Source organism: Leucoraja erinacea, unplaced genomic scaffold (assembly GCF_028641065.1).
Source record: "Leucoraja erinacea ecotype New England unplaced genomic scaffold, Leri_hhj_1 Leri_501S, whole genome shotgun sequence".
Classification (NCBI taxonomy): domain Eukaryota; kingdom Metazoa; phylum Chordata; class Chondrichthyes; order Rajiformes; family Rajidae; genus Leucoraja; species Leucoraja erinaceus.
The window spans coordinates 26,193-98,281 of NW_026576402.1; the positions used below are offsets into that span (position 1 = coordinate 26,193).

At 47.1% G+C, this 72,089-nt stretch overlaps 1 protein-coding gene across 1 annotated transcript; it reads right to left on the reverse strand.

Annotated features, from left to right (window-relative positions):
• Positions 1–35,934: 35,934 nt before the first annotated feature.
• LOC129693959 (NACHT, LRR and PYD domains-containing protein 3-like) lies at positions 35,935–51,960 on the reverse strand. The gene is made up of 9 exons (XM_055630681.1): positions 51,866–51,960; positions 49,416–49,587; positions 46,388–46,547; positions 46,223–46,288; positions 41,877–43,614; positions 41,285–41,371; positions 40,959–41,129; positions 38,686–38,853; positions 35,935–36,429 (listed from the first exon to the last, which is right to left on the reverse strand). The coding sequence occupies exons 1-9, from the start codon at positions 51,940–51,942 to the stop codon at positions 36,345–36,347; spliced, it is 2,724 nt and encodes a 907-aa protein (XP_055486656.1). The 5' UTR covers positions 51,943–51,960; the 3' UTR covers positions 35,935–36,344.
• Between the last annotated feature and the right edge of the window lie 20,129 nt (positions 51,961–72,089).

Consider the following 72,089-nt stretch of genomic DNA (forward strand, 5'->3'; position numbering starts at 1 on the left):
GGGAGGTTCTACTGCAGTTGTACAGGGTCTTGGTGAGACCACACCTGGAGTATTGTGTACAGTTTTGGTCTCCAAATCTGAGGAAGGACATTATTGCCATAGAGGGAGTGCAGAGAAAGTTCACCAGACTGATTCCTGGGATGTCAGGACTGTCTTATGAAGAAAGACTGGATAGACTTTGTTTATACTCTCTAGAATTTAGGAAATTGAGAGGGGATCTTATAGAAACTTACAAAATTCTTAAGGGGTTGGACAGGCTAGATGTAGGAAGATTGTTCCCGATGTTAGGGTAGTCCAGGACAAGGGGTCACAGCTTACGGACAAGGGGGAAAGCCTTTAAAACCGAGCTGAGAAGAACTTTTTTCACACAGAGATGGGTGAATCTCTGGAACTCCCTGCCACAGAGGGTAGTTGAGGCCAGTTCATTGGCTATATTTAAGAGGGAGTTAGATGTGGCTAGGGGGGTCAGAGGGTATGGAGAGAAGGCAGGTATGGGATACTGAGTTGGATGATCAGCCATGATCATATTGAATGGCAGTGCAGGCTCGAAGGGCCAAATGGCTTACTCCTGCACCTAGTTTCTATGTTTCTATGTTTCTATGTTTCTATGTTTCGGGCCAGGGCTCTTCTTCAATAGGAAGGAACTGCAGATGCAGTTGTCTTTGCAAAACGCCAATGATTCCGGAATGCCGAGGTGAGGGAGAGAGGGAGAGAGAGAACGAGAGATAGAGAGATTCCAGCCTCTTAATCCCAAGCAACGTTAACTAAAATAATCATCAAGATCTTGAAATTTAAAATACTAATAGATTTAATGTGCTATAATTTTTAAAGGTCCAGTAATACTGTTTGTTATCCTTGCATTTTTTAAGCAGCAAGATCTTAAGTCAATTTTACCGGATTATTAGATTTCCATTGGCGAGTGGAATGTTAATGAAACAGGAAGTCGTGCTGATCTTGGTTGTTCTCAACGGTGGAGTTGCTGTCTTACAGCACCAGAGACCTGGGTTCCATCCTGACTAGGTTCGCTGCTGCTGGAGTAACTCAGCGGGACAGGCAGCGACTTTGGAGAGAAGGAATGAGGGGCGTTTCAGGTCGAGACCCTTCTTCAGACTGAACTGAACTCTCATCGGTGAGAGTACTTGTGACTGTCTGAAGAAGTGTCTCGACCCAAAACATCATCCATTCCTTCCCTCCAGAGTCGCTGCCTGTCCCACTGAGTTACTGCAGCTTTTTGTGTCTATCTTCAATTTCGGAGTTAAATAAAAAAGTGCTGGAGGAACTCAGCGGGCTAGGTGGCATCTGTGGAGGGAATGGATTAGGAGTTGCTTCGGGCCGGGTTCTTCTTCAGTAGGAAGGAACTGCAGAACAGGCATGATATTCTTCCGATTTAAATCGGAATTCCGATTTTTTTTTTGTTTTCCTATATGTGAATTTTTTGTTGCCCGATTATTTGGCGGCCAATCAACCGCTATCTCTGGTGTTGGTGTTTAGCAGCTGGTGTTGTGGTTTAGCGGCTGGTGTTGGGGTTTAGCGGCTGGCGTTGGGGATAAGGTTCATTTCTTAAAACAGACCTCACAATAAGTTAGATAAACCAACTCATGCTTTACTGATCATCAGCCGACGAGAGTGACATGGATACAGAGTCAAGTATGCAACAGACACTTAACGCTCCCTGAGCTAACACTCTAATGAATGAAGACATACAGCATATTTTATAGTATTTTGGAAACGTAGTGATATGTTTATACAGAGTTGCAGCAATGACATTGAACACAAATCAATCACAGGCGGCTGTACCCATTCAAAGTATACTTGTCACTAATACAATACAATACCATTTATTGTCATTTGAGCCTCAGTGAGGCTCAAATGAAATTTTGTTTCCACAGCCATACAAAAAAAGACAATTTCTTACAGACATACACACAATTTAATTCACACAAACATCCATCACAGTGAACCCACTGTGATGGAAGGCAAAGTCTTTTCTCTCCCCTGTTCTCCATGTCTCTCCTGATGTCCAAGCCCCAGGCGGGCGATGATAAGTCGCACGGCCATTTTAGGCTGTGCCGGGCGATTTACGGCCCCGCTCCCGGTCTAAAAGTCACAATGTTGGAGCCCCCGGCGGGCGCTGTAATGTCCCATGGCCATGAAGCCGCGCCAGGCGATGTACGTCCCCGCTCCGGGTCATTCCAAAACCCGACACGGGCTGGAGAAGTCACGGTGCGGGAGCTCTGGGAAGCGGTCTCTCCACCCGGATTCACGAGCTCCCGATGTCCCAGTCCACCGGACCGGCGGCTGCATTGCTGGAGCCTCCGAGCCCCAGGAGTCGAGTCGCAGCAGCGAGTCACCGCCGCTCCCCACCCTCCGAGGCTGGCCAGTGAGTAGTCCGCAGCTCCGCAGTCTCCCGAGCCCCCGGGTCGTTCAGGCTGGAGGCCGCTCCACGGTGCTAAGCCCCAACGACAACAGAGACCCGACAGGGAAAAAGTCGGGTCTCCCGGACAGGGAAGAGATTTTAAGCAGTTTCCCCCTCCCACCACATATACACATTTAAAACCAGTATTAAAAAACACCAACAATACATTTAACTAGACACAAAATAAAAAAAAAGACAGACAGGCTGCAACAGGTGAGTCGCGCCACCAATACAATACTTGTCATCTTGTGGTTATATCGATCACAAACTGTTGATCACAAACTTCGAAACAACAGGAACTTAGTCAAAAGCCCAACATTTGCAATTCCGTCTTAACAATGTAATCATCAATATCAGTAACAGCCAGAAGATTTATTTTTACACAAACTAACAAATCCCCAGAAAACACATCCTCTCCCACTATTGTCAATGGTCTTTTGCTTGGGCATAACAGGAAGCATAATCAGAGCAGCTTGAATGCTGGCCTCCAACTTCCTAATTCCCACAGCTTTGCAACTTCAGCTTAGTCAGAACCCAAAAAGCTCAAGCTAATCTTTTACTTAATAAGATATTTTACACGCAAATTTTTTATTAAATGGGATATTCTCAGTTGGGGGTTAGCAGCTGGCGGTGGGGGTTCGCGACTGGCATTGGGGGTACGCGGCTGACATTGGGGTTTTGCGGCTGGCGTTGGACTTTTGCGGCTGATATTGGGGCTTACCAGCTGGCGCTGCCATTCAGCGGCTGGCGTTGGGGTTTCACGGCTGGCATTAAGTCTTAGCAGCTGGTGTTCTGGTTTAGCAGCTGGTGTTCTGGTTTAGCAGCTGGTGTTCTGGTTTAGCGGCTGGTGTTGGGGTTTAGCGGCTGGTGTTGGGGTTTAGCGGTTGGTGTTGGGGTTTAGCGGCTGGTGTTGGGGTTTAGCGGCTGGCGGTGGGGTTAAGGTTCATTTCTTGAAACAGACAACTCTTGGTTTACTGATCATTAGCCGGCGAGAGTGTCAGGGATACCGAATCAGGTATGCAACTGACACTTAACTCTCCCTGAGCTACCACTCTAATGAATGAAGACATACAGCATATTTTACTTCGGAGTCACGTGAGTGAATACGTGAAGAAGGGCCATCCGTCTGCGTGCGCGTCATTACGTCTGAGCGAAACCATATAACCATATAACCATATAACCATATAACAATTACAGCACGGAAACAGGCCATCTCGGCCCTACAAGTCCATGCCTAACAACTTTTTTCCCTTAGTCCCACCTGCATGCACTCATACCATAACCCTCCATTTCCTTCTCATCCATATGCCTATCCAATTTATTTTTAAATGATACCAATGAACCTGCCTCCACCACTTCCACTGGAAGCTCATTCCACACCGCTACCACTCTCTGAGTAAAGAAGTTCCCCCTCATGTTACCCCTAAACCTCTGTCCCTTAATTCTAAAGTCACGTCCTCTTGTTTGAATCTTCCCTATTCTCAAAGGAAAAAGCTTATCCACATCAACTCTGTCTATCCCTCTCATCATTTTAAAGACCTCTATCAAGTCCCCCCTAACCTTCTGCGCTCCAGAGAATAAAGACCTCTTATTCAACCTATCTCTGTAACTTAGTTGTTGAAACCCAGGCAACATTCTAATAAAACTCCTCTGTACTCTCTCTGTTTTGTTGACATCCTTCCTATAATTGGGCAACCAAAATTGTACACCATACTCCAGATTTGGTCTCACCAGTGCCTTGTACAATTTTAACATTACATCCCAGCTTCTATACTCAATGCTCTGATTTATAAAGGCTAGCATACCAAAAGCTTTCTTTACCACCCTATCTATATGAGATTCCACCTTCAAGGAACTATGCACGGTTATTCCCAGATCCCTCTGTTCAACTGTATTCTTCAATTCCCTACCATTTACCATGTACGTCCTATTTTGATTTGTCCTGCCAAGGTGTAGCACCTCACATTTATCAGCATTAAACTCCATCTGCCATCTTTCAGCCCATTTTTCCAAATGGCCTAAATCACTCTGTAGACGCGCGACGGACTGGCAGGCATTGTGTCTTCCCAGCCCATCAGAATGGGCAGGTAAGGAAAGTTGAATTACTTACCTGCGTTCTTTCGGCCTTGAAACTCTTTGGAGTTTCAGGGCCCAGATGTCGAGGAGACGGTCCGCGGGGAAGTCGGCTGCCGAAGACCGCAGCATTCATAAGTAAGCTCCGTAGGTGGTCTTGCAGTACGGGAAAATCCACCCGCGTCAAACAACCCGTTGACTAAGATGAGTCTTGGGGGGGGGGGGGAAAGGGATACCCTCCCTCAACGGATATCTGAGGACAACTCTCCCACATAGGAGCAACTTTTTGGAGAAGTTGCTCCAATAATGACCTGCTCTAAGGAGAGAGCTGTGTCAGCCTGGGCCTACAGCAGCAGACATGCACAATGGGGCAACTCAATGTCTTCCCCATTGGAGGGGGAAGTACATATGGAAGAAACCACTGTGAATCAGTACAAAAGCAGGGGGGGGGGGTGGGGGGCCTTCCCAGGGACAAGCAGAAAAAAGTAAGTAAGTAAGTAACTTTTACTTATATAGCACTGTTTAAGTTAACTTGCACCAAAGAGCTTTACATAAAATAAATAACAAGCACAAAAGAAAATAAATACTTCTGCAATCATCCAGGTTCCACTGGGTGCTTCCCTGGATAGAGATCTAGAAAATGTCTCCTGGTCTGAGGAGAGGAGCATTCACGGTCAGTTTCAGTCTGACCCAAAGCAAGAATCTCATTTAGGACCGCTGGAGTGGCCATGTCAGCGCAGTTATCCTCAGGGGCCTGTGGCAGCACTTGTTTTCAGGGCTACCTACAAATCTCACTCTCAATGGAGGGGAGTGTAAGTGATCAGTAGGTAACTGATCTCGAATTACAATACTATATAGTACCATTTGGTTTTAGCTTGTGTTTTTCGGGGGGGGGGTGGGTTTGAAACGGGGTTTGCAGTCTCTCCCTGCGGGGGAATACGACCTTTTTGTCGTATTCCCCTTCTCTGCCTCCGTCTGTGCTGAGGCCTAATGGAGCTGATGACCTCGAGGCTCCGGAGGCAGAGCACCGTCAGGACTCGCCCTGAGCGCGCTCCCGTGAGGGTGGTCCGGCTCAGGGCTGGAAGAGGCCGGGACGCTCCCGTGAGGGCGGACAGCCCGAGGGTGGAACGAGGCTCCCGTCGGAGCGGCCGAGCTCGGGAAGGTGCGGCGCTGGCAGCCCGAGGGAGGTTCGGCGCCCAAATCGGGGCAGCCCATCCCGGGGAAGAAGCGACGCCCAAGTCGGGGCGGCCCGGTCCGGGGGAGAAGCGACGCCCAAGTCGGGGCGGCCCGGTCCGGGGGAGAAGCGACGCCCAAGTCAGGGCGGCCCGGTCCGGGGGAGGTTCGGCGCCCAAGTCGGTGCGGCCCAGCCCGAGGCTGAAGACGGTGCAGTACTCACGTGAGGGTGGCTGGGATGGTGTTCTGGCGGTGGCGGCCTGAGTCCGGGGTTCGGCCGCGGGCCAGCGGCTGCATCTGCAGGACTGGTGGGCGGCAGCTTCAACCACCCCGGGCCACGGTGTTTGAGCCGCGGGACTGTTCTTAACATCGCCCGGGGGGGGGGGGGGGGGGGGGGGGGGTATCGCCCCAGCGCAGAGGGAGAAGAGGAGGGAAGAGACTGCAGACCTAAGACTTTTGCCTCCATCACAGTGAGGAGATGCTGGGTGGACTCACTGTGGTGGATGTTAATATGTGTTTATTGTTGTTTTATTGTATTGTATTATATGTATGACTGCTGCAATTTCGTTCAGACTTCGATCTGAATGACAATAAAAGGCTATCTATCTATCATTTATTTGTCATTTGAACCTCACATAACGTTCAAACTAAATTTGGTTTCGAGATCAGTAAGTAACTGATCTCGAATTAAAGTATGAACATGCTGAAGCACATGCATATGGCCTCAAGAGACAGCAGTTGGCAGATTATCCGCACAAATGCCGGCAAGGGAACAGCGCTATCAGGGTGACTTAGGAGAAACCAGCTGTCGAATCCTCTCTTCAGGTAAGACCAGAAGAAGGAAGCAAAAGCTGTCGGACCAATCAAGGTACCAACGACAAGCAAACATCATCAGTAGGCAACAACACACCCCACACCTCCATAGGGGGTAAGCAGTTCACTGAAGCCGGTTGTAGCTTGAAAGCTGGGCATGGAAATATGATCAGAGTCGTCTTTCAAGGCAGACTCAGAAATATGGCCAGAATTGTCCGACAAGGCAGGCTCAGTATGATAAGGTTTTCAGACCAAGACCCAAGCAGAGGTCAGGAGAAACATGGAATCCACACTTCCTACCAGTCCAACCCCCAATCAAGGAGAGAAAAGGAACCCGCATCAGGGGCCTTTGGGCTTACCACAAGGCCACCTGTAGCCATGGAGGTAGGTGGGTCTGGGTTTACTGAAACAAGGGATTGTGGACCAGTTACATGTTGGTAATTTTACTCGTGTGTTTTTGTTCAAAATGACAATAACATGAATTTCAGATCTGGTTTTAAAAAACAGATAACAACATGTGATTATTTTTTACTGCACAACATACACAGGTTCCAAGCAGACTTGGAACTCGGACCGGAATTGTCTTCAAGGCAGGCCCAGTATTTTGGGCAGGATTGCCTTCCAGGACAGGTGACAGATGGAGGATGTTTATCCAGTTTATCTTCATGTTTATCTTCATCCAGGTTTAACTCATTTGTGCAGTACAGACTTTCAGAAACAGTAATTTTGTTATGGTCTAACTTCTGTTTTATAGGAGCTTCCTATAAAATGGTCACATGGCATGCATCGACCTCAAAGATGCATACTATTCGGTGTCTATTCATTAAGAACAGGAGATATTTGAAGTTTAACTGGATGGCATGGCTCTGCCAAATGGGTTGACATCAGCTCCTAGACAATTGACTAAACTACGGAAACCAATTCTGGGACTACAAAGGTCTCAGAACCACATAGTAATGGCATATTTGGAGGACATTTTCATTTTGCAGTCACCAAGAATTGGCAGAAGCATCAGTCAAGCAAACCGAAACCCTGTTTGAAAGAATTGGTTACCTCATCCATCCAGTTAAATCAAAATTGACACCTACAAGGGTAATTGATTACCTAGAATTTACTATCAAAAACAGTAAATATGTTGGTGACTTTGCCTAGGGGCAAACGGCAATATTAATTAAACCTGCAATTACCTGATAGTCAAATTCTAGCCATCTATCAGGCAAACAGTGAGTGTAATTGGCAAATAGTAGCTACATTCCCAGCAGTACGGGCCTTTGCATTACCAGAACTTACAGCAAGCAAAGGAACGAACACTCAGATTACATGCAGGCCGAATTGGCAAACTATGGATTGCCAACAGAGGCCATTGTTAAATAGCAATGGTGGATAACGAATGGGAGACAGCTCAGGGAAATTTTGCTTGAAAGCCATCGAGGGTTCTTCAGACCTATACAAGCGGCTAAGGATGGGGAGACACCAACACAGTCTAAAGCTGTGGGGGAAGATGAAATGAGCAGGAGTCTGTAATTCCCCAACACATGGAATCAATTACCCAGAATTGTTGGGGGCACAATATGGACTCAAGGTTCTCTGTAGCAATATGCAACTGGTGCTTGTTCAAATTCAGATTGATAACACCACTGCGGTGGCATATATCCATTAACAAGGGTGGCGTAAAATCTGTATCTTACGACAGATTGTCGAACCTCATTTGGCACTGGTGTATCGAGAGGAATATTTGGGAAATCAACGAGGTAGATATAACACGGTGACAGCTGCTGGATCATGAATGTTTAATAACAACACAAAATGGATGTTGAATCAGACAGTATCTAACAAAATAACTACACGATGTGGCATACCAGATGTTGATCCGTTTGCATCTAGACTAACCATTAGTTACCCAGATATGTGTCATGTGAGCTGGATCTACGTCGGCAGCAAGAGCTATGGACGTGCCCCTTGACGACATCCTAGTGGCTGCAGGATGGACGAATGAAATAACGTTCCACTGGTTTTATAACAAACCCATAAACGGACTGGGGGTGTTTGCACGTACCGTTTTAAGTTCTGTCCCTTAGTTTCTCCCCAAGGTTGGGAGAGGTAACTATATTTTAAAAACTTTTCTTTCATTTAAAGCATCAGTGTCTTTACTTAACTACGTAATGTCTGAATGCTTTACTGATTACACGCATCTATGGTCAATCCATTCAGTGTGTGACACCTCGATTCGTAACCAGCGTAAAATCACAGAGCTTTGAAATCTTCACATAGTCACTCACGTGACTCCGAAGTAAAATAGTAAGATTAAACGAGAACTTACCAGTTTGAAGATCTTTCCTGGTCCAAGAACACTGATGCAATAATCAAGAAAGCTCATCAGCGCCTCTACTTCCTGAGAAGATTACGGAGAGTCGGTTTGTCAAGGAAGACTCTCTCTAACTTCTACAGGTGCACAGTAGAGAGCATGCTGACCGGTTGCATCGTGGCTTGGTTCGGCAATTTGAGCACCCTGGAGAGGAAAAGACTACAAAAAGTGGTAAACACTGCCCAGTCCATCATCGGCTCTGACCTTCCTTCCATCGAGGGGATCTATCGCAGTCGCTGCCTCAAAAAGGCTGGCGGTATCCTCAAAGACCCACACCATCCTGGCCACAAACTCATCTCCCTGCTACCTTCAGGTAGAAAGTACAGGAGCCTGAAGACTGCAACAACCAGGTTCAGGAATAGCTACTCCCCCACAGCCATCAGGCTATTAAACCTGGCTCGGACAAAACTCTGATCATTAACAACCACTTTTTGTTATTTGCACTTTACCAGTTTATTTATTCATGTGTGTATTTATTTATATCATGGTGTATGGATACATTTATCTGTATTGTAGTAAATGCCTACTATTTTTCTGTGTGCTTAAGCAAAGCAAAATGGCATTGTCCTATACAGGGACACATGACAATAAACTCACTTGAACTTGAACCTGAACTTGATCTTGATTTTATGAAGAGTTACGATGAGCGATTTCGTGCCCACCGCTCCCACCCTCACACTATCAAGGTCATATGGAAGTTCTAGTTTCTTCACAATCTTACTATTCTCAGGTCTTCTTTTTATCTGTGATTTAACACCACTGTTTTGAAGGTTGACGCGCACGCAGACGGACGGCCCTTCTTCAGGTAATCGCTCATCGTAACTCCTCATCAAATCAAGATCAAACTTCAAACTGGTAAGTTCTCGTTTAATCTTACTATTTTATAGTATTTTGAGGGGGAGGAACTTGGAGGCAGGTAACACTATTTCGATTACATACACCGCACTCCTCTCCTTTCAAGTCAATTTCACCTGTACGGTATATGCTCTTTTCCTACATATCATTGTTTAATACACTGTTGCACAATGGTATTATTACTTAAACCAAATACGTTACCCCTTGCTTTATAAGTTATAATTTTCTGGTTCATGTATTTGCTTTGTTTTCCTCTTTGTAGGTGGGATCTGACCCATGACTGCAAGTTTTCGTTTTCTATCAGCTTCCTCTGTTGTTCAATTTACATTCTCTGCTTATTTATCTGCTCTTGTTGTTTAATGAGATTCTGCAATGCCTAACCCTTTGCCCATTGCTCAGTGAAGGAGGCTCCATGCTGGACTGTAGTGAAGTGTCCAAGTCGCAATCAGTCCTGCATACTTTTGTCTTGACCACCAAGCCTCTCTTCTTGAGACTTTTCTATTAACAGCTTTCTACTCATTGTCACACATTTATTTAACCGTTCTTTGTATCGTTTAAGCCTTTTATGTTGTTCATCTATTTGTCTTCTTAAGTCACCTTTCTGGTTCTTCATCAAGAAGTAGGATCTATATTGGCTTTGAAATACAACAGTGGCTTTGATTTGGGCTCTGTTTAGTTTTCTTGTTTTATAAGCAAGTTAAGGGCCTGTCCCACCAGCATGTGACTGCATGCGGCTAGCGTGATCTAAAGTGGTCGCTTGAGCCGTACGGCCTCGCGGGGCCGGTCTCACTTCAATCGCCAGAGGTGTATGGAGTTGTGCGGGGCTGGTTCCGACATCGCGCGGGGCACCGAAAAACTGACACTATCCAAAAACTCAGCGCGACAATGGCCTGTCGGGCCACAGCCGCATTGAGGCCGTATGCAGCGCCTCGACGGGCGTACGCAGCGTCTCGACACCGTATGCAGCATCTCGACGCTGTACGCAGCATCTTGACGGCGTATGCCTAGTGCGTGGCGTTGCGCGATTAAGTCACCGCCCGGCGTGCCGTTACCCGATGACATAACCACTCGATGCCGTGAGACATCCAAATTCTGTCGGCCCGCCTCCTGCCCAGCTGATTGGTGAGTATGATGTTGGGACCAGCCCCACACAACTACAGGCGGCTCTGCGGTTGGAAATGGGTACGGCCCCGCGAGGCCGTACGCCTCAAGCCACCACGTTTGGTCATGCTAGACACATGCAATCGCATGCTGGTGGGACAGGCCCTTTAGTGAGACTGCACTACAACTGCTATATCATTCAGTTTGAGGGAGTCTTTCCTATATCGTTTAAGCCTTTTGTATCATCTCAGCCTTTTCTGTTGTGCCTCTATTTACCTTCTTAAGTCTTTCCTATACCAACTCATACGGAGTACTGACTGCACTTTGATAGAGCTCTTTTGCTTAACCCACAGCATAATCACCATACTCTTGTAGGCAGCCTTAATGGTAATAGTTGCAACCCTCATTGACTGATATTGCACAAACTGGGAATGCCCTATTTTGCATGCTTTGTGCCATCTCTGGACGAAATGACTGCTTGTCGCATAGCTCTGTATCGTACCCTTAATCGGTAACCGCCGTTTGCAGCTTGCAGAGTGACTACAGCCGCCTCTTGCATCAAGAAATGCTTTCTTGTAATGCACATCATTAAGAATGACTTAATATGGCGTGCTGCCTTGATTTTCTCAACCAATACTCTGGCTTTGATCCCGCTGTATAAGGCCTGAATACAAACCACTGCTTTTCTCAAACTATTATAATGTCTCACTTCGACATTTCTTATCTGGCAAGCTTGGGATCGTTGCCGTACAGCAGTGGCGGACCAGCGCAGTTTCTTAAAATACTGACGTGTGCATGCACCTGATAATAAGTCTGTGTGACCTTGGCAGATTTGTGCAAGCACCGCAATTACTTTCGAACAACCATTCCTCGGTATGCCGCTTACCTTCATGTAAGTCTTGCGGTCACCTTCCATTGGAAGGTGTGCCCTATAATGGATTTGTACTATTATAGCTGCCAATCTCATTGCCCTGTATTGACGGTACACTCTGTGCATTCAAAATGCTGCTTGGATTACCGTTGCTGCCTTCTGTTTTTTCCAGATCTCCCTCCATACCTTCATACCCCTGAATGCAGCTTGAACAGCTAGGCTTGCCCTCTGGATGGCAATGTACCTTTGCCTTTGACTTCTGTCATTTCGCATTTGACCTTTGCCCCTTTGCATTTGACCTTGGTCCCTTTGCACTTGACCTTTGTCCCTTTGCACTTGACCTTTGTCCCTTTCCCCTTGACCTGTGTCCCTTTGCACTTGACCTTTGTCCTTTTGCACTTGACCTTTGTCCTTTTGCACTTGACCTTTGTCCCATTGTACTTGACCTTTGTCAAGGGGAGGAATGTTAGGTATGTGATATAATTAGCATATATAATTAGTACATGTGATGTCTAGTGATGTCTGGTGCAAGTACGCATATGCACGGGGAGACTGAAGGTGGCGTCCTGGAATAAAGAAGTTTGTTAATTTACTCCCATGTCTGAGCTTTATTAAAGTCTGTTCTAAGCATCCAAATACACAACAACCGGCTTGCTTCTGAAAGCTCTCCATCTCCCCCACCCGATGGTAGAACATGGCTGCCGTTATCGTCGCGCGGGGCACGCAATGAGAAGGTGGCACTAGCGGCCATTACTCCGTCTGGGAGTGAGTCAAGTCACGCCCACCCCTTCCTCCCTCCCTCCCACTGCAAATCCAACATGCTGCCAGTCGCGCCTCTCACCCTTTGATAAAAACCTTGTGACCCCCTCCCTCTATCACCTCCACTATCCTTCTCTCTCTCTCTCCTCTCTCTCTCTCCCCCCCCCTTCTCTCTCTCTCTCTCTCTCTCTCTCTCTCTCTCTCTCTCTCTCTCTCTCTCTCTCTCTCTCTCTCTCTCTCTCTCTCTCTCTCTCTCTCTCTCTCTCTCTCTCTCTCTCTCTCTCTCTCTCTCTCTCTCTCTCTCTCTCTCTCTCTCTCTCTCTCTCCCTCTCTTCCTCTCTACCACACCTCTCTCCCTCTCTTTCTCTCCACCACCTCTCCCTCTCTCCTCACTCCCCCTCCATGTCCTCCCCTCCCCTACCCCCCTCCCTGTCCCCCCTCTCCTCCTCCCTCCCTCTCCCCCCATCCTCCCTCTCTCCCCCATCCTCCCTCTCTCCCCCCCTCCTCCCTCTCTCCTTCTCCTCCCCTCCCCCCCCCCCCCTCTCCTCCGTCGCTCCCCCTCCTCTCTCTCACCCCTTGTCTCCTCTATCTCCCCCCTCCCTCTCCCCCCCCTCTCTCCCCCTCCCTCTCTCTCCCTCCCTCTCTTTCCCCCCTCCCTCCCCCCCTCCCTCTCCCCCCCCCTCTCCCCCATCCCCCATCCCGCTCCCCCTCCCTCCTCCCTCACCCCTCCCCCCCCCCTCCCCCTCCCTCGCCCCCATCCCAAAATGTATTGTCACAAATCAGGAGCCCAGAAAAGAAAGCACAAGAAAGAACGCGAGGAAAATGACCAAAGGGATCAACACACTCTCTTTCCATTTGGATTAAGTGTGGCTTCAAAAATATTTTTATTGAACTCGCCTATAGAATTGGAGCAAGAAGAAGCTGCTGGAAACCTCGTCCCCAAACAAGTATTAATTTGGGTCATCATGCACAGGATTTTGATGAAGGGGCAGATGCAGAAAATGAAAATTGAAAACAGAAAGAAACAGACATACATGCGCATGTGGAAGTGAATTTGGAAGAGGAGTTGAGTAATCATAATGTAGGCCCTGACATTGGATATATCACAACCGAGTTCCCAACTCAAAAGGAAATAGAGAAGTATGTTCCGAATTGTCACATTCCTCTGCCTAAAACAATCCCAAAAGGCCCATGCAAACAAGTTTTCCCAGAACGCATACTGAAATTTCAAAGCACCAATGAAGAGCTACATGTACGAGACTGACTTGCCTGGAGCCTACAGAAACAAGCATTGTATTGCTTTCCATGTTGATTATTTTGGCACAAGACAGTCAAGACTAGCACTTCTGGGTCTAAGTCTGCACTGGTATCTGCTGACGGCTGGGATTCTAATGGGAAGTGGCGGAAACTTTCCTACAGGATCCCAAAACATGAAAAAGGTTCCCGTTCCCGGGTTCACTGCCTCACTCTAACTTTTTTGTGAAGAGGGAGAGGGGTTGGTCTGTACGCATTCGGGCCGTATTAGTTGACCGCCTGACAGATATGGCGAGTATGTTTGAATTCTAATGGCTAGATCTCACGGTGCGACCTGATGCAAGATGTCACCCGAGTGAAGTGGTCGTGGTCCAGTAAAAGTTCCGCACGATATAGCGGGAGGTAGATAAAGAGTTCCCACGGTACTCTGCAATTCTGTCATTTTTGCGAATGACTTGTCCGTCTCCCGATCTTTCCCGTTAATCGTGAATGAACATCGTGGACTGTAGTGTAGTTAATCACGTGGCACAAATGATGTTACTTTGTTGTCACACACTATATTGTTTTTTTCACCCGAGCCCTTTAATAAGCTGAAGAATAATCTGTGTTTTTTCAGACAAATGTTGTTTGGTGTGATGCACCTTCTCTCAATATGTGCAAGAAGTCGTCTTTTTATTTTGTCAAATATGAATAAAGACTGTGTCTCACATTGACCGTGATGATTGTGTTATTTTATGATCTACTGATAGGTGAAACTTTCAGTCTGAAGAAGGCTCTCGACCCGAAACGCCACCTGTTCCTTCTCTCCAGAGATGCTGCCTGTTCCGCTGAGTTGCTCCAAGCAACTGGTGTCTATCTTCAAAGGACTGACCACCGGGCTGGTTGTCGGGGCTGACGTGTTGCGTTTCACAGACCGAACTTGGGACGGGACTGGAGTTGGGAGGGAAGGGTGGGGGAGTCGAGGGAGAGGAGGGGGAGACAGATGGGGGTGTCTTCATTTAGTGGCGGTGGGTGTCTGTCACTGAAACAGGCAGGTGAGATTTCACATTCACCTTGTGTGTGCCTCTCTCTCTCTCTCCCTCCCTCCCTCCCTCTCTCACAGGCATGAATGGATGAACTCTGCGCGCCAGGCAGCATCTACGGAGGGAAATGGACAGGCGACCCTTTCTTCAGGCTGCCTTATGTCTCTCCCCCCCCCCCCCCCTCCCCCCAACTCCCACCCACACACACAAATGCTGGAGAAACTCAGCGGGTGCAGCGGGGCTGAAACGTTGTCTATTTCCTTTGTTCCATAGATGCTGCTGCACCCGCTGAGTTTCTCCAGCATTCGCGTGTGTGGGTGGGAGTTGGGGGGGGGGGGGGAGAGAGAGACATAAGGCAGCCTGAAGAATGGGTCGCCTGTCCATTTCCCTCCGTAGATGCTGCCTGGCCCGCGGAGTTCATCCATTCATGCCTGTGTGAGAAGGAGGGAGGGAGGGAGGGAGAGAGAGAAAGAGAGGCACACACAAGGTGAATGTGAAATCTTACCTGCCTGTTTCAGTGACAGACACCCACCACCACTAAATGAAGACACCCCCATCTGTCTCCCCCTCCTCTCCCTCGACTCGCCCACCTTTCCCTCCCAACTCCAGTCCAGACCCCCTGGGAAACTGAAGGTTTCCCGCTGTAATTAAAGAGTTCCCACGGTAGACTGTAAAACTGGGACCCTGGTTCTGGACTCCCCCAACATCGGGAACATTCTTCCTCCATCTAGCCTGTCCAATCCTGTAGATACGATTAGACAGGTATCTAGTTATTTAATTCAATTAATGATTTCTATCGCCCAGCCTCTCATCTTTCAATCGGGTTCGGCCAGGAAGGATCTGCAGATGCTGGATTAAAATGAAGATAGACACAACATGTAGCTCAGCAGGACAAGCAGCATATCAGAAGGGTCTCGACCCGAAATGTCACCCATTCCTTCTCCCAAAAGATGCTGCCTGCCGTCGAGTTACTCATTCTTTTTAAACCGGCATCTGCTGTTCCTTCCGACACATGCACAAGAAATAGGCAACTTTTCGGGCCGAAACGTTGCCTATTTCCTTTGTTCAATAGATGCTGCTGCACCCGCTGAGTTTCTCCAGCATTTGTGTGTGTGTGGGTGGCAGTTGGGGGGAGGGGGGAGGGGTGTGTAGAGAGATAAGGCAGCCTGAGGAAAGGCTCGCCTGTCAATTTCCCTCCGTAGATGCTGCCTGGCCCGCGGAGTTCCTCCAGTTAGAAACTGCTTTCAGACAAAAAGAGACACAAACTGCTGGAGTACAATAGCTCAGCAAGTGAGAGTACAATAGTTCAGCAACACTCAAAAATGAAAAAGAATAAAAATGTGATTATTTCACCTCCCTTCAACTATTTGTGTTTCAGCATGAGAGAGATTATAACATTAGAGACATTCCTCTTGTAGTGATGTGTTAATGAAGAGTTGCAGACATCAATCTGATAGTAAAAAATATATTTATTTAACCTCACCTTATGTCCCTTCTGTCAAGCTTCCGGGTTTGCCGTTTGCAGGAGTTCCCACGGTACTCGTAAGAGTCATTACGGATATCGCATGGATATCGCACTGGCATCTGCACTCATACAATGTTGCAACGCTGCTCAAGACACTCTTGGAGAATTTAAAAAATGTTTGAATTTTCTCCCGACCTTACCAAGTCACACGACTGCCTGCCGTCAGCGCCACGGAGGTCCTCGGTGGTCCACGAATGCTGTACTGCTATCGCAGAAGGTTCCCACGATGTTAAACTCTTGTTAGGTCTTGCTTCAGGTCGCACCGTGAGATCGCCCTTTAAGTTGCATGTGTGTTTTACTATATTCGCTCTTTACTGGAAAGGATGTAGATTGGTTATTGCATGTGAACCAATCATAGTAGAAATAGCATCACTAACCCCAGCTTACTGTATGATTCACAATAACACCCACTTCCTATACTGGTCGGTCTTGGAAGCGGTAACGATGAACTAACAACTAACAACCTGCTGTACCGCTATACTATGTGTACCGATTAAATATGATCTTGAACTCCAGATTCTACAGTTTGGTTATTTACAGTCACAGAGAATGTTTTGTGGCTTGGCGAGAACTGGAAAGGCGTCTGCTGTCTGGGATGGAAGTTGACGCCTTCTTAGAAGCATCAATCAAACTGAAGCTGGAAAATGGAACAATCTTTTAAAGCGCATAATCGATGTTGTAGAAACATGGAAACATAGAAAATAGGTGAAGGAGGAGGCCATTCGGCCCTTCGAGCCAGCACCGCCATTCATTGTGATCATGGCTGATTGTCCCCTATGAATAAACCGTGCCTGCCTTCTTCCCATTTCCCTTGACTCCACTAGCCCCTAGAGCTCTATCTAACTCTCTCTTAGATCTATCCAGTGACTTGGCTGCCACTGCCCTCTGTGGCAGGGAATTTCCACAAATTCACAACACTCTGGGTGACAAAGTTTTTTCTCACCTGTATAAAAATGGCCTCCCCTTTATTCTAAGACTGTGGACCCTGGTTCTGGACTCGCCCAACATTGGGAACATTTTTCCTGCATCTAGCTTGTCCAGTCCTTTTAAAAATTTATATGTTTCTCTAAACTCCAGTGAACACAAGCCTGGTCTTTTCAATCTTTCCCCATATGACAATCCCGCCATCCCAGGGATCAATCTCATGAACCTACACTGCACTGCCTCAATCACAAGGATGTCCTTCCTCAAATTAGGAGACCAAAACTGTACACAATACTCCAGATGCGGTCTTAATAAAGCCCTCGACAACTGCAGAAGAACCTCTTTAATCCTTTACTGAAATCCTCTTGTTATGAAGGTCAACATTCCATTAGCTTTCTTCACTGCCTGCTGTGTTCTTCTTGGTAGAACGTGGTCTGCCATTTACTGGTTCATCCCATTGAATTGGAGATTCAAACAATGAAAACCTATTCGGACTCATTGAACTGCTCTCCTGGTGGGACCCCATCCTTCAGGAACATGTGCTAAGTATAGAGGGGTCACAGAATAGGAATGAGTGGCTTTGTTCATTATCTGTCCCCTGACTCACAAAATGAATTTAGTGCTTGAATCTTGTGAAACAACACATTTTGCTTGAGAGGCAATCTGCAAAGTACGTTGCAGTAATAGTAGATGCTACTCCAGATTCCTCCCATATTGAACAAACAACATTTATTTAAAAAAACGTACTTTTAAAAGAAACACAGTATAAGATTCAAGAAAGATTTCTCAAGTTTGCAGACTGCAGCATCAAAAGAGGGGAAGAAATTGCTCAGTTGATAACTGATACATTGAAAGAACATGCGATTCCTCTGAGTGAATAGAGAGCTCAAGCCTACGATAATTGGGCAAGTAGACAATAGGTGTAGGAGTAGGCCATTCGACCCTTCAAGCCAGCACCGCCATTCAATGTGGTCATGGCTGATCATCCCCAATCAGTATCCCGTTCCTGCCTTCTCCCCATATCCCCTAACTACGCTATTTTTAAGAGCCCTATCTAGCTCTCTCTTTAAAATATCCAGAGAACCCGCCTCCATCGCCCTCTGAGGCAGAGAATTCCGCAGACTCATCACTCTCTGTGAGAAAATGTGTTCCCTCGTTTCCGTTCTAAATGGCTTACCTCTTATTCTTGAACTGTGGCCCCTGCTTCTGGACTTCCACAACTTCGGGAACATGTTTCTGGCCTCTAGCATGTCCAAATCCTTAATAATCTAGTATGTTTCAATTAGATTCCCTCTCATCCTTCGAAACTCGAGAGTATACAAGCCCAGCCGCTCCATTCTCTCTGCATATGACAGTCCTGACTCCCCGGGAATTAAGCTTGTGAACCTACGCTGCACTCCCTCAATAGCAAGAATGTCTATCCTCAAATTTGGAGGCCAAAACTGCACACAATACTCCAGGTATGGTCTCTCTAGGGCCCTGTACAACTGCAGAAGGACCTCTTTGCTCCAGGTATGGCTGGAAAATACAACGGGACACAAGCATATGTCAGAAGAGGCCTACTTCAGAAAGTGTGGGTGTTACGTTTTGGTAGACACTGTTACAGCAGTGGGCTTCAATGCTGTTCAGAAGTTGGCTGAAAAACTTGGTTTCTCACATGTAAAAAGTGATATGTAAAGAAAAGATGGATCTTTATCAGAGCAATATCCTGCTGACCTTAACGGTGATGATTTTGCAAAAGAAATGCAACATTTACCCTCAGTACATAAAGCAAGTTTAGTAAATGCACAGTTAAAGTCATTAGATTTATTGAACTTGTCAACAGAGTATAGACTTGGTGACCTGTTTCCAAATGTTTATGTTAGCTTAAGAATACTATTGATTGTAATAGGTATAGGATTTGTGGTAAAAAGATCATTTTTATAGCGTTTATTCTGCCTATTAGGGACATCGGAAGTGTTTTCCAGAATTTAATCAAATTATTTAGTTTCTTAAGTAAGGGATTATAATAGTAAGATTAAACGAGAACTTACCAGCTTGAAGTTTGATCTGTATTTTATGAGGAGTTACGATGAGGGATTACGTGAAGAAGCCCGCCCCAGGACGCATTGCGGCATACTTCAAAGCAGCGGTGTGGAATCACAGATAGACACAAGTATTTGAAGTAACATAGTAAAGACAAAGAGACATCAATTTATCAGTTTGATCCATATAATGAGGGTGGGAGCGGAGGGCACGTAATCCCTCATCGTAACTCCTCATAAAATACAGATCAAACTTCAAACTGGTAAGTTCTCGTTTAATCTTACTATTTTACTTCGGAGTCACGTGAGTGACTACGTGAAGATTTCAAAGCTTCTGTGATTTCAAACCGTGTAACAGCTTTATATCACTCGCTGCCGAAGCCTTTGAGGGAGGAAGCGTGTTATCATAATCAACCAATGAATCTGTTTATAGAAAAACAATGGTATTTTTACAATAACACTGAAGAAATTTAAATGCTCCCCTTGGCTAATTTAAATATTTGCAGATTGGAATCTTTCCTGCAAATAAAAACAGGTTTTGTCAACAGTTTATAATAAATTATTTCTCTGAACGTTTACCCCCACCATTCTGCTGTAGCCAGTATGTGGTTTACAGGCACGTCCATTCTTTTGCCGTTGACGTGGAAGCTTGTCCTGTGGAATGAAACTTTGTACATGTTAGTTTTATCCCAGGAGCTTTAATACCTGCTTGAGCCATCTCAAAAAAGGCTTGTTACCCGACCACAAGGTTTTTTGTGACCAACCCACAAGGCTTTTCATCTCCCTCAAATAATTAGGTTGTGTCTATGTAAGGTAATAGGGTCATGGCACATTACCGTGTTTTCTGGCGGGTAAGCCCGGGTTTTATGACTGGATAAGGTGTTCCTGGTCTGGTTTGACCATTCCCTGGACAATGATAGAGATCTGGTCTGAAGTTATGAGCATGGTGTCCAGTTGTAAATAGGAGTAGTGACTGGACCCTCTGTGCTGCTCTGTGTGCCTTCAACATATGTGTTTAGATTCAGATTCAGATTCAGATTCAATTTTAATTGTCATTGTCAGTGTACAGTACAGAGACAACGAAATGCATTTAGCATCTCCCTTGAAGAGCGACATAGCAAACGATTTGAATAAAAAAAATAAATAATAAGTGTCCGGGGGGGGGGGGCCTACTCCTGCACCTGGGGGGGGGGGGGGGGGTGATTGGCAGTCACCGAGGTACGTTGTTTAGTAGAGTGACAGCCGCCGGAAAGAAGCTGTTCCTCGACCTGCTGGTTCGGCAACGGAGAGACCTGTAGCGCCTCCCGGATGGTAGGAGGGTAAACAGTCCATGGTTGGGCTGAGAGCAGTCCTTGGCGATGCTGAGCGCCCTCCGCAGACAGCGCTTGCTTTGGACAGACTCAATGGAGGGGAGCGTGGAACCGGTGATGCGTTGGGCAATTTTCACCACCCTCTGCAGTGCCTTCCGGTCGGAGACAGAGCAGTTGCCATACCATACTGTGATGCAGTTGGTAAGGATGCTCTCGATGGTGCAGCGGTAGAAGTTCACCAGGATCTGAGGAGACAGATGGACCTTCTTCAGTCTCCTCAGGAAGAAGAGACGCTGATGAGCCCTCTTGATCAGAGTAGAGGTATTGTGGGTCCAAGATAGGTCATCGGAGATGTTGACTCCCAGGAACCTGAAGCTAGAAACACGTTCCACCTCCGTCCCGTTAATGTGGATGGGGGTGTGCGTGCCACCTCTGGACTTCCTGAAGTCTACAATGAGCTCCTTGGTCTTCTTGGAGTTAAGGGCCAGGTTGTTGTCAGCGCACCATGCTGCTAAGTGCTGGACCTCCTCCCTGTAGGCCAGCTCATCGTTGTTGCTGATGAGGCCAATCACCGTTGTATCATCTGCATACTTGATGATGGTGTTAGTACCATGTACAGGTGTGCAGTCATAGGTGAAGAGGGAGTAGAGGAGGGGGCTCAGCACACAGCCCTGAGGAACGCCGGTGTTCAGGGTGAGGGTTGAAGAGGTGTGCTTGTCTAACCTCACAGACTGGGGTCTGTTGGTTAGAAAGTCCAGTATCCAGTTGCAGAGGGAGGGGTCGATGCCCAGGTTACCGAGTTTGGTGATCAGTTTTGATGGAATAATGGTGTTGAATGCTGAGCTGTAATCGATGAACAGCATTCTTACATAAGTGTCTCTGTTGTCAAGGTGGGAGAGGGCGGAGTGAAGTGCCGTTGAGATGGCATCCTCCGTACTCCTGTTCTTGCGGTAGGCAAACTGATAGGGATCCAGTGTGGGGGGTAGGCAGCTTTTGAGGTGTGCCAGGACCAGCCTCTCGAAGCACTTGGTGATGATGGGGGTAAGTGCAACTGGGCGGAAGTCGTTGAGGCTTGCCGCAGTGGAGTGTTTTGGCACTGGCACGATGGAGGTGGCTTTAAGGCAAGTGGGGACAACTGCTTGGGCAAGTGACAGGTTGAAGATGTCAGTCCAGACGTCTGTCAGCTGCGCAGCACAGGCACTGAGCACGTGCCCGGGGATGCCGTCAGGGCCAGCAGCCTTACGTGCATTAGTCCTACTCAGTGCCACGTACACGTCGTAGGGGGTGAGTGTGAGGGGTTGGTGATCGGCAGGTAGCACAGCCTTGATGGCTGTCTCTAGATTGTCCCTGTCGAAGCGGCCATAGAAGTGGTTAAGCTCCTCAAGGAAGGAGGCGTCGCTGGATGTGGGGGTGATGTTGGAGGGTCTGTAGTCCGTGATGGCCTGGATGCCTTGCCACATGCGTCGGGGGTCGGAGTTGTTGTTGAAGTGCTCCTCAATCCTGAGCTTATGGCAGTGCTTGGCCTTCCTGATGCCCCTCTTCAGGTTAGCCCTGGATGAACTGTAGGCTCGAGCATCGCCTGACCTGAAAGCGGTGTCCCGTGCTTTCAGCAGTAGCCTGACCTCGCTGTTCATCCATGGCTTCTGATTCGGGTATATGGTCACCTGTTTGAGGGAGGTGACACTATTGATGGTGGAGTTTATAAAGTCCAGAACAGAGGATGTATAGTAATCAATGTCCGTGTGAGAGTCAAGGGTGGCCTGGGCTGCAAACGCCTTCCAGTCAGTGTTTCCAAAACACTGCTGAAGTGTGAAGTCCGCTTCCTCTGACCAGACTTTAACTGTCCTTACAGTTGGTTTAACCCGTCTGATGAGTGGGGAGTACTTAGGGAGCAGGAACAATGAGACGTGATCAGACTGACCAAGGTGGGGGAGGGGGATGGCTTTGTAAGCTTCAGCCATGTTGGTGTAGACTTTGTCCAGTGTCTTGTCTACTCTAGTGGGGAAGGATACATGTTGGTGGAATTTGGGGAGTACAGTCTTCAGGTTGGAGTGATTGAAGTCACCCGCAACAATGAAGGCTGCCTCGGGGTTGTGAGTCTGTTGTTTGCTAATGGCAGTATGCAGCTCTTTCATTGCAAGCTTGGCATTAGCATCAGGAGGGATGTAGGCTGCAGTCACAACAGTGGAGGTGAACTCTCTGGGCAGATAGAACGGTCTGCATCTAACCAAGAGGAATTCAAGGTTAGCTGAGCAGTGACTCTCGATGATGGTGGAGTCCGTGCACCATGCTTTGTTTACATAAATGCACAGACCCCCCCCTCTGGTCTTACCAGAGTCTGATGTCCTGTCCGCTCGGAGTAAATGACGCCCCGATAGCTGGATGGCGCTGTCAGGAACGTCAGTGTTGAGCCAAGTTTCAGTGAAGATCAAGATGTTGCAGTCCTTGATCCGGTTGTGGGAGGTGATCCTTAGCCGGAGTTCATCCATTTTGTTTGCCAGTGAGCGCACGTTGGCGAGGAAAAGGCTAGGAATCGCTGCCCTGTGAGGGGCTAGCTCTAACCTGGCCTTTAACCCACCTCTGCGTCCCCGGCGGTGTTTTCGTACCCGTCGCCATCTGTTGGTGCTTCTGGTGGGCCGAGCTGGCTTGGTGCGCGCTGGTGTTCTGCCGCTCCGTTGCTCCGCGTCTGCGTTACTCCGCAGGCGGTCTTCAGCCCCGCGGCTCTGCTGATGGTCTCCAGCCCCGGGGCTTACCTGGCGTTCTCCAGCTCCACGGGTCGGGTGGTGGTCTCCAGCTCCACGGGTCGGGTGGCGTTCTCCAGCTCCATGGGTCGGGTGGTGGTCTCCAGCTCCAGGGTCCGGGTCGGGTGGTGGTCTCCAGCTCCACGGGTCGGGTGGTGGTCTCCAGCTCCACGGGTCGGGTGGTGGTCTCCAGCTCCACGGGTCGGGTGGCGGTCTCCAGCTCCACGGGTCGGGTGGTGGTCTCCAGCTCCACGGGTCGGGTGGTGGTCTCCAGCTCCACGGGTCGGGTGGCGTTCTCCAGCTCCACGGGTCGGGTGGTGGTCTCCAGCTCCACGGGTCGGGGTGGTGGTCTCCAGCTCCACGGGTCGGGTGGTGGTCTCCAGCTCCACGGGTCGGGTGGTGGTCTCCAGCTCCACGGGTCGGGTGGTGGTGTCTCCAGCTCCACGGGTCGGGTGGTGGTCGTTCTCCAGCTCCGCGGCGTTCTCCAGCTCCGGGACTCACCTGGCGTTCTCCAGCTCCGCGGGACGGTTGGGCTCCGGGGATCGGGTGAGTACCGGGAGTCGGGCCAGGACCGGGGATCGGGTGAGGACCGGGCGTCGGGCGAGGGCCGGGGATCCGGTGAGGGCCGGGCGTCGGGCGAGGACCGGGGGTCGGGCGAGAACCGGGAGTCAGGCGCGGGTCGGGCGTCGGGCGAGGACCGGGGATCCGGTGAGGGCCGGGCGGGCGTCGGGCGTGGGCCGGGGGTCGGGTCAAGGCCGGGGATCGGGCGAGAACCGGGAGTCGGGCGTGGGTCGGGAGTCGGGCGAGGACCGGGGGGCGGGTGAGGGCCGGGGGTCGAGCGAGGGCCGGGAGTCGAGCGAGGGCCGGGAGTCGGGCGAGGGCCGAGGGTCGGTTGGGCTCCGCGGGTCGGATGGTGGTCTCCAACCCCGCGACTGTGTTGATGGTACTGTAGCCGAATCCTTCATCGTGATGAAGGTTCTCCAGGAATTCCAGTTTGTAGTACCTGTATCGGATGAGTAGGTTTTCCCTGTATCCTTGCAGTACTTCTCTTGATGCTGGACAAGTGTTGTAGTCCAGTGGATGTTCAAAAGGATGCTGACATGGTGTCGATTGTTCAGTATAACAATCCCAGTCCCAGAGGCTTGCGCAGAATCTGCAGCTCGGGAGCTTATTTTCTCATGGCACAGTTGATTTGTGCCCGGCTCCGATTGTTAATAATTCTGGGTACTGGAAAACACCATCCAAGTTTCAACAGCCATGTCATGGCGTGAAGTGAAACAAGGGCTGCGTAAGTCCGTCAGGTACTATCAAATACCTGAAGCAGAATCCTTTTGTACTGTGCGTTGTTCTCGATTGGTGAGGCAGAAGGGAAAAATACATAGAATTCATTTCACCAATGCAGCGTGAACGCATTTGTCTATCAATATTATAAATACATTCTTGAATGACAACATGACCTATAGGTCAGAAAAGTTAATATATATAGCTGACGATCTTTCTGCTGGAACTATCTGTCCCAGAGAAATTTTTAATGAGGATTCCACTGCCCCAGGGTCTGGTTTCCCCCCGCGACATACATAGGACATCCCCGAACACCTGGTGATATAGCGTTAATGCAAATAATCGATATCAGATTCACATTCCATTTTAATTGTCATTGTCAGTGTGCAGTACAGCGACAATGAAATGCATTAATATCTGTTGCATCATATAGCTTGATAGTTTTGTTAAACTTTATATGAAAACATCTAATTGATGTAGTCCTTAATATTATGTGACCTGGTGTCTGTCACTGTATTTTGCTTACCGGCCAGGTAAGTTGTTGATAGTCAAATACATCTATGGATATACCATTGCCAAATTGGTTTGACCAACTTGTCATATGATACCGACTTTATGCTGCCATATGGTTAATATAGGCCACCTCCATAGTGTAGTCTATTTATACCCATACACGCAAGTGCTTTAAAACTCATAACATTCACCCGAACATTTTTTAGATAATTAATGCCCAGTATAAGTGGTAACCCCACCACTGTCTTTCTGATATTACTTCAGTGAGTAACTTCATGAGATGCTCAATGACAACCTATATGTTGTTTTTGATACTAACATCTGAATGATGTAGACAGAAATGGTACCATTTTTTCACAATTACTCTGTTATTTGTCGAGTAGTTGGCAGTTTGACCATTAATTTGTGCTTGTTTGTGCCAATTCAACTATGTTGTCTCTTGGCAACCTTATAGTTACGTGGACTGAATTAATATGAAAGCCAAGATAGTCCAAGAAAGCGCTCTATATGCTGGTAGGAACCAGACCCACCTACCTCCATGGTTATTGGCGGTTTTGTGTTTTGTGTTTTCTGAGTGCTTTTGTTCTGAGGACGTGCTGGCGACGTTGGGGGGCGGCGCATTTTCCAGGGGGTCCGCGGCGGGCCCTGATCTAAAAGATCTTTGGGGATAGTGCGGCCCCAAGCGTTCACCAGTCCCATATTCTAGACATTGACTGGTGGATGCCGTGAGGTGCTGCTGTTTGGGTATCGAAAGTCGTGGTTTGCTCGTCCCGGGGCCTGCCCTCATGATGCCGAAGGTTTTTGATGCCTCTTCGATCTCCTTCAGCTTTTTGTTCAGATCTCTCCCAAATAGCAGTGAGTCTGCCTCCGCTGCTGGGCTTTGCTCAACCTGCATCTTTGAGATTGAGGGCAGGTGTTATATTTCCCTTCAGAGATTGTTTAGTTCGAATTGTGGTACACCTTAATACCAGCACTTTCTGGTGGCATGTGTTCATCTCGTTATCTCCACAGAACGAGCATAGACTGTGATAGCTGACATCAGGAGCCTTCGGATCCCCTGTAGCTTGAGTTTATATGCCCGCATAAGGCCCCCACAACTTCCAGATTTTGCTGTTTTAGGCTTATTCCCCTTAAGGGCCTCACAGTTCTCTGGTGCTGTATATTCTTGCTGGCTGCCATTGTTTTGGCTCCGGCGGTGCTCCAGCCCGTGGGGTTGCTACGAAGCGGTCCACCACACCCAACAGCTGTTCCTGATCCTGCACCTCATGCATACTCCCGATTTTGTCCGCCTGCCCCATTTGCAGACCAGCCCTGCCCTGGTCACCAATGCTAGCCTCCTGCTCCAACCCGTGGTATGAGGGTAGCAAAGGGCAGTGCCTGATACGACACTATGGAGGAGGTGCCTGTCCTGTCTCGCCGGGAGCGCTGCTGTTCCCGGTGGACCTTCTCCTCCCGGAGCTGCTAAGTGCAGCTCAGGCGGCTGTCTCTCTCTGCTTTGGTAGAGACATGTCCCCCTCCGACGAATCGGAGGCCACCGCCCGTTTGGCTTCCTGGCCGCTTTCCCAGTCCGCCGTGTAGGCTCTGGCGAGACTGGCTTGGCTCGGTCTCACGGACAGCGAAAAACGCTCTGCGAGCGACGCTGCCGCCGTTTGCTGCCCCGCTGGTAGAGTTGGAGCGGGGCAGTTCTCTTTGCGAGTTTTTGCGTTGTGTTCATGAAATCTATAATAAAACACAACTGCAAACTCACCTTTCCAATGCCCAAGAGCCGCTCCTGCAGCTCAGGCGGCTGTCTCTCCCCCTCCTGGGTGGAGAGACGTCCCAGTCCGATGTCGGCTCCACCGCCGGGTTTTACACACATCCAGCCCGTTGCTCAGGCGCTAGCGGGCTGGCTCGGTCGCGGTGTCGGGTTTGTGGACCGCCCGCTAAGCGGTCCTACCGCCTGTTGCTGCCCAATGACGTCCTTTCGTCGAGCGGGCAGGTGCAGCATTTCCCCCCCCCCCAGCCCGCTGCTGATGCTGACGGGCTTGGTGCAGTGTCGGGAGCGGGCCGTTGATTAGCGGTCCTCGCTCTCTCTCTCTCTCTGCACTCGGGCTGCTGCTCACCTGCACTCGGGCTGCAGCGCACTCCACGCCAGCACTGCACAGTGGGTCCCCTTAACGGCTCCGCAAATGTCGGAAGCCTCCTCCCGCCCGCCTGCCTGCCTCCCTGGACAGTACTCGAGAGCGAGCGAGGACTGAGGGGAACCCCAACGCAGTGCTAGCGCCGTCTTCCTGCGCTCTCTGGATGTCGCCCCTGTGGAGTGTTACCGGCACCGGCACAGCTCCCATCCATGGTCCGCTGGTGAGTGCGGTCCTTGTAGCGTCTTTCCTCCCCTCCCGCGAATGGAAAAACTCCTCCCGGAGTCCAAGGGGGCCGCTTGCACGCCCTGCGGGGAACAAGCAGACGCAAAGGGGCTGTAGAAATAAAGGTAAGTACTTACCTAAACTTAGATTTTTCTCGTTTCTGCGGGAGCCCTGTCTCCCGCCTGCCGCTGTTGCCTGCTGAAACGTAATGCCGCAATGCGTCCTGGGGCGGGCTTCTTCACGTAGTCACTCACGTGACTCCGAAGTAAAATTCCTTAGTTCTATCCATACTGACTCCACATCTCCTGTTTCAATGTCACCCCTTTCAAGGGACTGAATTTCATTCTTCACCAACAGAGCTACCTCACCCCCTCCGCCCACCTGTCTGTCTATTGAACTGAATACCCTTGAATATTCAGTTCCCATCCCTGGCCCTCTTGCAGCCATGTCTCTGTAATGCCCACAACAAGCCGTGCGTGTGAGTTTAGTTTTAGTTTTAGTTATGCAGAGTGGAAACAGGCCCTTCAGCCCATCGAGTCTGCAAAGGATATTTAAAATAAAAAGGCTGTTTAAAGTTCACAAGCTGAACCTTTTTAAAAAAAAGTAGAATTTGAAGGACAAGTGAAGAATTATAATGAAAATGTTCCCAAGAGCTGGCGACATTCCGGGGAGCACTCGGTAATTTTGATAACCAATTCGACAGAGATTTTTGGGTCTTAAATACATGGTTCAAAGATGCAAAAAGTTGCGTTTACAAATGAAGCTTTGACAACCCTATTTTAAAAGAATTTTAAATTAAAAGAAGTCTGTAGTTGCTGTACACAAGTTCGTGGAAGAATAAGCAACAGTTAAACAAGCCAATTTATTTCATTTGAAGTGAAGATGCAATTTGTCCAATTTAATCTAGTTTGCCAGTCCCATGGCTATTGGTCTAGCCTCAAAGATCTACTTTTTCTCACCCCATCAACAATAAAAGCTTAATTAGTCCAAAACTGAATAAATTATTCTACAGAGGCATCGTTTAAGACTCGGCTGTACGCTGTTCTGCATCCAACATTCCTAAAGCACTACCATAATTACCTTGCTTAAGAAAGAACTGCAGATGCTGGAAAAATCGAAAGTAGACAAAAATGCTGGAGAAACTCAGCGGATGAGGCAGTATGCATCTAGACGCTGCCTCACCTGCTGAGTTTCTCCAGCATGTTTGTCTATCGTAATTAATTCACTACCTTCACCCAGGAGGTGGGTATATGGAACAAGCTGCCAGAGGAGGTAGTGGAGGCTGGGACAAAGGCATTTAGAAGATATTTGGACAGGACTATTTGGACAATTGTCTGTTTCTCTAATATATACTGAACTTTTCTTGCTGTTTAGTTAGGGTTTTACAGTGCAATATGTTTACACTACTGTTGTGCTGCGATGTAACCCGCTCCATGACAGACTGAGGAGAACCTTCAGCAACAGACGAGTTCCACCAAGATGCAGCACAGAACGCCACAGTAGATTCTGCTTCCCCGTGTCTATCAAACTGTACAACTCCACCCCCTTCTGTTGTGGAGTAGACTGAATACCTCCCTCTCCCTCCCCAATATTCGAACATCCCCAATCCTTTCCACTTGTCACTTTAATTTCATGTTTCATGTTTAGTTTAGTTTAGTTTAGTTGAGAGATACAGGGCGGAAACAGGCCCTTCGGCCCACCGGGTCTGCGCCGACCAGCGATCCCCGCACATTAACACTAACCAGCGATCATCCCGTACACTTGCACTACTCCACACACTAGGGACAATTACAATGTTACCGAAACCAATTAATCTACAAACTTGTACGTCTTTGGGGTGTGGGAGGAAACCGAAGATCTTGGAGAAAACCCACGCAGGTCATGGGGAGAACGTACAAACTCCGTATAGACAGCACCCGTAATCGGGATCGAACCTGGGTCAATGTGGGCAAGACAAAATGTGCAGGAACAGCAGATGCTGGTTTACACTGAAGATAGACTGAAAATGCTGGAGAAACTCAGCGGGACAGGCAGATTACAACTCAGCGATATCAATATTGATTTCTCCAACTTCAAATAACCCTTGCTTTCCCTCTCTCTTTACATCCCTTCCCCACCCTAGTTCTCCAACTAGCTTCAGTGTCCTGTGAAACGTCACCTATCCATGTTCTCCAGAGATGCTGCCTGACATTCGTCGTTTCACATTGGGACCCTTCCGGTTTGAGTGGGCCAGTGGAGTGGAGAAGCCAAGACAGTTGTTGCACCAACAGTGGATATAAAAAGGTCCAAAGAGGGTAGAAGGCTGGGTGGGGGGGTGGGGGGGAATGAAGGAGATGTCAGGCAAGCTGATTCAGTGCGATACTTGCAGTATGTGGGAGGTCAAGGACACCGCTGGTGCCTCTGGCTGCTACAAATGCGAGAAGTGCATCCAGGTAGAGCTCCTGAAGGGCCGTGTTGGGGACCTGGAGAAGCAAGTGGATGACCTCCGGTTCGTCTGAGAAACGGAGTCGTTCCTCGACAAGTCCTTCAGTACGATTGTTACACCTATGGTACTCGAAGAGAGAAGGTGGGAGACAGTGAGAAAGAGAGGGAAGCATGAAATGCCAACGTCCCCGGGTGGTGTACCTCTTGTGAACAGGTTCACCCGCTTAGAAGCTGTTGGGACAGAAGACGTGTTTACACTGAGCGGCGGACTGGCTAGCGATGCGAATAGGGCTGTTGAGCCAAAACCAAAAAGGCCTAAGGCAGGCAATGCCATTGTAGTGGGAGACTCCATTGTGAGAGGTACGAACAGGGGTTTCTGCGGCAACAGACGGGATGCGAGGATGGTGTGCTGCCTTCCTGGTGCCAGGATTCAGGATGTCACGGACAGAGTGCAGAAAATCCTCAAGGGCGAAGGTGAACAGCCGGAAGTGGTTGTGCATGTCGGCACAGACGATGTCGGAAAGAAGGGGATGAATATTCTGCAGCGTGACTTTAGAGAGCTCGGAAAAATGCTGAAAAGCAGGACCTCCAGGGTTGTTATCTCCGGTTTGCTTCCAGTTCCTCGTGCTGGCGAGAGCAGGAACAGGGAGATACGGGACCTGAACGTGTGGCTGAGGAACTGGTGCACGGGGCAGGGATTTAGATTCTTAGATCACTGGGATCTGTTTTGGGGTAAGGGGGAACTATACAAAAGGGACGGATTGCATCTTAACAGGTGTGGGACCAGCATTCTGGCAGGCAGGTTTGCCACTGCTACACGGGTGGTTTTAAACTGAATAAGGGGTTGGGGTGTCGAATGGGATAGTGGAGGATGGAGTTAAAGGGAAAGGGTTTCTTAAATGTGTGAGCTTAGAGACAGAGGGGTGTAAAATGAGGGTAGAAGCAATAGGTAGCAAGGTGAAAAGTAAAAGTGGCAGGCAGACAAAACCCGGGCAAAAATCAAAAAGGGCCACTTTTCAACATAATTGTATAAGGGGTAAGAGTGTTGTAAAAACAAGCCTGAAGGCTTTGTGTCTCAATGCAAGGAGCATTCGTAATAAGGTAGATGAGTTGAATGTGCAGATAGCTATTAATGACTATGATATTGTTGAGATCACGGAGACATGGCTCCAGGGTGACCAAGGCTGGGAGCTGAACATCCAGGGATATTCAATATTCAGGAGGGATAGAGAGAAAGGAAAAGGAGGTGGGGTAGCGTTACTGATTAGAGAGGAGATTAACGCAATGGAAAGGAAGGACATTAGTTTGGAGGATGTTGGGTTGTGTCTATATATTGTTGTAGATGGGTCACCACACACAACCTTGGCTCTGGTGGGTAGGCCCGGAATACCACCAGTGAATTGGGCGTTCCTGGCCTGCTTTGTTTCACCAGACCTAGAATGATAAACGTAATCTGGTCTGGGGCGACCTCCATGTTGTCCAGTCTTAATTTGTGCAGCAACTGGATCCTCTGAGCGGCTGCGAGTGCCATTAACATGAGCGTCTTTAATGTAGATATCTCAAGGCTGAGGGATCTAGCTCATGGCCATTCCCTGAGGTATGTCAATACCACACTGATATCCCAAATATGGGTATACCTGGGTTTAGGGGCTTAATATTAAAATTGCCCTTCATGAGTTTTACCACCAGAGGATGGGATCCCATGGCCTGCTGTCCTGCTGGTTTTAGGTAAGCAGACAGGCCGCTTAGTGCTGTATTGATGGCACTGTAACTGATCCCTTCGTCATGGTATAGATGGGCCAGGAACTCCAGCACGTCGGTGGTTGTGGCAGTTGCATATGTTGTCCCTGTTTCCTGGCAGTACTTCTCCCATTTTTGATACAGGTTAAATACTGCCTCCTGGTGGATGTTCGCAGGGATGCCAACATGGTGGTGATAGTTCATTCGGATAATCCCAGTCCCTGGTAAGGTCTATTCAAAACCTACAACCCAGGAGTTTGATGTTTTCATGGCATGGGTGGCTTATGCCTGATACTGGGTGAGTCAACAACCGTGGTCCACTAGGGAAATCCATAGGCGACTCGACCACCATGTCGTGATGAACTGGGAACCATGGCTGTGTAGGCCAGTCGGGCACCATCAATATCCCAGAAGCAGAGTCCATCTGTATTGCGAAGTACCCGACTGATGAGGCAGAAGGGAGGGAAAGCAAAAACCCAGAAATTCCCCCCCAATCCAGCGTGTAGGCATCTACCGCTGCTGCCTCTGGTCTGGTTCCCAAGTCACATACATAGGTAACTGGTGATTCCGTCTTGTTGCAAACAAATCGATATCTGGCGTTCCATATTGCTTAATAACTTTAGCAAATATTTTGGGTTTAACATCCATTCCCTGGTGTGTCTGCCACTAGGGGAAATCCTTTAAAACCGAGATGAGAAGAACTTTTTTCACGCAGAGAGTGGTGAATCTCTGGAACTCTCTGCCACAGAGGGTAGTTGAGGCCAGTTCATTGGCTATATTTAAGAGGGAGTTAGATGTGGCCCTTGTGGCTAAGGGGATCAGGGGGTATGGAGAGAAGGCAGGTACGGGATACTGAGTTGGATGATCAGCCATGATCATATTGAATGGCGGTGCAGGCTCGAAGGGCCGAATGGCCTACTCCTGCACCTAATTTCTATGTTTCTATGTTTCTATGTCTTTCGACACACCATTTCCAGATCTGATTGACCAATTTGTCGCACGATAATAATTTTATGCTCCCCATATGGTTAATATAAGCCACCACCGTAGTATTATCAATCCGTAACCGCACATGCAAGTGCTGCATTTTAGATGCATATGCTTTTAAAATCATAATAGGCGCTCAACATTTCTAAATTGATGCCCAGTGTGTGTGGTAATGATGACTCTGGTTTAATCCATCTGGCACCTGTGCTGGATATGGAGTTAGTTGCCCCTCCCCCAGGCTTGAGCACTGGCATCTGATTAATAACTAAAGTAGGGTTAGTGATGATGATAGGGCTGAAACTGCCACACATTCTCTGCCCCCCCCCCCCACTGTAGCTCTGATATAGCTCCAGTGGGTAATTTCATGATTCGATCATAGTGACCCGAATATCGTTTTAGTGCATGTACCTTTGTTCTTTGTAGATTTTGATTGTGCAAAGGTCCGATTTGTCCATGGTAGTAGATGGCTTCAACCTAGATTTATCTGGAGTAGGACGAACCCCAGCGTTTCAAGGAGCTGATTTGTAGCTAATACTGCTGCCACAGCCAATTCCTTCGTGTCCCTACTATGAGAATATCATCCAGATATGCTACGACAATATGCTTTTGTTTCCTTAGTATTCCCATGGCTACTTTTAATATTTTGGTGAATTGTCTAGGGGCTGAAGTTAGACCATTGGGCAATGCTCTATACTGCCACAGCTGCCCCAACCAGATAAATTTTAGGTATCTGCAATGATCCTTGTGTATGGGTATTAGATAGTAAGCATCTTTAATATCAATGCTTGCCATAAATTATCCTTTGGAGATCAGTTGTCTGGCAGTAACAAACGTCTCCATCTTGAAATGTATATACTCAACAAACTTATTTAGTGATGTTAAGTCAATGATGATGCGACTTCCACCATCTTTTTTGGTTTTAGTGACTATATTCGATACAAATTCGAAAGGTTCATGTTTGGTCTTTTTGATGACCCCCTTTGTGATAAGCATCACCAGTTCTGCTTGTCCCTCCCGCTTTTCTTCCTCGGAGGGAGTAAGTTCCCTTAGGGGCCAATGTTGAACTGGCGGTAATACTGCTGCCACAGCCAATTCCTTCATGTCCCTACTATGAGAATATCATCCAGATATGCTATGACAATATGCTTTTGTTTCCTTAGTATTCCCATGGCTACTTTAAATATTTTGGTGAATTGTCTAGGAGCTGAAGTTAGACCATTGGGCAATGCTCTATACTGCCACAGCTGCCCCAACCAGATAAATTTTAGGTATCTGCAATGATCCTTGTGTAAATTTATTTAGTGATGTTAAGTCAATGATGATGCGACTTCACCAGTGATGATAAGCATCACCAGTTCTGCTTGTCCCTCCCGCTTTTTAATATTTCATGCACAGCCTCAAACTTCTTTGTGGACTCTTCCTCCACCTTATTAATTCTCCCCGTTAGTTCTTCATGCACATCCTCAACTCTTTTTCGCAGAGTGCCAATGCCCTCAAGAATTTTTTGATTACCGGCATTAATGGTTTGCATGTTTTCCATCAAGTTTAAGTTTCCAGCTTCAATGTCATTTTTCAAATCTCTTACTGAGTTCTTTATCTGCTCCATTTCGGTTTTCTCTTTTGTGACCATCTCAGTCTTAGATCGTGTAGCCATTCCAGAGACCACTCCAGAGATCAGTTCTGCAGTTTCTTGATGTTTCTGAGTCTTCAGCAGGTGTTTTGTAACTCTCCTCTGTGGGCTCTGACCTGGAGACGTGTTTTTCATTTAAAATGCCTTTCCCTCCATTAAATTCACGGCGCTTACTGATGACGTCATCAGCACAGCGACCCGGGGCTCCAGTAAGTTTTTAAAAACGGTCCCGACCTCCAGACCTGATTTTAACGCGAAAAATCGTGCTTTTTTCAGCGGAGCTAAAAAAATTGCGACTGCTAGCAGAGCATGACGCCACCAGAAGTATGTGATCCAATTTTTTGGATGGTGTGATTTTTTTTCCATTTCTCTCAGCTGACGTGCCAGAAGTTTGTGCGGTTTGTCACCAAATTCAAAGTTTTTTTGCTTAGTATATTGAAATAACTCTTGCAGAAATAATTTGATTTATCTTAAATTTTAATATTGCTATCTTATTGTGTTTGTCAATAGAGGGATTGGTAGCATTTTCTAAATCAAGCTGTCTAATCTGTTCTTCTAATTCCAATTGTTCCGTCCTGTTTTTTTTATTTTGATACGTTTGATATGAGATAAAAGAACCTCTGATAAAGGCCTTAAAAGATTCCCATAATAAAGAGGCCAAAATACCAGGTGTGTCATTTGTCTCATAAAATAGTTCCATTTGTTGCTTCAAATATTCACAGCAACCTGGATCGGTTAATATTTGAGGATTAAGTCTCCAGAACATTTTTTTTATTATGCATTCCTAATTTTAAGGAGAATGGTAATGGAAATGATCGGAAATAATATTATTATGATATTTGGGATTTATTGTAAAAGGGATTAATTTTGTATCCACCAGAAAATAATCAATACATGTATACGTTTTGTGAACGGCTGAATAAAAAGAATATTCTCTTCCGGATGGATTAGCAAACCTCCATACATTGGTTATGCTTGTATTTTTTATGTAAGTGTTTAGAAGTTTGCTGGATTTTGATTTTGTATTATATCTCCTTTGCTGTGAGGATCTATCCAGATATTGGTCCAGTACACAATTGAAGTCTCCTACAATTGTCAGATTTTGCTGGGTGATGTCTGAGATTATGTTAATTATTTTATTAAAAAATTGTGGGTTGTCAAAATTGGGGGCGTAGATATTCACCATAGTAAGTGGAGTTGAATATAACTCCCCAGATACTATACTGTATCTACACTCCTTATCGGCTATGGTGGCTTTGTATTTGAATGGTATGCCTTTACAAATTATGATTGCAGTACCTCTAACTTCGGAAACGAAAGTAGAATGATATAATTGCCCAATCCAGTTAGCCTTCAGCCTGTTATGAGCTCCATGCTTAAGATGCGTCTCCTGTAAAAATATTATATCAGTATTAATAGATTTATGATGGGCTAAGAACTTGCCCCTTTTACTTGGCTCATTAACCCCCCTAACGTTCCAACTACAAAAGATGATTCCTCCAGCTTTCCAAGGATTGTCTTGCATTAAAGCTTACATGGTTTCCCTTGTTTCACATAGACTTTTGGTTGCTGAGCCCAATTCCAGACCCCTCCAGGTCTCTCCCAAGAAAAAGTGCCTTAAAAAGGATAGATAAAGAGTGTAACAGACAAGCAAAAAAAAAAGTCTAGTCACAGCATATAGACATGCTGTAGATGTGACCCACCCCCTCGTGGGATAATTCTTGTAAACTTCTGTAGATGTTAGTTGCCCAGTGTTTATTGAGTTCTGCAAATATTAGAAATCTAGACATCCACTAAATTTCAATGTTATTTACTGTCATTAAATATTTACATTTGATTTACAGACAATACAGCAGTAACAGACATTGCTGTGTGAATGAACAGTTTGAACAATGTTGCTGCTGTTGTTGTCACCATCAATCCACAGCAGGAGCTGATGAAGTCACATCTGGGATCCTGCACGTCCAGCTGCAATTCCCTCGTCCCCCACTGTGGGCAGCACCGGATATCCGGTGTCAGCAGCAGCATCACCGCGTACCCGGGTCACGTGACAGCGGGCAGCGCCACCTCTGACATCACCGCCCGGCCGGCCCGGGAAGCATTGGTGTTTAAAGGGGAGGGCGGCCATTTAAAGGGCAGAGCGGGGAATCAGCCAACAATATTCCGGTCCCCAGGTCAGTGAAGTTCACACCCCGAGATGTTCACACGGTCACACTCAGTCCGCGTCTGATTCCCTGCAGACTCTTCAGCTGGTTCCGTCCGTCTGCACTGAACTTATTCTCCAGCCTGAAACATGTGGAGGAATAAAGAGGAAATAAACAGATGAAACAACAGAAATGAAGGACATTTAAAGGGGAATTTTTAAGAGTACAGAATCTTTATGTTCCTGTTCGGTTGAAAGGAAACAGTAAAAATTGGAAAGAGCCCTGGTTTTCAAGGGAAATTGGGCATCTTGTTCGGAAAAAGAGGGAGATCTACAATAATTATAGGCAGCATGAAGTAAATGAGGTGCTTGTGGAGTATAAGGAATGTAAAAAGAATCTTAAGAAAGAAATTAGAAAAGCTAAAAGAAAATACGAGGTTGCTTTGGCAAGTAAGGTGAAAGTAAATCCAAAGGGTTTCTACAGCTATATTAATAGCAAAAGGATAACGAGGCATAAAATTGGTCCATTCGAGAGACAGAGTGGACAGCTATCTGCAGAGCCAAAAGAGATGGGGGAGATATTGAACAATTTATTTTCTTCAGTATTCACCAAGGAGAAGGATATTGGATTATGTGAGGTAAGGGAAACTAGTAGAGTAGCTATGGATACTATGTGTTTCAAAGTAAAAGAAGTACTGACACTTTTGAAAAATATAAAAGTGGATAAGTCTCCAGGTCCTGACAGGATATTCCCTAGGACATTGAGGGAAGTTAGTGTAGAAATAGCCGGGGCTATGACAGAAATATTTCAAATGTCATTAGAAACGGGAATAGTCCCCGAGGATTGGCGTACTACGCATGTTGTTCCATTGTTTAAAAAGGGTTCTAAGAGTAAACCTAGCAATTATAGATCTGTTAGTTTGACTTCAGTGGTGGGCAAATTAATGGAAAGGATACTATATATAAGATAATATATATAAGCATCTGGATAAACAGGGTCTCATTAGGAACAGTCAACATGGATTTGTGCCTGGAAGGTCATGTTTGACTAATCTTCTTGAATTTTTTGAAGAGGTTACTAGGGAAATTGATAAGGGTAAAGCAGTGGATGTTGTCTATATGGACTTTAGTAAGGCCTTTGACAAGGTTCCTCATAGAAGGTTGGTTAAGAAGGTTAAACTGTTGGGTATAAATGCAGGAATAGCAAGATGGATTCAACAGTGGCTGAATGGGAGAAGCCAGAGGGTAATGGTGGATGGCTGTTTGTCGGGTTGGAGGCAGGTGACTAGTGGGGTGCCTCAGGGATCTGTGTTGGGTCCTTTGTTGTTTGTCATGTACATCAATGATCTGGATGAAGGGGTGGTAAATTGGATTAGTAAGTATGCAGTTGTGGATAATGAAGAGGATTTCCAAAGTCTACAGAGTGATTTAGGCCATTTGAAAAAATGGGCTGAAAGATGGCAGATGGAGTTTAATGCTGATAAATGTGAGGTGCTATACCTTGGCAGGACAAATCAAAATAGGAAGTAAATGGTAGGGAATTGAAGAATACAGTTGAACAGAGGGATCTGGGAATAACCGTGCATTGTTCCTTGAAGGTGGAATCTCATATAGATAGGGTGGTAAAGAAAGCTTTTGGTATGCTAGCCTTTATAAATCAGAGCATTGAGTATAGAAGCTGGGTTGCAATGTTAAAATTGCACAAGGCATTGGTGAGACCAAATCTGGAGTATGTTGTACAATTTTGGTCACCCAATTATAGGAAGGATGTCAACAAAATAGAGAGAGTACAGAGGAGATTTACTAGAATGTTGCCTGGGTTTCAACAACTAAGTTACAGAGATAGGTTGAATAAGTTAGGTCTTTATTCTCTGGAGCGCAGAAGGTTAAGGGGGGACTTGATAGAGGTCTTTAAATTGATGAGAGGGATAGACAGAGTTGATGTGGACAAGCTTTTCCCTTTGAGAATAGGGAAGATTCAAACAAGAGGACATGACTTTAGAATGAAGGGATAGAAGTTTATGGGTAACATGAGGGGGAACTTATTTACTCAGAGAGTGGTAGCGGTGTGGAATGAGCTTCCAGTGGAAGTGGTGGTGGCAGGTTCGTTGGGATCATTTAAAAATCAATTGGATAGGCATTGAGAAGGGAATGGAGGGTTATGGTATGAGTGCAGGCAGGTGGGACTAAGGAAAAAAAAGTTGTTCGGCACGGACTTGTAGGGCCGAGATGGCCTTTTTCCGTGCTGTAATTGTTATATGGTTATATGGTTATAACAGTGCCAATAACAGGGACTGGGTTTAATATTTCAACAACACTTACAGAACAAAATCACAGCAGAAAGAAGCCAGCGGATCCCCTGATATTTTATCACATTAAACATTAACACAAACACTCACCCGATCTGCTTCAGTCTCAGGAGGTTCAGTATGAGGCGGCGCAGAGCGGGGACAGATCGGTCTGTGAGATAGTTGTGTGACAGCCACAGCTCCGTCACCGTGTGGTTTGTACTGAGAGCGGAGACGAGATCCTCGGCACCAGAATCTGTGAGACTGACACCGTTCAGCCTGGAGATGAGAGAGAGTGAGGGTGAGGGGCAAAGAGAGACAGGAGACAGTGCAAATCCCCAGTGTTTTCAGTGACACAATTACTGATCATATTAATGTTCTGTGTCATATATATAAAGAAAATAAGTGCAGGAGGAGGCCATTCGGCCCATCGAGCCAGCATCGACATTCATTGTGATCATGGCTGATCATCCCCAATCAATAACCCATGTCTGCTTTCTCCCCATATCCCTGATTCCACTAGCCCCTGGATCTCTATCTAACACAAGAAGCATGTGTCAGGGTGTCAGGGACATCACTGACTACAAGAGCAGCCCCGCCTGCCCCCACGGTGATATCCCACTGGCCAACGAACTAAACACCTTCTTTGCTCGCTTGGAAACTGGCAACACCACCAGGAGTGGAATAACCCCGGCCATGGCGGAGGGACAGGCCTTAACACTGAGCACTCAGGAGGTACAGTGCGTTCTGTGTAGGATCAATCCACACAAGGCTGCAGGCCCGGATGGAGTCCAGGGGAAGGGCACTAAAGGACTGTGCTGTACAGCTGGCGGAGGTATTCACGAGAATCTTCACACTGTCTCTATCTCTGGCAACGGTCCCCAAGTGCCTGAAAACAGCCACTATAGTGCCGGTGCCGAAAAAGTCTAAAGTCACCAACCTTAACGACTACCGCCCGGTTGCTCTAACTCCAATCCCAATGAAGTGCTTCGAAAGGCTGGTCCTCTCCCATATCAAATCCAGCATCCCTGCCTCACTGGACTCTCATCAATTGTCATACAGGGCAAATAGATCAACAGAGGATGCCATCTCTCTGGCTCTTCACACTGTCCTGACTCACCTGGACAGACAGGGCATGTACATGAGGATGCTCTTCATAGACTATAGCTCTGCATTCAATACGGTCATCCCCACCAAGCTCACCACCAAACTCCACCAGCTAGGCCTCAGCTCACCGATATGCGATTGGATCCTGAACTTTCTGACGGAGCGACCGCAGGCAGTGAGACTGGGCCCGCACCTGTCCTCCACTATCACCCTGAGCACCGGCACACCACAGGGCTGTGTACTAAGCCCCATGCTCTACTCCCTCTTCACTCACGACTGTGTTCCTGCATTCGACACCAACACCACGTGAAGTTTGCAGACGACACAACAGTGATTGGGCTGATCACCAACGGTGATGAAACAAAATACAGAGCGGAGGTGCAGAACCTGGCGGACTGGTGCGCACGTAACAACTTGTCACTAAACACCTCCAAGACCAAGGAGCTGATTATGGACGTCAGGAGGCCCCATAATGGAGAATACGCCCCAATCTCCATTTACGGGGAAAGTGTGGAGAGAGTGTCCAGCTTTAAGTTTCTGGGCACTCAGATTTCAGAGGACCTCACATGGTCCACCAACACCGCTGCGCTGGTCAAGAAGGCACAGCAACGACTGTTCTTCCTGAGGACATTAAAAAAGACTGGTCTGCCCCAACGGCTGCTGACAACGTTCTACCGCTGCACCACAGAGAGCATATTAACGTATGGCATCTCTGTGTGGTATCTCAGCTGCACGGAGGCGGAGAGGAGAGCTCTTCAGCGCGTCATCCACAGAGCGCAGAGGATCATTGGGACACAGCTACCAACCTTGGAGGGCATCTACCACACACGGTGCCTCAGGAAGGCCGCCAGCATCCATCAAGACTCCTCACACCCTTGTAACGGACTGTTCAAACTACTTCCCTCCGGCAGACGTTACAAGGCCTTCTACGCCCGAACCTTCAGACTCAGAAACAGCTTTATTCCCAGAGCTATAGCGGCTCTGAACCAAGCCCTGCTGAGTGCCCCCCACCCCCCCTGGACTATCTCCCTCGGATGGTCACGTCACACAGCTTATTTATTTATTTTACTTTTCTTTTTCATGGGTTGGAGCTGCAAACTAAATCTCGCTGCACTGACGTGCAATGACAATAAAATATATTATTATTATTATTATTATTATTATTATTATTATTATTATTATTATTATTATTATTATTATTATTATTATTATTATTATTATTAACTCAGTAGACACCCAGTGAATGTAAACACAATCTCTCTCAGTCTGGGACTTACCACAGACTCTGTATTTTACAGTCCGGGTTCCTCAGAGCCGCAGATACCAGTTTCACTCCAGAATCTCCCAGTTTATTACCACTCAGGTCCAGTCCCGTCAGTGAGTGGTTTGTACTGAGAGCGGAGACGAGATCCTTGGTTCCAGAATCTGTGAGACCGACATAAGCCAGCCTGGAGATGAGACAGAGTGAGGTTGAGGGACACAGAGAGACAGGAGACGGTGCAAATCCCCAGTGTTTATCAGTGACACAATTACTGATCATATTAATATTCAGTGTCAGACACCCAGTGAGTGTAAACACAATCTCTCACAGTCTGGGACTTACCTCAGAGTCTGTATTTTACAGTCCGGGTTCTGCAGAGCCGCAGATACCAGTTTCACTCCAGAATCTCCCAGGTCATTGAAACCCAGTCTAAACACAAACAGACAGAGTAAGAAACAAACTGATACAAACCCTGGGGCAGAGATAACTTCTCAGAAATTAATATTTCTGGAAGCACCTCAGCAAATGATTGAATACATCTCTGTGGTTGCGGTGTTTGGAGTCTTTCACCATTTATTCTTACTCCCCGACGACTGTGAAATGTTCCCTGTGACGAGAACGGCTACAACATGCCTGACCCAGGAGAGGGGGGGACGGAGTCTACCACTGGTGACCCGGGGAGGGGGGAAGGGGTCGACCACTGGTGACCCGGGGGAGGTTAAACCGAGTCGACCACTGGTGACCAGTGGGAGGGGGGACGGAGTTGACCACTGGTGACCCGAGGGAGGGAGGGAGGAATGGAGGAGGGTAAAATAGGAGGGGTGCCCCCCATACACAGTGACGGTCGCTCGGCCCAGTAGAAGGGGTGCTGGACTTAATACCAAAATAGTGAAACAATTTTACAGTTCAGTGTTAGCGTCAAACGGACAGTTACCTCAAGTACTGACACTTGTGCAGAGCAGGTCCCAGCCGCTGGAGACCTTCACACTGAATGCGGCAGTCCTCCAGATTGAGGTGTTTGATTGTATCACAGATCCCGATGACATGAGACATGACCGCAAAGTCAATCGGCGTCAGTCCCAGTTCATAGAATGAAAGTGTTTCCACAGATCCCAGTGTCTGCTGAGCCAGTGCAGGATTCTGAGACTCGAACAGGTAGTGAAACGTGTTCAGGAGGCTCCGTTTATCAGCGTCACTCTCTGTGTTTCCAGCCCGGCGTTTAACCTCCTCCTTCACCCAGTCAATCACTTGGCCAGTTGTTTCATTAGGAAATGGATCCAGAAACTCCTCCAGGACCCGAGCTGACTGTGGGGAGGAGAGACCAGCGACAAAACGGAGAAATATTTCAAATCGCCCGTCTGTCATGCTGTGGGCTTCAGACAGGAGTTTCACGATATTCCCGGGATCTACAGTCAGGAATTGTGCGAGTGCGGCTACAAACTCTTGGATGGTGAGGTGCGGGAAGGTGTACACCACGCTCCGGGCTGAATCCTCTCTCTCCAAAAGTTCCATCAGGAACCCGGATAGGAACTGGGAAGGCTGCAGATTGTATTTGATCAAATCTCCATCTGTGAACACAATGTTCTTCTCGGCCACTCCAGTGAAGGCCATCTGACCAACACTCAGTAACACCTCACGGAGGTTCTCAATCTCACGGCCGTGGTTTTTCAGGATGTTGTAAATAAAGTTGCAATATAGTTGTGTGATGGTCGTGGGAACTCGCTGCGGGTCCTGGTGTGTTTGTGTGAAGAAGGGGCCCAGTGTCAGGCCGAGGATCCAGCAGTAGGAGGGGTTGTAGCTCATGGTGTACAGGATCTCGTTCTCCTTCACATGTTTGAAAACAGCTGCTGCCAGCATCTGATCTTCAAAATACCTGGTGAAATATTCCTTCCGTTCCTCACCAACAAATCCCAGGATTTCAGCCCGGACACTGATCTCTGCCTTTTCCAGTAAATGTAACGCAGTGGGTCGGGTGGTCACTAGCACTGAACACCCTGGGAGCAGCTTGTGCTGGATTAAACTGTACACAATGTCAGACACTTCACACCACCACTCGGGATCTGGGCACTGGTGCTTAGGTTCTGTGTCTCTCCGACTGTCAGCAAAATCGATTCTGCACTTGAATTCATCCAGACCATCGAATATAAACAGCAATCCCTCTGGGTTCTTCCAGACCTCTCCCAGGATATTCCCAAAGTAAGGATACTGATCCAGAATCAGTTCCCTCAGGGTTACTCTGCAGTTAATAGTGTTCAAATCCCGGAATTTGAAACTGAAGACAAACTGGAAGTTTTGGTATATTTTCCCTGTGGCCCAGTCATGAACAATCTTTTGCACCATTGTTGTTTTTCCGATCCCCGGGTCTCCGGCCACTGTTGCTGAACTCCCAGATCCGGATTTATTCCGGGTAAAGCTGCTGTAGAACAATTGATCTGTCCTGATTTTTTCCAGTTTTTCCCGGAGACATTTCTCTCTCCACTCTTCATGGTCCCGACCTCTTGCCAGGAGCTCATGTTCCACCAGTGTCCGATCTCGAACAGTGGAGATGATTGTGAGCTCAGCGTATCGATCAAGCAGCTGGAAAACCTTAACCTTCTCCTTCATCAGGATGGTGTTGACGCTCAGTGTTTCAGTCTGTGCTCGCAGAGTCTCCTTGTGTTTCTGTTGAACATCTTGCACGGGAACAGGCAGATAATGAACACAATGTTAGATAACTCAACTCAAAACTCAACATTCATGATGACAAGAATAAGTTCAATGCCCTTCAATTAAATTGACGGATTTCAATGGAGTGAGGTAAAACCTGGTTACAGACGTGCGAGATGATAGCGAGCCACGGCTGAGAAAATCACCAGCCAAGTAGATTGTGATATTAACTGCACTGTGAAAGGACAGCTTAAGTTTCAGTTCCATTTGGAATATTTTGGAGGACCAAGAAACGAAGAACCAAGACAGTTCACTGGTCCCTCCGTGTCCTATAGTTGATTCTCCCATGACAAACACAGTGTTTCTTTTGGGTTTGAAGACAGACTTTGAAGAACCCAGTGTTGATCTGCTGGGCACAGACAGGGTAAAGGGCATTGGGTCTTCTGTAAGTGGGGCACCTCGATGGAAATACCCAGCGGCACAGACAGCACATGTGGAGAAGGGGGAATCAGTGTGAGAAGGAAGGGAGAGGGGGAGAGAGAGAGAGAGGGGAGAGGGAGGGAGAGAGGTGAGAGAGAGAGAGAGAAGGTGAGAGAGTGGGAGGGAAAGAGAGAGGAGGGGGGAGAGGGAGGGGGGGAGGGGGAGAGAGGGGGAGAGAAGGAGGGGGGGAGGGGGAGTGGGAGGGAGGGAGAGGGAGAGAGGGAGAGGGAGAGAGAGAGGGAGGGAGAGGGAGAGAGAGGGAGAGAGAGGGAGGGAGAGGGAGAGAGAGAGGGAGAGAGGAGAGGGAGAGAGAGAGGGAGAGAGAGAGAGGGAGAGGGAGAGGGAGAGAGAGAGGGGAGGGAGGGAGAGGGAGGAGAGGGGGAGAGGGAGGGGGAGAGAGAGGGGAGAAGGGAGGGAGAGAGTGAGAGAAATATAGAGAGAGAAGGAGAGGGAGAGAGGAGAGAGAGAGGGAGAGAGTGAGGGAGAAAGGGAGAGGGAGAGGGAGGGAGGGAGAGGGAGAGGGAGAGGGAGAGGGGAGGGGGAGGGGGAGAGGGAGGGGGAGGGGGGGGGAGGGGGAGAGAGAGAGAGGGAGAGAGAGGGAGGGGAGAGGGAGAGAGGGGAGAGAGAGAGGGGGGGGGAGGGAGAGAGGGAGAGAGGGAGAGGGGAGAGGGAGAGGGAGAGGGAGAGAGGGAGAGAGGGAGAGAGAGGGAGAGAGAGGGGGAGGGGGGAGGGGGAGGGGGAGAGGGAGAGGAGGAGGGGGAGGGGGGGGGGGAGAGAGGGGAGAGAGGGAGAGGGAGAGGGGGAGAGAGGGGAGAGGGAGAGAGAGAGGGAGAGGGAGAGAGGGAGAGGGAGAGGGAGAGGGGAGAGGGAGAGAGAGAGAGAGAGGGAGAGAGGGAGGGGGAGGGAGGGGGAGGGGAGGGGTGGGGGGAAGGAGGGAGAGATCATCAGTTGAGTGAGGAGGATTGTCTGGTAGATAGTGAAGACCAGAGAAACGCTGTTCTTGCCGTGTCCAGGCGCAGGGGAGTGAGAAACAAATCAGATTCATTCAGGTTTATGTTCACTGTGGTGGAGGGAACCTCGTGATTCAAGACCATAGACATTGTGGACTTTCAGGAATGTTCTTAGAATCTACATATTTTCAGTATGTCAAGACCTTGTCAAGGAGTGTGTGGGGTTAAACAGTGTGTCAGGGCCCATCCAGGAGTATGTGGGGCATTACTGCACGCACAGTCTCCCCAGGAGAGTACTGGATTTCACAGATCTGATACATTGCAAAGTCTTGTACAATTAACGCCTGGAGAAGCTGAAATGATGCAGTGTAAAGGTTCCAGTGTACGTCAGAGATCAATTGATCTGTGAACTACTATCTGCCTCTTTGGTTACCCTCGGACTATCCTTGATCGGACCTTCCTCGTTTTACCTGGCACTAAACATTATTCTCTTATCATGTATCTTTACAGTGTACAAGAAGAAACTGCAGATGCTGGAGAATCGAAGGTCCAAATCAGACCTTTCTGTCCTGGGCCTCCTCCATGGCCAGAGTGAGCACCACCGGAAATTGGAGGAGCAGCACCTCATATTCCGCTTTGGCAGTTTGCACCCTAGCGGCATAAACATTGGCTTCTCCAATTTCTGGTAACCCTCGCTGTCTCCTCCCCTCTCAGCTCTCCCTCAGCCCTTTGGCTCCTCCTCTTCCTTTCTTCTTCCCGCCCCCCACCCTGCATCAGTCTGAAGAAGGGTTTCAACCCAAAACGTTACCTATTTCATTCACTACATAGATGCTGTCACACCCGCTGAGTTTCTCCAGCAATTTTGTTTACCTTCTTTACAGTATAAATGGCTCGATTATAATCACATATTGCCTTTCTGCTGACGTGGCAGAATGCAACTAAAGCTTTTTGCTCCACTTCGGTTCTAGTGACGATAAACTAAACTAAGCTAAATTAAACCTGAATTTAAATTAATTAATTAATTAATTAGCTACATTAAAACTGATGAAGGAGCAATCCATAGTGAATTCCCGTGTCAGTGCCAATAATTCAACTTCGCCTTTGATCTTCTGATTTCTTATTCTGCAAAGCTCTGCACATACAGTTTCAGTATTACATCAATTCTAACAAGTCATTGGTGTGAAATATGCATTTCAACACTCACCTTCCGTATGAGAGGGTAATTCAGATAAACCTCTGATGATGTTCATGTATTCTTGTGGATCAGGACCTGTTCAAATCAACGAGCATTCATTAAACCAGACTTGAATAACATTGTTAACTCCAGTGTTTCAATGTGATATTCAGTTCAGTTGTTGATTTACCGTACCGAGCTCCTGGATTTCTTTCAGTATTTTGTCCAGCTTTGGTAATTCATTCTGCATTTTCACAAAGGATTCCCACATCACCCGCCGGGGCCGGTTACCCTTCTCCATCACCAGACTGAGGAAGAGTGTGGAACTCTCTCTCCGGTTTCCCTTTACCACAAGCTGTGAAGAACAACAATGAATATATTGAGAAGGGACTGAGACAATGCTAATATATTGAGAAGTGACTGAGACAATGCTGTTCAGTGATGGGATATTCCTGTAGTTGTGAGCGTGGTGGCAGGCATTGGATTGCTTGTTCATACACCCATGACACTGTGCTGACAAACTGTGTACTCCCAGAGCCTGACAGTGTGAAACTCGCATAAAGAAAGCACATCAGCGCCTCTACTTCCTGAGAAGATTACGGAGAGTCAGTTTGTCAAGGAGGACTCTCTCTCTAACTTCTACAGGTGCACAGTAGAGAGCATGCTGACCGGTTGCATCGTGGCTTGGTTCGGAAACTTGAGCGCCCTGGAGCGGAAAAGACTACAAAAAGTAGTAAACACTGCCCAGTCCATCATCGGCTCTGACCTCCCTACCATCGAGGGCATCTATGACAGTTGCTGCCTGAAAAAAGCTGGCAGTATCATCAAAGACCCACACCATCCTGGCCACACACTCATCTCCCCACTACCTTCAGGCAGAGGTACAGGAGCCCGAAGACTGCAACAACCAGTTTCAGGAATAGCTACTTCCAAACAGCCATCAGGGTATTAAACCTGGCTCAGATAAACTCTGAACATTAATAGCCCATAATCTGTTTATTTGCACTATCCGTTTATTTAATCATGTGTGTATATATTTAATAATGGTATATGGACACACAGATCTGTTCTGTATTCGTGCCTACTATGTTCTGTTGTGCTGAAGCAAAGCAAGAATTGCATTGTTCTATCAGGGACACATGACAATAAACTCTCTTGAACTCTCTTGGACCGAGTGTCCGAGAACACAGTAGAGTACAGCACGGGAACAGGCCATTCAGGCCAATGATGGCTGTGTTGAAATTGATGTGAAATGAATCCAATTCCTTTTGGCCTCACATGGACAGTACTGGACGTGGCGTCGAAGGACGAGAATCCGAAGCAAAGAAGTGAAAGCCAAATAGCGGGAAACAAAGCCGAAACAGCAATGAACTGAGAGGGCGGGCGACTAAAAAGCCAACTAACCGAAAAGCTGCGTTGCCTAAAAGCAAACTCACTGAATGGCCGCTGTGTCGAAATGCCATCTAGCCGAAAGGCTGCGTCGCCTATAAGCCAACTAACCGAAACCCACTCTGTCGAAAAGTCAAATAACGGACATGACATCGTCAGGGGGCGGGACTTGTCAACAATTGTTCCAGACCCCCGAGTCCATTACATCACTGACTGGTGGAGACAGGAGGGTAGGGGTCACTTTCCCACACAAGCCATTATTTGACGTTTCGGCAGAGCAGCCTTTCGGTTAGTTGGCTTTTCATCATCCCGCCCTCTTGGTTCGTTGGCGTTTCGGCTTTGTTTCCTTTCGGCTATTTGGCTTTGACTTCTTTGCTTCGGCTTCTCGTCCTTCGACACCACGTCCACACACGCACAGTGGACTGCATCCCACTGGGAATGGATGCGTCCAGTCCAACCTGCTCTGTGTTTTGAAGCAATTATGTTCTTTCATCTATATTCTTACCCTCTGTAAGCAATGGCATTCACTCATTTACCAGATAACTTCCCTTTCACAGAGGGCAGTATCCCATCACAGTATTCCTCTTTAAGAGAGAGTTCGATGAGCTCTCAGTGCAGTCAAGGCATATGGAGAGAAGGCAGGCACGGGTTATTGATAGGGGATGATCAGCCATGATCACAATGAATGGCGGTGCTGGCTCGAAGGGCCGAATGGCCTCCTCCTGCACCTATTTTCCACGTTTCTATGTTTCAATAACTGACGTGCTGAATATTTTTTTAATAGCGTAAATTTTAGCAAATGTACTTTTGTTTATTTTATTTGTCAATTGAATGATAAACGAACAGTTTAATATCTTAGATTAATCCAGCAGGTCAGACAGACAGACAGCATCTATAAATACTGAGTTATTTTATGCAGCACATTGTGTGTGTTTTTGTAAACCAGTATCTGCAGTTCCTTGTGCTTGTGCATAATGCCCTTTGTGGTTTAATGAACTGAGCTAAATGTGACCAATGAAACTGATGACACTTTAGAAGTATTATGGTTTTTGATTCTGGGTTTACAAGATTACTGCTCCCTGACCGTTGTGTTCAGATGCCATGTGTAGGAAGAACAGCTGGATCAGAATGGACCATTCTCAGAAATCCCCAGGTCACATGTTTTATTCCTGATACCAGATCTACAGGACGCAAACTGATCAGAGATCGATCAGTGCTTCCATTGCACTATGCGTCAATAACTGACGTTTAGCGGACTGTGTCAAAGTTTTTAGCAAACAGCAGATAGCAACAGAGTTGTTTTGGTAAAGCATGGCAATGTTTTTTTTTGTAAACCACCATCTGCAGTTCCTTGTGCTTATGCTCAATGTGCTCAGTGGTTTTATGAACTGAACTAAATGTGACCAATGAAACTGATGCCACTTGAGAAATATTATCGTTTTTGATTCTGGTTTACAAGTTTACTGTCCCCGACTGTTGTGCTAAGATGCATGTGTAGGAAGAACAGCTGGATCAGAATGGACAATTCTCAGAAATCCCCAGGTCACAGGTTAACCATATAACCATATAACAATTACAGCACGGAAACAGGCCATCTCGGCCCTACAAGTCCTGTGCCGAACACTTATTTTCCCCTAGTACCATCTACCTGCAGTCAGGTTGTATTCCTGATACCAGATCTACAGGACACAAACCGATCAAAGATCAGTGCCTCCATTGCGCTGTTCAACCCAGGGAGTGTGAGATGAGTGGGACTGGTATTGGTCACTCTTCCCCCCTCGATGATGTTAGTTCTGTGACAGGAAACATAAGTCACCGTGATCCTTCCACTTACCCCGTGTTCCTGTTCACTGAAATTTCCCTGCCGTCTCATCATGAAGCCGAGTTTTTCAACCCCTTCTTCAATCGCCTGCTTCAGTCTCTCCCGATAGAATTTTGTCAGCTGGAACAAATGGAAGTCGTTCCACTGTGTCAGGAACTCAGAGAATGTAGGCGTTAGATCTGTGTATTCAAAGAGAGAAGCTAAACACCATCTGAATCAGTCACCTTGGCTCCAGCTACAACAGCAACCCTCATCCTGACTGTTCCTGCCCCCTATTAGAATGATCAAAACAGAATCTCGGAATAAGACAATGTGCTAGAGGAACTCAGTGGTTCATCCATCATCTCTGGAGAATATGGATAGATGACATATGTGGCGAAGGCAGGGATATGGGGAGAAGGCAGGCACGGGTTATTGATTGGGGACGGTCAGTCATGATCACAATGAATGGCGGTGCTGGCTCGAAGGGTCGATTGGCCTCCTCCTGCACCTATTTTCTATGTTTGTATGTTTCTGTGACATTTCAAGTCTTGCCCTTTCTTCAGGCAAAATGTGGTGGGGGTGAGTGGGGAGAAATGTGGACAAGAGGAGGGACAGGTCAAAGCCTGGTAGGTAAACTGGATACAGGTGAGGGAGGTTTCTGATAGGCTGATAATTGGACAAAAACCAGAGATGAAAAGACAGGTGTGAAGCAAAAGGAGTGAAGAGTTGCAAATTGTGAAGCAAGATGAATTAATGTGTGTGGAAAGGGAGGGGGAAGGGAGAAATCAGCGCGAGGAGTAAAAATAGTTAGTAACCGGAAAATCCAGCAGGTCTTGGTGGATAAAGCAAGTGTTCGGCAAAACATCACCAGGTCTATGCTTTGTCTCGCCAATTGCCAACCATTGTAACTCTCTTCCCATTTCCATAGCAACCTCTCTGTCCATGGACTGATGCTCACCGGAGGAACAGCAACTCAAATTCAGCTTGGGAGCCTACAATCCAATGGTATGATCATTGAATTCTCCAATTTTAAGTAACAATCCAAACCGCACACCCACTTTATCCCCCCGCCCCCCGCACTCTCTCCACTGTCTAGCACCAATTTCTCCCCTCCCCATTTCCTGCCTTCTATATGCCTTTCCTTATTTTTACAATCTCAAACAGTCAATTCTTCTGCCTAACACCTTGATTTTTCACTTTAGCCTTTGTTCAACCTACCTATCAAAAATAACCGCCTCAATAATATCCATCTCGCTTGCCAGGCTTTATGTTGCCACTCCTCTCTGCCAACTTACGGCTGCCCCCTACATCAGCCTGAAGGATCGTGGAGGCTGAAGCAGCGTGTGGGCAGGGGAGGGTTGGATAGCGTCTGTCCCAGGGAGCATGTGATGGTGTGACCCAGGGAGCATGGGTCCAGGTAGATGGGACAGTATGTGACCTGGGGAGTATGTGACAGTGTGACCCAGGGAGCATGGGCCCCAAGGGATGGGATAGTGCGTGACCCAGGGGGATGGGACAGTGTGGACGCGGGAAGGGTGGGCACTGGGGGACTGTGATCATCTCCATAGCCGGTGTTCAGACAGAGAACAAATCACAGCAAAAACACAGTAGACAAATGCACTGATGAAGAGGTGCAGATGCACTTATCACCTGAGGCAACACTGTAGTTGAATCCAGCTAATCTCCCTCGGATTATCTTCCACATGTGTGAACCACCAGTTTACTCATGGATAATGGAAACGCCTTGCAAATGCTCTCCTTCAACCAAGTGTGTCCCACCCATCACCATCGCTCCACTCTCTGTGGCCTCATGCTCCCTGGCTTCAATGATACTTTGTCAAGTGTACACGTTCAGTGATCCTCCTGTACACCAGGATCAGGAGAGGAAGAGATACTCTCTATTATATATAAAATAGATACATGCACAGTATTTTACCCAGAGGAGGAGAATCAAGAAACAAATGACATAGGTTTCAGGTGGGGTCGGGGATTTTATGGTTAACTCAGTACATGGATAGTATAGGTTTAGAGGGACATGGGCCTTACGCAGGCTTGTGGGACTACAGTAGATCGGCCATGTTGTGTGACGTGTACAAGGTGGGCTGAAGAGCCGTGTTCCATGCCGTGTGCCTCTATGACTCTGAGGCACAACTTGGGCCGTAATAACTCCAACAGTGCAGACTACACAGAGTCCAAACACAAGAGTCGCCACGATACATGTGTCATCTTATACTCTTCACTTTCTCAGAAAGCCTCTCCCCAGTCACTGCATTGATGCATATCTGAATCTTCAATGAGAATGATTAATCGCCTCTACTATCACTCCCTCTGTCCTTTCAACTACTGCCTGCAGATGTTAACATCCTCTCTTTCTCAGTCCCTTCCTTATTCCCCTATCCTTCTGGCCTGTGGACCATGCATTAGACGCAAACCAGATATCAAGACATTTATATCGTGAAGAATTCTGCAACACATCTGTATCTGTCCTTACTGTTGAGGTCACTGGAGCCGCAGTCCTGTTTCCAACTTCAGCCGTGGTGTGGATAGGTGTTACCATATTCTGCCGTTCTGCTGTAAACCAAATAATAATAGTGGGATTAGACAATGATAAAGACAAGAAGGAAATTAGTATACAAACTTATAGCACACAGTATTAGGGGTTCAGTTTTGATGTGGATAGAGAACTGGCTGGCAGACAGGAAGAAAAGAGTAGGAGTAAAGGGGTCCTTTTCAGAATGCCCCCCAGCAATTTACAATATATATATTAATGATTTGGACGAGGGAATTGAATGCAACATCTCCAAGTTTGCAGATGACACGAAGCTGGGGGGCAGTGTTAGCTGTGAGGAGGGTGCTAGGAGGCTGCAAGGTGACTTGGATAGGCAGGGTGAATGGGTAGATGCATGGCAGATGCAGTGTAATGTGGATAAATGTGAGGTTATCCACTTTGGTGGCAAAAACAGTATATTCAGGACTATTATCTGAATGGTGGCCGATTAGGAAAAGGGGAGATGCAATGAGACCTGGGTGTCATGGTACACTAGTCATTGAAAGTAGGAATGCAGGTGCAGCAGGCAGTGAAGAAAGCAAATGGTATGTAAGCATTGATAGCAAAAGGATTTGGGTATAGGAGAAGGGAGGTTCTACTGCAGTTGGACGGGGTCTTGGTGAGACCACACCTGGACTATTGCGTACAGTTTTGGTCTCCTAATCTGAGGAAAGACATTCTTGCCATAGAGTACAGAGAAGGTTCACCAGACCGATTCCTGGGATGTCAAGACTTTCATATGAAGAAAGACTGGATAGACTCGGCTTGTACTCGCTAGAATTTAGAAGATTGAGGGGGGATCGTATAGAAACTTACAACATTTTTAAGCGGTTGGACAGGCTAGATGCAGGAAGATCGTTCCCGATGTTGGGGAAGTCCAGAACAAGGGGTCACAGTTTAAGGATAAGAGGGAAATCTTTTAGAACCGAGATGAGAAAAACAGGTGAATCTCTGGAATTCTCTGCAGAGAAGGCAGGTACAGGATACTGAGTTGGATGATCAGCCATGATCATATTGAATGGTGGTGCAGGCTCGAAGGGCCGAATGGCCTACACCTATTTTCTATGTTTCTATGTTAACCTTGTCAGCAGCCCTGGTCAGAACACACATGTTGCTGGCAGCTGTGGTGTTAGAGAAGAAGTACATCAGGTTCGGTCGAGTCTGATATTAAAGTCATCAAATGTGGACATTTAATTACATACTAAATTGGACAGAAGATTTTATTGATTGATTGCTCAGCATCCAGGCAGAGCTGGCAAGGGCAAATCATAAAACAAGACACGGAGCGACAGGAGAAAGTAATAAGAAGCATGGAATATAATTGACTTATGATTTACAAATGTTCATTATTTAAAGGCATTAAAAGCCACAAGAAACAAGTGGGACAATTCTAGAGTTGAAGATGGATTCAAGGGAAACACAACTTTGGCAAAAATAATAGTAACCTGGGGGATGCAAAGGGTTTGGGAACTCAACAAGTGACGACCAGGAATTGGCAGTATGTGTGGCTTTAATAAGAGTGTAGTGGTCAGGACACAGAGATACATTAATGGTGACAAGCAGTTGGAGAGAAGACAGGGAGGAGGAGGAGCCTGAGGGCAGGAGGATGGGAGGAGACAGCTAGAGGGTTAAGGAAGGGGAGGAGACAGCAAGGGCTAGCAAAATTGGGAGAATTCAATGTTCATGCCATCCGGACGCAAGCTACCCAGGCGGAATATGAGGTGCTGTTCCTCCAATTTCTGGTGTTGCTCCGGAGATGTTGCAGCTCCTACACCATCCAGGATAACACTGGCCACTTGCCTGGCAGCCCATTCACTTGGATAAATGGGTCACTAACTAGACCGATGCTGCAAAGGCCAGTGCTGGGTCTCCCAGGTTTACAGCCTATATTAATGACGTGGACAAAAATGACTTCACAGTTTAGCAGGACACTTGAATATATGGCGCAAATTATTTGAAGCATCGAACCTGGCTGATTGAGCAACTAATAAAACAGCAAGATGCAGCCTGTTGGGAGGTGTTGTGTAGTGGCTGTGTTGAGGTAATGTGCTGTGTAGAGGGCAAGTGTGAGTCTTCGGCAAGGACTCTAAGGAGAGGGGGCAGGATTTAAAGGTACAACGAGGTGGTCATGCCCAAAGATCAGGATGAATGGATGTGGTTGTTCATCAGGTCCTGCATTTAAGAGGATCTACAAAGCATAGACCAGAGACCTAACTTCTGTGGTAGGCAAATGACTGGAGAATATTAAGGGGAACGGTATATCTATAATGGGATATATTAGAATAAAACTAAAAGAAAAATGTATAACACAGCAAAGAGTAGCCGAAGCCAGCGGATTGGGAAACTTTCATAGGACAACAGAAGGAAACAAAATGGGCAATACGGGCTGAAAAGATGAAGTACGAAGGGCAGGTGGGACTAAGGGGAAAAAAATTTGTTCGGCATGGACTTGTAGGGCCGAGATGGCCTGTTTCCGTGCTGTAATTGTTATATGGTTATATGGTTATATGGAAGCTGGCCAGGAATATAAAGAAGGACAGTAAAATCATCTTTAGATATGTTAAGAGGAAATGACTAGCAAAGTCAAATTTGGGTCCCTTGAAGGCAGACATGGGTGAAATTATTATGGCCAACAAGGAAATGGCAGAAGAGTTGAACAGGTACTTCAGATCTGTCTTCACTAAAGAAAGCACAAACAATCTCCCAGATGTACTGGAGGACAGGAGATCTAAGGGGGTATAGGAACTGGAAGAAAATGTCATGGCGAGAAATAGTATTGGGTCGGCTAATGGGACTGAAGGATGACAAATCCCCAGGGCCTGATGGTCTGCATCCCAGGGTCCTCAGGGAGGTGGCTCTAGAAATAGTGGACGCATTGGTGATCATTTTCCAATGTTCAATAGATTCAGGATCAGTCCGTGTGGATTTGAGGATAGCTAATGTTATCCCACTTTTCAAGAAAGGAGCGAGTGAGAAAACGGGAAATTACAGACCAGTGGTGGGAAAGGTGCTGGAGTCAATTATTAAAGAGGTAATAATGGGGGATTTGGATAGCAGTAAAAGGATTAGTCCAAGTCGAGATGGATTTATGAAAGGGAAATCATGCTTGGCTATTCTTTTGGAATTTTTGAGAATGTGACAAGTAAAATGGATGAAGGGGTGTCAGTGGATGTATGTATCTAGACTTTCAGAAAGCCTTTGATAAGGTCCCACACGGGAGACTGGTGACTACCTTTGGGTCACCTTTTGGCAAGATGGCACCTGCCTGCGGCGACTTTTGCGAAGCTCCGGAAAAGAAAAGGCTCAACTACAACTTCCAACAACTTACCTGGATCAGAAAAACGGCAGAAATCGGTGCCATTTCGGAGAAGCTGCTGGAGCACCTCAAGGCTCTCGCAATTTCGCGATCTCCCGCAGCTGCGGGAAATCCGGACTTAAAACTTCCCCACGCTGGCTGCGGAACTCCCGACCCGACTGTGGATCCCAGGTACTGTACCTTGAAACCCCGGGATGACCCCCAGAACCGACGGGCTGGATCTTACAGGAACTACGGAGCTGGAGCTGCCATCTGTGAGGGAATCCCCGTTCATTACGGAGCTGGAGCTGCCGTCTGTGAGGGAATCCCCTGTTCGTTATGGAGCTGGAGCTGCCGTCTGTGAGGGAATCCCCGTTCCAGCGCAGGTCCGCAGGTACAGCAAGTACAGTACCTGGGAACTAAGGGGAAGCCTCCATTGTGTCCGGAAACATGGCCGTCGGGCAGGACTTTAGGTCAGAATGAAGCGCAGGGGACTACGGCCCCCTCTCCCTACTATCCTCCTAGCTAATGTCCAGTCCCTTGAAAACAAAGTGGAAGACTTAAGGGCAAGACTGCTTTATCAAAGGGAGCTGAGGGAATGCTCTGTGTTCTGTTTCACAGAGACATGGCTCACCCCCAGCTCCCCAGACTCAGCGGTCCAGCCTGAAGGGTTCTCCATCCACCGTATGGACCGTACACTGGCATCTGGGAAAGGGAGAGGAGGAGGCGTCTGCCTCATGGTCAACTCTGCGTGGTGTTCAGACGTGACAGTCCTGTCCAACTCCTGCTCTCCACACCTGGAACATCTGGCGGTGAAGTGCCGTCCCTTCTACCTCCCAAGAGAATTCACCTCCGTTATCCTGACCGCGGTCTACATCCCACCCCAGGCAGACGTCCACCTGGCACTGGAGGAGCTGCACGCCGTGGTCAACAGACACCAGACGTCTAACCCCGAGGCATTTACCACCATTGCTGGGGACTTCAATAAGGCAAACCTCAAGAAATCACTCCCCAACTTCCACCAACATGTCTCCTGCTGCACCAGAGGACCTAACACCCTCGACCACTGCTACACCACCATCAAGAATGCCTATTGTTCTATCCCTCGCCCTCACTTCGGTAAGTCCGACCATACTGGTGCTGCTTCTTCATGCCTACAGGCAGCAATTAAAGAGCGCACCCCCAGAAGTGAGGAAAGTACAGAGCTGGTCGGGGGGGGGGGGGGGGGGGGGGGGGGGGGGGGGGGGTGCGCAGAAGAACAACTCCAGGACTGTTTGGAGTCTGTTGACTGGGAAATGTTCAAGGACTCGGCAACGGACTTGAACGAATATGCCACAGTCGTTACAGACTTTTCATAAAGAAATGTGTGGAGGACTGCATCCCTACAAAAACCTTCCGAGTGTTTCCCAATCAGAAACCTTGAATGAACTTTGACATCCGCACTCTCCTGAAGTCCAGACACAGAGCATTCATGTCCGATGATACAGTGGCCTACATGAAGTCCAGATATGACCTTGGTAAGGCCATCAAAAAGGCTAAAAGGGACTTCTGCTTCAAACTGGATGATGAGACAGATGTTCGGCAGCTGTGGCGGGGCCTGAATGCAATCACCTCCTACAAGGCGAAAGCAGGAGGCAGCTCGAATGTCAGTAAAACATCACTCCCTGACGAGCTCAATGCGTTTTACGCACGCCTTTACAGGGAGAATACTGATGTGCCTTCCCGATCCCCCATTCGCTGTGATGGCATTTCAGTCTCAGTCACAGAGGCCGATGTCAGGAAATCCTTCAGAGGGGTGAACCCCCGAAAAGCACCTGGTCCTGATGGTATACCCGGTCGTGTTCTAAAAACCTGTGCGGACCAACTGGCGGGAGTTTTTATGGACATTTTCAACCTCTCACTTCTGAGGTCTGAGGTCCCCACCTGCTTTAAAAGGGCATCAATTATACCGGTGCCCAAGAAGAGTAAGGTGACGTGCCTCAATGACTATCGACCAGTGGCACTAACGCCGGTGGTGATGAAGTGCTTTGAGAGGTTGATCATGGAGCAAATCAATTCCTACCTAGACAAAAACATGGACCCACTGCAGTTCGCTTACTGCCACAACAGATCAATGGTGGATGCGATCTCCCTGGCCCTCCACTCCGCACTGGACCACTTGGACAACAAAACTCATATGTCAGGCTGTTATTCATCGATTACAGCTCGGCATTTAATACAATCATCCCCTCCAAGCTGGTTACCAAACTTGCAGAACTGGGTCTCTGCGCATCCCTCTGCAACTGGATCCTCGACTTCCTCATCCACAGACCACAGTCTGTTCGTATTGGTGGAAATGTGTCAGCCTCGATAACAATCAGCATGGGAGCACCTCAAGGCTGCGTGCTCAGCCCCCTGCTGTACTCACTCTATACCCATGACTGCGTAGCCAACCACAGTGCGAACTCCATCATCAAGTTCGCTGACGACACCACTATTCAGATTCTATTGTGGGGCGTATCACTGATGGGGATGAGTCAGAATATAGAAGAGAGATCGAGCAACTGTCCATATGGTGCCAGCGCAATAACCTGGCCCTCAACACCAGCAAAACCAAGGAACTGATTGTGGACTTTGGAAGGAGTAGGAGGGGGACCCACAGCCTCATTTATATCAACGGGTCGATGGTTGAAAGGGTCAAGAACTTCAAATTCCTGGGCGTGCACATCTCTGAAGATCTTTCCTGGTCCGAGAACACTAACACAATTATCAAAAAAGCACATCAGCGCCTCTACTTCCTGAGAAGATTACAGAGAGTTGGATTGTCAAGGAAGACTCTCTCTAACTTCTACAGGTGCACAGTAGAGAGCATGCTGACCAGTTGCATCGTGGCTTTTGCATTTGTCAACAAAATAGAGAGAGTACAGAGGAGATTTACTAGAATGTTGCCTGGGTTTCAGCAACTAAGTTACAGAGAAAGGTTGAACAAGTTAGGGCTTTATTCTTTGGAGCGCAGAAGGTTAAGGGGGGACTTGATAGAGGTTTTTAAAATGATGAGAGGGATAGACAGAGTTGACGTGGAAAAGCTTTTCCCACTGAGAGTAGGGAAGATTCAAACAAGGGGACATGACATGAGAATTAAGGGACTGAAGTTTAGGGGTAACATGAGGGGGAACTTCTTTACTCAGACAGTGGTAGCTGTGTGGAATGAGCTTCCAGTGAAGGTGGTGGAGGCAGGTTCGTTTTTATCATTTAAAAATAAATTGGATAGTTACATGGATGGGAAGGGAATGGAGGGTTATGGTCTGAGCGCAGGTATATGGGACTAGGGGAGATTATGTGTTCGGCACGGACTAGAAGGGTCGAGATGGCCTGTTTCCGTGCTGTAATTGTTATATGGTTATATGGTTATATGGCTTGGTTCGGCAATTTGAGCGCCCTGGAGAGGAAAAGACTACAAAAAGTAGTAAACACTGCCCAGTACATCATCGGCTCTGACCTTCCTTCCATCGAGGGGATTTATCGCAGTCGCTGCCTCAAAAAGGCTGGCAGTATCATCAAAGACTCACACCATCCTGGCCACACACTCATCTCCCTGCTACCTTCAGGTAGAAGGTACAGGAGCCTGAAGACTGCAACAACCAGCTTCAGGAATAACTACTTCCCCTCAGCCATCAGGCTATTAAACCTGGCTCGGGCAAAACTCTGATCATTAACAACCACTTTTTGTTATTTGCACTTTACCAGTTTATTTATTCATATGTGTGTATATTTATATCATGGTGTATGGACACATTTATCTGTATTGTAGTAAATGCCTGCTATTTTTCTGTGTGCTTAAGCAAAGCAAGAATTTCATTGTCCTATACAGGGACACATGACAATAAACTCACTTGAACTTGAAATTAGAGCGCATGGTATTGGGGGTAGGGTGCTGACATGGATAGAAAATTGGTTGGCAGACCAGAAGCAAAGAGTAGGAGTGAACGGGTCCTTTTCAGAATGGCAGGCAGTGACGAGTGGAGTGCCACAAGGCTCGGTGTTAGGGCCGCAACGGTTTACCATATATATTAATGATTTGGAAGAGGGAATTAGGAGCAACACTAGCAAGTTTGCGGATGACACAAAGCTGGGTGGCAGTGTGAATGGTGAAGAGGACGTTAGGAGGTTGCAGGGCGACCTGGACAGGTTGAGTGAGTGGGCAGATGCAGTATAATATAGATAAATGTGAGGTTATTCACTTTGGCGGCAAAAACAAGGGGGCAGATAATTATCTCAATGGGGTTAGGTTAGGTAAGGGGGAGGTGCAGCGAGACCTTGGTTGTCCTTGTACACCGGTCACTGAAAGTTGGCGTGCAAGTGCAGCAGGCAGTGAAGGAAGCTAATGGAATATTGACCTTCATAACAAGAGGATTTCAGTATGGGGGTAAAGAGATTCTTCTGCAGTTGTATAGGGCTCTGGTGAGACCACATCTGAAGTATTGTGTACAGTTTTGATCTCCTAATTTGAGGAATGACATCCTTGTGATTGAGGCAGTGCAGGGTAGGTTCACGAGATTGATTCCTGGGATGGCGGGACTGTCATATGAGGAAAGATTGAAAAGACTAGGCTTGTATTCACTGGAGTTTAGAAGGATGAAGGGGTGATCTTATAGAAACATATAAAATTATAAAAGGATTAGACAAGCAAGATGCAGGAAATATTTTCCCAATGTTGGGTGAGTCCAGAACTAGGGACCACAGTCTTAGAATAAAAGAGAGGTCATTTAAGACTGAGGTGAGAAAAAACCTTTTCACCCAGAGTTGTGAATTTGTGGAATTCCCTGCCACAGAGGGCAGTGGAGGCCAAGTCACTGGATGGATTTAAAACAGAGTTAGATAGAGCTCGAGGGGCTAGTGGAGTCAAGGGATATGGGGAGAAGGCAGGCACGGATTATGATTGGGGACGATCAGCCTTGATCACAATGAATGGTGGTGCTGGCTCAAAGGGCCGAATGGCCTCCTCCTGTACCTATTTTCTATGTTTCTATGTTTCTATGGGATGGAGAAGGGCTGATTACGGACAGTTCACATATTTATGTACGTCGGAGATCATGTCTCACAAATCTGATTGAATTTTCTGAAGTAACATAATAGATTGTAAAGGACCAAAAAGGTAACAATCTCAGGATTACTGCCTGTGCCACGCGACAGTGAGAGTAGGAATGGAGCGAGGAGGAGGATAAATGCGTGGCTGAAAGACTGGTGCAGAGGGCAGGGATTCAAGTTCCTGGATCATTGGGACTTCTTTTGGGGAAGGTGGGACCTGTACAGAAAGGATGGATTGCACTTGAACCCGAGGGGGACCAATATCCTAGCGGGGAAATTTGCAAAGGCTGCTGGGGAGACTTTAAACTAGAATGGTTGGGGCGAGGGACTCAAATAGCGAAAGCTAGTAGACAGAATGGGAGGCAGGAAGCAGAAAAGGGAAGCACTCGGACACAAGAGGAGAAAGAAAAAAAAGGAAATAAACAGAGAATAAGAGACGGGGGGTTTCTTAAATGTGCATATTTTAATGCTAGGAGCATTGTAAGAAAAGTGGATGAGCTTAGAGTCTGGATAGACACCTGGAAGTATGATGTTGTGGCGATCAGTGAAACGTGGTTGCAGGAGGGCTGTGATTGGAAACTAAATATTCCAGGATTTCGTTGCTTCAGGTGTGATAGAATTGGAGGGGCAAGAGGTGGAGGTGTTGCATTGCTAGTCAGGGAAGATATTACAGCAGTGCTTTGGCAGAATAGATTGGAGGGCTCATCTAGGGAGGCTATTTGGGTGGAATTGAGAAGTGGGAAAGGTGTAGCAACACTTATAGGGGTGTATTATAGACCGCCAAACGGGGAACGAGAATTGGAAGAGCAAATATGTAAGGAGATAGCAGATATTAGTACTAAGCACAAGGTAGTGATTGTGGGAGATTTCAATTTTCCACACATAGACTGGGAAACACATTCTGTAAATGGGCTGGATGGGTTGGAGTTTGTAAAATGTGTGCAGGATAGTTTTTTGCAGCAATACATAGAGGTACCTACTAGAGGGGGGGCAGTGCTGGACCTCCTGTTAGGAAATGAGACGGGACAGGTGGCGGAGGTATGCGTTGGGGAACAGTTCGGGTCCAGTGATCACAATACCATTAGTTTCAAATATAATTATGGAGAGGGTCAGAACTGGACCTAGGGTTGAGATTTTTGATTGGAGAAAGGCTAACTTTGATGAGATGCGAGATGATTTTAAAAGGAGTGAACTGGGACATATGTTTATGGGAAAGATGTAGAAGAGAAATGGAGGACATTTAAAGGGGAAATTTTAAGAGTACAGAATCTTTATGTTCCTGTTCGGTTGAAAGGAAACAGTAAAAATTGGAAAGAGCCCTGGTTTTCAAGGGAAATTGGACATCTTGTTCGGAAAAAGAGGGAGATCTACAATAACTATAGGCAGCATGAAGTAAATGAGGTGCTTGAGGAGTATAAGGAATGTAAAAAGAATCTTAAGAAAGAAATTAGAAAAGCTAAAAGAAGATATGAGGTTGCTTTGGCAAGTAAGGTGAAAGTAAATCCAAAGGGTTTCTACAGCTATATTAATAGCAAAAGGATAACGAGGGATAAAATTGGTCCATTGGAGAGACAGAGTGGACAGTTATCTGCAGAGCCAAAAGAGATGGGGGAGATATTGAACAATTTTTTTTCTTCGGTATTCACCAAGGAGAAGGATATTGAATTATGTGAGGTAAGGGAAACTAGTAGAGTAGCTATGGATACTATGAGTTTCAAAGTAAAAGAAGTACTGACACTTTTGAAAAATATAAAAGTGGATAAGTCTCCAGTTCCTGACAGGATATTCCCTAGGACATTGAGGGAAGTTAGTGTAGAAATAGCCGGGGCTATGACAGAAATATTTCAAATGTCATTAGAAACGGGCATAGTCCCCGAGGATTGGCGTACTGCGCATGTTGTTCCATTGTTTAAAAAGGGTTCTAAGAGTAAACCTAGCAATTATAGACCTGTTAGTTTGACTTCAGTGGTGGGCAAATTAATGGAAAAGATACTTAGAGATAATATATATAAGCATCTGGATAAACAGGGTCTGATTAGGAACAGTCAACATGGATTTGTGCCTGGAAGGTCATGTTTGACTAATCTTCTTGAATTTTTTGAAGATGTTACTAGGGAAATTGACGAGGGTAAAGCAGTGGATGTTGTCTATATGGACTTTAGTAAGGCCTTTGACAAGGTTCCTCATGGAAGGTTGGTTAAGAAGGTTAAACTGTTGGGTATAAATGCCGGAATAGCAAGATGGATTCAACAGTGGCTGAATGGGAGAAGCCAGAGGGTAATGGTGGATGGCTGTTTATCGGGTTGGAGGCAGGTGACTAGTGGGGTGCCTCAGGGATCTGTGTTGGGTCCTTTGTTGTTTGTCATGTACATCAATGATCTGGATGAACGTGTGGTAAATTGGATTAGTAAGTATGCAGATGATACCAAGATAGGGGGTGTTGTGGATAATGAAGAGGATTTCCAAAGTCTACACAGTGATTTAGGCCATTTGGAAGAATGGGCTGAAAGATGGCAGATGGAGTTTAATGCTGATAAATGTGAGGTGTTACACCTTGGCAGGACAAATCAAAATAGGAAGTACATGGTAAATGGTAGAGAATTGAAGAATACAGTTGAACAGAGGGATCTGGGAATAACCGTGCATAGTTCCTTGAAGGTGGAATCTCATATAGATAGGGTGGTAAAGAAAGCTTTTGGTATGCTAGCCTTTATAAATCAGAGCATTGAGTATAGAAGCTGGGATGTAATGTTAAAATTGTACAAGGCATTGGTGAGACCAAATCTGGAGTATGGTGTACAATTTCGGTTGCCCAATTATAAGAAGGATGTCAACAAAATAGAGAGTACAGAGGAGATTTACTAGAATGTTGCCTGGGTTTCAACAACTAAGTTACAGAGATAGGTTGAATAAGTTAGGTCTTTATTCTTATTGAGCACAGAAGGTTAAGGGGGACTTGATAGAGGTCTTTAAAATGATGAGAGGGATAGACAGAGTTGATGTGGACAAGCTTTTCCCTTTGAGAATAGGGTAGATTCAAACAAGAGGACATGACTTCAGAATTAAGGGACAGAAGTTTAGGGGTAATATGAGGGGGAACTTCTTTACTCAGAGAGTGGTGGCGGTGTGGAATGAGCTTCCAGTGGAAGTGGTGGAGGCAGGTTCGTTGGTATCATTTAAAAATAAATTGGATAGGCATATGGATGAGAAGGGAATGGAGGGTTATGGTATGAGTGCAGGCAGGTGTGACTAAGGGAAAAAAAATTGTGTCGGCACGGACTTGTAGGGCCGAGATGGCCTGTTTCCGTGCTGTAATTGGTATATGGTTATATGGTTAGATTGATAAGGGTAAACCCATAGGCTTTACTTATATAGACCTCGGGGTATTTGGTAATGTTCCGCATGATAGGCTGCTTTGGAAGGTTTCATTACAAGTGATCCAGGGAGAGCTAGCTGACTGGATAGAGAATTCACCGTGAAAGGAAGCAGAGGGTGAGGGTGGAAGTTTGTTTTACAGACTGCAGGCCTGTGACTAGTGGTATTCCCCAGGGATCGTTGCTGCCCCATTGCTCTTTGTAGTTTAAATCAAAGATTTGGATGAGAACACAATGAATGATTAGTACGATGGCATCAAATGATGCAAAGAGGTCTTCATCCGTTGGGCTGAGGAATGTTGAATGGAGTTTAAGCTCAAGGTGTTGCATTTTGGGAAGTCAAAACAGGACAGGACCTCAGTGAATGACAGGGTTGGACGGGGTCTTGGTGAGACCACACCTGGAGTATTGCATGCAGTTTTGGTCTCCTAATCTGAGGAAAGACATTCTTGCCATAGATGGAGTACAGAGAAGGTTCACCAGACTGATTCCTGGGATGTCAGGACTTTCATATGAAGAAAGACTGGATAGACTCGGTTTATACAGCACTGGAATTTAGAAGATCGAGGGGGGATCTTAGAGAAACTTACAAAATTCTTAAGGGGTTGGACAGGCTAGATGCAGGAAGATTGTTCCCGTTGTTGGGGAAGTCCAGAACAAGGGGTCACAGTTTAAGGATAAGGGGGAAATCTTTTAGGACCGAGATGAGGAAACCATTTTTCACACAGAGAGTGGTGAATCTCTGGAATTCTCTGCCACAGAAGGTAGTTGAGGCCAGTTCATTGGCTATAGTTAAGAGGGAGTTAGATGTGGCCCTTGTGGCTAAAGGGATCAGGGGGTATGGAGAGAAGGCAGGTACAGGATACTGAGTTGGATGATCAGCCATGATCATATTGAATGGTGGTGCAGGCTCGAAGGGCCGAATGGCATACTCCTGCACCTATTTTCTATGTTTCTATGCCAAGGCTTTATTCTTTGGAGAGCAGGACGACGAGGGGTGATCTTATTGAGGTGGATAATTTTGTGATGGGAGTGGATGGTGTCTTCGACCCAGAGTAGGGGAATGAAGAAACAGAGAAAATGGATTTAAGGTTGGAGGAGAAAGATTTAGGAATCTGGGGGAGAATATTTTCACGCAGAGTGTGTTGGACATATGGAACGAGCTACCGAAGGAGGTAGTGTTCAAGAAGGAAATGCAGATGCTGGAAAATCAAAGCTACACAAAAAAGCTAGAGAAACTCAGCGGGTGCATCTATGGAGCGAAGGAAATAGGTAACGTTTCGGGCCGAAACCCTTCTTCAGACCGGAGGAGGTAGTTGGGGCAGATGATACCATAACTTTTAAAATATATTTGCACATTTGCTTGGATCAGAAAGGTTTCAAAGGGTATGGAGCACATGTAGGCAGATGGGACCAGCACAGATGGGGTATATTGGGCCGAAGAGCCTGGTTCCTTGCTGTACGAGCATCTGACTTTATGATTTAGATTAATGAAGCCAAACATGGAGATGATACATAGACATAGAATAGTGAAGCACGGGAACTGGCCCATCGATGCCCCATATCTGCATCAACAATATCATGCCAATTTGAACCACCTCGTCAGGCAGGACGCTCCAGGAACTGACCAAAGTCTGCGTAAAAACCTGTTCCTCTTAAACATTCGTCTCTCCAGTAAGAGAGTCAAGATTCCAGAGTGTTTTATTGTCATATGTCCCGGACAGGACAATGAAATTCTTACTTGCTGCAGCACAACAGAATATGTGAATATGTAAACATTGTACATAACAGGGGAAAAAATAAAAAGGTCAATAAATAACAGATATAGTGCAAATAAACAAATAATAATACAGTCATTTACAGTTCAGAGCTCATAGCTTATTAGCTGTGTTCAATAACCTGATGGCTGTGGGGAAGAAGTTGTTCCTGAACCTGTACATTGCAGTGTTCAGGCTTCTGTACCTTCTTCCTAATGGCAGTGGTGAGATAAGTGTGTGGCCAGGATGGTGTGGGTCCTTGATGATGTTGGCTGCCTTTTTGAGGTAGCGACTACAATAGATCCCTTCGACGGTGGGGAGGTCAAAGCCGTTGATGGACTGGGCAGTGGTCACAACTTTTTGTAGTCTTTTTCGCTCCTGGACGTTCAAGTTGCCGAACCAGGCCACGAAGCAACCAGTCAGAATGCTCTCTACCGTGCACCTGTAGAAGTTTAGGAAAATCCTCTTTGACATGCCGAATATCCATAATCTTCTCAGGAAGTAGAGTCGTTGATTTGCCATCTTTACAATTGCATCAGTGTACTAGGTCCAGGAAAGATCTTCTGATATATGCGCAGCCAGGAATTTGAAATTATTGACTCTCTCCACCATTGTCCCATTGATACAAACAGGATTTTGGGTCCGCATCCTTCCCCTACTAAAGTCCACAATCAGTTCCTTGGTCTCACTGACGTTGAAGGCCAGGTTGTTGTGCTGGCACCATTTGGTCAGTCAGTCGATCTCACTTCTATGCTCTGGCTCATCCCCATCGGTGATTCGTCCAACCAAAGTGGTGTCATCGGTGAACTTGATGATGGAGTTTGCACTATGACCGGCTACGCAGTCATGAGTATAGAGTGAGTACAGCAGGGGGTCCTCACCCTGGGAACAAGACTGCCAATATCTATGCCCCTTATATTCTATACTTCCATTAGGCCACCACTCAGCCTTCATTACTCAGGTAAAACAAACCAATCTTCATCTGCCTTTACTCAGACCATATGTCCAACTGATGTGTATTCTAGTGGATCATTTGACAGCTTTCCTCATAATCCACAATTCTACAAGATTTACTTTGTGTTAGAGCTTGAAGCAGGGCAGGCAGGCGAGCAACGATGTCGGAAGTCCCCAGCATCTCCTAAAAAAAAAAAAAAAAAGAAAAAAAAAAAAGGCTCCCATACGGGTGAGTTCAAGTTCCAAACTTCACAACCTCAAACATGGTAGAGGTGCCCGTCAGTATCGCGGGAACGGCGAGTGAGGAGCGGCATGAGTATGATCGGGAGGCCGGGAGCGACCATGGCCCTTAGGCATGGGGAGCCGGCTGTCAGGGGAAATACCGCGTGCGAGCTATGGCCTGAGAGTGGGCAGCGCAAGGCGGCAGATCGTCGGTTCGATATATTAAAGGCAGCGCCCCCTATGTCGACTAGTGCCGAGCGAGGTCATGTAGAGTCGGGGCTGGTAGTCCGGATTGCTGGAGGAATTCTCCTAGAGTGGGAGGCTCGGGGGTCATTGGAGATAGCGCACAGTGGGCTAAAATATAATCTCCACAGTGGCAGTTTCCCATAAACGGGCTGCGATGGAAATATCAGAGACAGCTATCGCCTCTGCGGAGGGTATTGAAGGTCAGTGACTGGGCAGAATCTGAGCTAGGAGATGGAGCCCACCTCGCCCTATTGAGGGGATGAAAAACAACTGCTGCGACAATGATGAGCCAGTATTTGCCTCAGCATGAACACACTGGAGAATGATCTCGAGGACAGGAGGCTGTAAGCATTGATATATATTCCCACAACAACTTCAAGCTAATACTTTTTGCTTAAGTTTGGCAAGGCATTTTACCCCGGGATTGTGGTGTGCTCTTTATGTAGCCATGTTAACAGGTGTGCATTTGGAAAGGCATGTTGGGCAGGCGCCATTAGGCTCTGATATTAAAATGCTAAAAATGCCCTGAAAGGTCTGCACGGCGGCATGAACACCTTGGCCCGCACGTTAGAAAAGGTGGACTGGACTAGTGACCACAAGGATGTCCTTAGGGCATCTATTTTGCAACGTGCAGTTTGAACATAGATAATATATTGAAAGAGGGCACATTCACGCCATCTCTAGACTACCTAAGTTCGCTGATCACTATGGTACGAAGGGCTATAGTTACCCTGTTATTGGGGTAGACCTGTCGTCAAACGGTTCAAGATTTGGATGGGAGGCTCAAGACTTTGGCGATTAGGAGCATCGCAAGTATATCAGGGGAAAAGGAGAATCACACCTTATGGGCTCCTAAGAAAGGTAGTTTTTGTTGGTAATACATACTAGCACAGCATTGAGGTGGCGTCAGAGGTACGCCAGGTCAGCAGCCGTCGCTTTATAGGTTGTGGCCGCGGTGACGATCTCCTGTGTAAGATTGCGAAAGGGCCCTGTACTTCAGGCGACTACCCCACCTCAACTCAAGGCCCTCCACAACCCGAATGAAACCAGAAATAAGCTCAAGTTACGGGCATCCGATACCCATGGAGTATGTGAAATGGCTGGGCTTCGCAGAATTAATAAGGGAGGCACGGAAGTTTGGGAGGGACATTGCATGATCGTCATTTGGAAGGCATGTGGTATTATAACCTAGGGACCAGAGATATCCTTAGCCGTTATGAAGGGATATCTGATAGAGTTTCCTAGCACAAACAAAACCCTCCAGTACCAACATAACCGGAACAGAATATTCGTTTGCTTACTAAAATTGGAATGCACGCTAAAGCTGCACAGAGAACTATAAAGATTATTCACTAAAGGAGTAAGTGAACTAAACCGCAAAAAACCTGAAACAACAGGAATTTGTCGTCAAAACAAACTATTATTAGAAATAAGAAAGAATGTGGGGTTGCCTTAATTACTATTGAGTTATCAAATCGCCGGCTCAGCAATGTTGTGTAATTGTGGTTCCCCATGTTAAAAATGGGATACTTTTAGCACTGCTAGAAGAGTTAGTTTCATGGCAGGCTACTCTTATGGCAAGTATTGATCTTAACCCCCCACAGACACCGCTTATGCTATACAACACCACCCCGCAGAGGATAAACTTATTAAACCAGCCCCTGCGCCGCATTGCCGCACCCCCCAATAAAAAAAATCATAGAGTAACGGCCTCCCCCGCATAGTGGAGCACTTATATATGTGGGTAATAAATTATGAATTGGCATGTCAGTGCACGTGGTTGCGCACTAAAACAGATTGTTTGAAGAGCTGGGATTCATTATGCCCATCACAGTAGCAAAAATTGACACGCTCATAAACCCATGAATAAATAGTTATAATGGACTTTACTAATAGTGAATAGGATAGTGTAGTTTGTTATGCTGTAGCACTCAAAATTGAATAGAGGCATGTTTTGAGGCATGGAGGCTACCAATTGAAGCATAAAAGAATTATGCATGGTGGGAAACACAATTTAAGTAATGCTCGCAACCAACTAGTTATTGACAACCCGTCTGTGGTATGACAAATCAGATGCCCATGTGCAGTGATGGTGGGGTTGCAACTGATTACCCAATTCATCGAGCTGTGGGGGAGAGGAATATACAAGAAGGCTAACCTACTACGAATAAGGGTAAAAAAAAAAAAAAAAAAAAAAAAAAAAAAAAAAAAAAAAAAAAAAAAAAAAAAAAAAAAAAAAAAAAAATAGAATTACTTAGAATGTAAGTGCGTTTTATGGGCTAAGAATCTATTGCTCGGTAAGAAACAGTCAGCATGTTAATTGGGCTCGATAATAATACCTTCGGTGGTGGTCATATATCTAATCATATGGTGGTAATATATCAGACTCTTGTGATGAATTGGGGCAAACTCTTTGCTACTGGTGTGTCATAATCCACAGGAATTATTTGGATTTATCGCTAGCTATTTACCAGGGATACTAATTCAAGTGGCAGACACGGCAGTCACAAAATTTCTTGTAAAGATACTGAATGGATGTTGGATAGAAGTGTATTTGCTGAAATCACGTAAAGTATGGAAGGCCCAGATATTGATTTTGCATGGCCATGTTAAATCACGCATGATTCCTCGAGGTATGTATCATGGGAAGCGCAGATCCTGGGCATAAGTCTCACAGATGGCAATTCTACTGTGCACGTGGGGGAAATGGTTCATTTATGCCTTTCCTCTTCTGCCTAATCAAATCACGAAATCGGGTATCTAAGGGAAATTCCAACAGGATTCGGCATTCTGGGCTTCCTCATAAAATATCTTGATTGGCCTACCTCACCACTGTATATCCTCCGTGTATACAGGATATGTGGGTGGAACCATGTATAACAGGAGGGGGGGGGGGGGGGGGGTTTACGATCATAGTCCTCCGTGGCTGTGGTCATCGGCAGTAACTCTCAGGATAGGGCTATCCATGGCCAATGAAAATATTGATTTATTGGGCTTGTAGACTCTAAAGCACAGAAAGAAAGAGACCCGCTAACGGGACTCTGGGCATCAACAAAAAAAAAGAAAAAAACTGGGACATGATAGCACAAGGCAGCATCAAAGACGGGCTAGCACAAAAACTATTATTTAGGGTCATATTAGAAAATGGACTAATTCACTACTGCCATTAATAGGAACCATCTTGGATCGCACAGAAATAAGGATGTTCGCGGCGGTGCTAGGGGAGTTTTCTCACACAGCGGCTACACTATGGAGGGGACTTAGTTATCACAGGGCACTGTGAATAGTGTCCAGAAGTGGGCATTGTCCAAGTTATTGTTGTGGCAAGGATCAGAAAGACAGTCTGTGTGGGTTTCACATCTCTTCTGGTAGTTAACCTTTTAGAGGCAATCTATTCTTAACCCAAGGCCATTTTTGAAGCACTAGTAAGCCACCCGAATCTGTGATGTAGTGTGGTCTGACCATGTTACGGACCTGGGTCGGCCGTGCTACAGCATACCTGAAAACTCTATCGAAAATGTTAAGCTGATGGCACTGGTCACAGCGCAAATGGGTCCAGTCCTTGCCAAAATTAGACTGGGATGCTTGACTATGGTGGCATGAAGTTTGTTTTGTGATCCATGACCAGCTATTAACAAAATAGACAGGATCATCGGTGCAGGTCGTAGAAGTTTATGGCCTTCCTCCTTCTGGACACGTGGCCTCCTGGTATAGTGACACCTTTGTTAGTAACAGGTGTCCACACCTTTTATATCGAAGATCCAAATAACGAAAACCTCCGTGAATAGCGGACATTTTGTAAACTTCAATCCCTTGAAGAAATGTCCTGAAAACGTTCACCGAGGGTCGGCGCCGCAGAGGTGCGCAGCTGGTACCTCCACGGTCCTCGAGGCGAGGGAACTAATCCCCTTCATACAAAAGAGAAGCTGCCTGGGTATATTGCGCGGGAAGGTTCTAATTGCCAATATGTCTGCTGTCCTGCCCCACTGAGTTAAAAGTCTCCCACTGGCTGCGACTCCACGATACACATTGTATCGGTTAGTCGTGCGTGGGAACTTTTAACTCGGCCCGCAGGAGCAGCAGATTGTCGGGAGTCTTCATTTTCACCCCCACCTACCCCCCCCCCTCTGGCTTCCCGCCTGTGTGGGACCCCCTTCCCTCCCCTCTCCAGCTCCCCGCCCATTGCTCCGGACGCGTGGGGGCTTTGCCCTGTCTTCCCCTTCATCGATGCGGAGGCATCGCTGGATCCAGTCACCGGAGACGTCAGTACCAACGGGTACAGTCGACCCCAGGCCACTTGCAATCATAAACGTCTAGACCCACCGCCGCGCATCAGCACCCAGCCCCCGTTCCAACCCAGAGGACAACTCGCAAAACTGCCGGGAGACATCAGTACGCACCAGAAGCTGTTCCCCGATTGGCCGCTCACGGCGACAAGTGCAGTTTGGCCGCCCACAGACCCGTAAGGTCATTGCTGCTCCCTCATCAGGACACCGACCCCCCAGGCCCACTGCACGCCGGAGATCCCAATCAGCAACTCCAGCTCATCCCCGCACCCAACTCCAGAGGACACCTCCCCGTAGGGGTCAGAAGCGATGTTGTGCAGTAAGTCTTGGGGTCGCGGTATCTGGCTCGGGGTGTGGGCGACCTTCCACTTTTCGCCGTAGCGCCATCGGCAGAGCAAGATTCTGCGGGATATTGGATGGGGAGGAGGTATTGTCGCTGTTTGATCGCCCCCACTTCTATCCCCAGGGACATGGAGACAGTACGTTCATCCCCGAGGGCGGCCCGCAGAGGTGACAGCGGAACCCTTCGCGTCGGTTCACCCGAAGAAAGGGGAACTTACCACATAAAATCCCGTTCATCAATAGAATGGAGGGTATATTGCTCCGGGAGGGTATATCGGGCTAGGAGTTAAGAAACCGTACAGACTTTTTCCAGGATGCGCGGGCGTCTCAGCTACCAAACTCACCGTTTGGGCGTCAAACGCCGTCGCCTCTGAAATGCGAACACGTATATAGTCCGACAATGGTGTCTGGCGCCTAGGCCGCCCGGATAAAAGGTTGTGCACCTGTCAGCAACCAAATCTAGGGTGGACAGTGAGTGTCTGATAGGTTAGTTCATGCTGCGGTCACCATTTACAATTCAGGAATTTCATTCACCACTGCATTTCATACAGACATTTATACTGCAAGAAAAAACTACATGCTGAAGACCTCAAATTTGCCCCGAGAACTGTCC

Coding starts and splice junctions, on each gene's coding strand:
- LOC129693959 (XM_055630681.1), bottom strand. CDS start 51,942: ATGGTAACACCTATCCACACCACGGCTGAAGTTGGAAACAGGACTGCG. Junction 46,548..49,415: donor TCAGTGAACAGGAACACGGG/GTAAGTGGAAGG, acceptor TGTTCTTCACAG/CTTGTGGTAAAGGGAAACCG. Junction 41,130..41,284: donor TGTAAAATACAGACTCTGAG/GTAAGTCCCAGA, acceptor TCTCATCTCCAG/GCTGGCTTATGTCGGTCTCA.